Below are 51,206 nucleotides of genomic sequence, written 5' to 3'. Positions count from 1 at the left end.
GCCCCTCTCTTTCTCCCTCTCTCCCTCTCTCCCTCTCTGTCTCTCTCTGCCTTTCCCTTTCACTCTGTCCCTCCCCCTTGTGTGTGTCTCTCTCTGTCCCTGCCCCCGTTCTCTCTCTCCCTCTCTCTGTCTCTCTCCCCCGTGTCTCTGTCTCTCTCCCTGTCCCTCTCTCTGTCCCTTCCTGTTTCACTCTCTCTGTCCTCTCTGTGTGTCTTTCTCTCTCTCCCTCTCTGTCCCTCTCTACCTCGTCCCTCTCTCTGTCCCTCCCTGTCCCTCTCCTCTCTGTCTCCCTCTGTCTCCCTCTGTCTCCCTCTCTCTGTCCCTCCCTGTCTCTTTCCCCTGGTCCTCTCCCTGTGTGTCTCTCTCTCCCTCTCTCTGTCCCTCTCTCCTGCTGTCCCTCTCTCTTTCCTCATTCCTCTCTCTCCCCCTATCTCTCTCTCTGTCCCTCCCTGTCTCTCTCCCTCCCTCTCTGTCCCTGTCACTTGGTCCCTCTCCCCCGATCCTTCTCCTTCCCTCTCTCCTGGCCTCCTGGCCTCTCCTCCTTTCCTCCTCTCTCTACCTCTCTTCACTGACACCGCCCCCCCCCCCCCCCCCCCCCCCGCCCAGTCTCCCTCTCCTCCCCCTCTGCGCCTGCGCCAGGCACTCTGGTGTTTCGCCCCCTTCTCCCATCTCTCCCGTCTCACCCTGACATCTCCTCCTCCTCCATCCCCTCCTCTCTGCGGCCCTTTCTGTCCCCCTGCCCCCTCCCTCCCTCGCTGCCTCCCTTCCTCCCCTCCTGTCTCTGGTCTCTGGTCTCGGGTCTCTGGTCTCTGTCCCCCAGCCGGCCTGGACGGAGGCCAGCCCCAGCCTCGCCACTGTTCTCCTCTGAATAAAGCTGTTCTGTCTCCACCTCTCTCCTCCTCTCGCCTCCTTCTTTCCTTCCTCACTCGCCCCTCTGCCTCCCAGCCCCGGCCCTGGGGGTGGGGGAGGCCCAGGGCTGAGGGTGGGGGGCCCCCTGGAAAAACAGCCAGAGACAAAGGCTCAGCGACAGAGGGAGACCCTGAGGCCTCAGAGAGAAGAAGAGGGGGGAGGGGGCCTGAGTTCTGGGGCCGAGGGGGGAGGGGGTCGAGGGGGCAGGGAGCGGAGGGGGGAGGGGGGAGAGAGACGGGGTCGCCCGGGGGGCAAGGCCGTGCCCCTCCCCTTAAGGCCCCCCCAGCCCCCACCCGGGCCTGCCAGGCCAGGGCAGGACAATGGGCCCTTGTCCAGGCTCCCAGTGTCGGGGCAGCTGGGGGGCAGCTGGGGGGCAGCTGGGGGCGGGGCCCTGGGGGAGGGGCGCCGCTCCGGGCCCGGCCCCGCCCCTCCCCGCCTGGTCTCAGCTCAGCCCTGCGAAGGGAAGAGCACTTACGGAGCCCCTGCTGAATGCACCTGAAATGCCGCCTCGCCTCTCCTCACAGCCTCCCCTTCTCCCTGCCCCTCCCTCCGTGTCCTCTGCTTGTTCCTCCTGTGCTTCTGGCTCCCTTGCTAGCCAGGGAATGGACAGTTATTAAGCACCTACTGTTTAATGGGGCAATTTCCTGCAGCACCCCCATGCCTTATACCCTCTTTGCGCCCCTGACCCTTCGACTCTGATTTCTTTTTTCCATTTTGCCTGGTCTCTCCTGGGAAGGAAATGGGCATTTACTGAGCACTTACTATGTGCCAGGGAATTTAACAACACTCATTTCAGTTTCCCCCCAATTCCTTTCTTTGCCCTCTATGGTTTTTCTTTCCTTGTCTGCTCTCTCCCAGGGGGAGGAACAAGCATATAATGAGCACCTACTGTGTACAAGGCACTTTTCAGAAACTCTCTCCTCTCCTCACCTTCTTTATCCCTTGTCCCCCTTTGTCCCCTCCTTGTCTTTCTGTACTCTCTTCCAAGGCATGGAACACTTATTGAGTACCTCTGGTATACCGAGCAATTCATGCATCTTCTCTACTCTCCTTCGTGAGTCCCCACTGACCCGTGGTCTCTGCTGGCCCCTGCTTCTTTCTGTTTTCTTCCAGGGAAGGAAATGGGCATTACTGGGCACCTACTGTATGCCACACAGTTTTCATACGTTCCCCCCTTCCCTCGTGCCTTTGCTTCTCCTTGCTTCTTCCTCCCTGGCTTCTCCTCCTTCTTTCTACTCCATCTGCCCTTTCTTGGGAGACAGAAAGAAGCAAATAAGCAAATATGGAGCACTTGCTGTATGCCGAGTGGTTAACAGTCCCTACCTCTTGCCTCTCTCCCTGCCTCTCTCTCAGCTAACTTCTCCCTCCCTCTGTCGTCAGGGCCCTCTTCTGGGGATGAGAACCAGCATGTACAGAGCACCTCCTGTGTGCCCCTGCTTCGCCCGCGCTGGCCCCCACCAGTGCGGCCTGCTGCGCCGCCTCCTCAGCCGGCGCCTGCTTTTCTGCTCAGCCCCGTCCCCGCCTGCTTTCCTTCTTTTCTTGAGTCTCAGCCAAGGAGGCCCGCGTGCACTGATGAGCGCCTCCTCTGCGCCCTGCCTCACCTGCGTGCTCTTCACCACTGCCTCTCTCCCTGGCTCCTTCGCTCCCCCACTTTCTCCTCTTCCTCTCTGCCCTGCCAGCTCCCTCCTGGGCATTTATTGAGTGCCTACTGTCTGCCAGATTCTGTAGCATCTTCACACTCCTCTTCACACCCTCGTCTCCCCTTCGCTTCCTCTCTGCCCCCCCTTTCCTTCTTGCTCTCCACCAGGAGAGGGGATGTGCATTTATTGAGCGCCTATCCTGTGCCAGGTAACTTCCGCACCTGACGCCTCCCCCTGTACCCTCTGTTACCCTCCTCTCCGCTGGCTCCTGTTTTCTTCCTTCTGAGCTGCCGAAGCTCCGGCTTTTCCAGAGTGAAGGGGCTTCACTGTCTCCCCGGCCCGCCGTCGCCGTGGAGGAGGGGTTCACGTTCACCCCAGCGCGCTGGGCAGGCGGCAGTGACCTCATTTATGAGGCCGTGACCCCGCGGGGCCGACAGACACGGGGTCCAGGGTGGTTTCTTCGTTTGGGGAAAAAGTGTGGGTACTGATGGCCGTGCCTTTTCTTTAGGATGAGGGTGGGGGTGCGGGACGCTGCCCCCGAGGGCTCGCCCTCCCGGTGCCCGCTGCGCCCTGCCCGGGTGCTCCTTCCTCACCGCTTCTCCCTTCCCTTCACCGGCCTCGGGCCACCCTCCCCCAGCCCCCCCCAATCCGATGCAAACCCAGCTCCCCCCTCTTTTCTTAAGCATCCTGCTCCCCCCTCCTCTTCTCGCCCCACTTCTCTCTGCATCTCTGCTTCCCTCTCCAGCCCTCTGTCCTGCCCCTCTCTCTCTTCCCCATCCGCGGGCTGCTGGCTCTGGTTCTCCTAAAGCCTAGTCCCCCCCCTCCCTGCCTGTCACTCTCCCTCTCTCTCCCCCCTGGTTTCACTCTGTCTATATCTCACTGTATCTCGCTCTTTCTCGCTCTCTGTTCTCTGTATCTGTCTCCACCTGTCTTTCTCTGTTTCTTGTTCTCTTCCTGACGCTTTCCCTCTCTCTGTCTCTCCCCATGTCTGTCTCTCATTCCCTTAGCCCCGCTCCTCCTTCCCGACCTTCTCTCCCTCCCTCCCCTCCCTGCTCCCCTCGGCCTCTCCAGCTCTCCCTGCCCCTGTCTCCGACTCTCTCCCCGCTCCCCCCTCCCTCTGTTAGACTTTTTCTCTGTCTCTCTCACACAGGTGCCTTCTGCCCCCAGCTTTCCTCTCCCTCTGCTCCCCATTCCTCTCTGTCCCTTTCCCTCCTGCCTTCTCCTAGCTTTCCCCCTCACCTTCTCTCCACCCCTCCATGGGCTCGCCTCACCCCACTCCCCGCTCTGCCCCCCCAGCCTTCCCACACTCTCTGCCCCCCCTTTCCAGCTCCAGGCAGGTGTGAGCTCTGCTCAGTTTCTCTTCCCTTTTCACCTTCTTCTTCGGTTTCTTTCTTGCCGACCCCCTGCTCTTGTTTCTCCCTTCCTTCTCCCCCTTCCCCCCCCCCCCCCCCCCCCGTCTTCTCTTTTACTCTGGCCCTCTCTCTCACGCTCGCTCTCTCACACACTCATCTCTCCAGCCTGCGCCCTCCCTGCCCCTCTGCCCTGTGGCTCAACCCCTTTCCCTCCCGCCCTCCCCAGGCCTCCTGCCCCCCCCCCCTCGGGCCTGATGCCCACCTGGTGCTCCGCCTGCCTGCCCACTCCTCTCCCTGCCAGGGTCTCGCCTCTTCCCTCCCACCCCAGCCCTCCTCTTGCCCCCTGGGGAGCACTTGCTTTCCTTCTCCACTTCACTTTCTCCCCATTTTTTCTCTTGGTCTCTCTGTGTCTCTCTGTCCCTGTCTGTCTGTCTCCCTCCCTCTCTGACCCTCTATCTCCCTCCCTGGTTCCCCCGCTCCTCACTCCCCCCCCCACCTCCCCGCCTCTGCCTCCCCCCCCACCTCTCCCAGGGCAGCTCTTCCTCTCTTATAAGGCTATAAAACCCCATTTCCCCTCACACCCCATCTCCGTCTTTTTCTTTCCTTGAACACTTCCCATTTCCTCCTCTTCCTCTCTCTCTCCCCCCACACTTTGCCTCTCCCCACCCCGCCCTGGTGGCTGGCCTCTGCTGCCACCGCCCTGCCCCCTTATCACCCCACACACACGCACAGGCCCTCTCCCCCCTCCGCACACTCCTATCTCCCCAGCCCCCTTCTCACCGACTCCCACAGCTGGGAAGGCCCCGCTGGCCAGAGGCCGGAAGGCTGCAGGCGCGCCTCACACCTCACTCCTCAGAGCAGCTGCTTTTGTCCCACCTCAGAACAGGTGGCCCAGGCTTGAGGCTTCACGGTTTCCGGAGCTCAGGTCCTGCCAGGTCCTGCAGCTGCACGCTGGCCCTCCCTGGGCACCGGGCCGTTAGGCCAGGGTTTGGGAGGACATCACGTCACCACGCGTGGCTCACAAGTGTGCAGCCAGATCCTCCTTCCTCTTGTGTCTTCCTCCTCCTTTAGTTTACCCTCGTGTCCTCCCTCTCTGTCCCTCCCTCCCTCCTCTTTCTCTCTCAGTAACTACCCTGTTCCTCACCGCCGTCCTGTCTGTGAGCTTGATGTTTTTATTTTGAAGGTGTTATTTTGAGCATAGGAAGCGTGGCTGCCGTATAGGCTCGGTCTGCTGACCAGCAGCTAAAGCCGCGCCAGTCGTTCTATTATTTCTGCTGGTTCTTGCTCATGGTGCCTTGTTTCCTTGTGGGCCTGTGCTGCTGGTCGGATTTGAAAGTTTACCTCTGGGGATAACGGTATACTCCTCTAGAGAAAATTCCCAATCCCTCTGCCACCGGCCTGGGGGCAAGGCTGGAGGGTGTGTGGAGGCGCAGTGGGGGGTACGCTTTGCCTGGGGCATGGCTCTTTGGGTTCCTCCTATCAGCCGAAGGTCTCCGGATTTCTGACGCCCTTGCCGTCCCAACGAGAGGCTCACTTTCCTCAGATCAGCAAAGCCCTCCGAGAAGAGGCAAAACTGCTCGTGACCTCACTGGGGTCCCATCTCCCCCGTGCTAACCCACGTCTCCCTGGCGTTCTTGTCAGCAGTCTGATGCGCAGCAGGATTCTTCCAAGTCTTTCAGGCAGGGGTGGGGCCGTTCTCAGCCATGGGGCGGGCAAGGCGGCCTGGCCCGTCGGCCCAGACGCGGGAGTTTGGCCGCTCCTGGCTCTGCCTGCCTTTCCCTGGCCTGTCACTGGCCCTGTTTCTCTCCTACATGAGATCTCTGTGTCTGTCTGGCTGTTCTTCAGTTTCCCTTCCCCAAAACCTTCCTGCCCAGCCTTTCTCCACTGCTTCTTCCCTCATCTGAGCTTTATTTTGCATTCGTTCACCACGTGGGCTCTCCACTTGCCCTCTCTGTCTTCCCCTGTCCCTCTCTCCCCTCCTGTTTGTCACACACACACACACCCCTGCCCTCCTTTCCCTTCTCTCCCTCCATCACAAAAATGGCCCATCCGTGCTGAAGCAGAAAGAGGTCCCTGCAAGGCCGGGGGACCCTGGCCTGCCCGTTCACAGGTGCCCCATGCCCCACAGCCGGGGCTCCTGTCTCCAGGGCAGGTGGGGGGGATGCCTCTCCCCGGCCCTCCCGCCCAGCACCGTCCCCCACCCCGGCTTCGCTTCCCACTTCCCGCCCATCCCACCATTCTTCCTTCTGGGGCTGCCCCCTGCAGCTTTTTGACCTCCTTCTCGTCTTCCCTCTCCCTCATCCCCTCCCAGCCTTCCCTGTGCTGGGCCTCCCCCGACGCCCACCTTGTCTCTGGTCCCGGGGGAGATGTGCACACATGTGTGCCCGCGTGCGTGTGCCCGTGTGTGAGCCTGTGCGGTGGGTGTGCGTGTGCCTCCCGCGCCTCCTGGAGCGGCCCCTTCCCACTGCTGCCCACTCCCTTCTCTCCTTTCCCCACTCCCTCTCTTCTCCCTCTCCACCTCTTCCCTTCTCTCTCCACATTCTTGCCCCACGCACTCTCTCACACTCTTCCTCTCCCTTCCCCTTTGTTCTCCTTCCTCCCTTGCCCACTCCTGCCTTCCCTCTGGTGGAGTGGCTCCCTCGCTCTCCCCTTCCCTGGCTCCTCCCCTGCTCGCTCCCTCCTGCTGCTCTTCCCTCCTCTCCCTCCCGCCTCCTGCCTCCTTCCTGGCCCCGCTCCAGCAGGCCCTCCTCTCTGCCCCTCTGGCTTCTTCCCTGTCGTCTGGGCTCTCCCTCCTCACGCTCCCTCCTGCCTCTTCTCTCCAGGTCTGTTTCTGTCCCCTCTCTCCCCCCTCTAGCTGTCTCCCTCTTCTTGTTTCACCTTCTATCACTCTCCCCTTTTCTTCCTCCGCTCTCTTTTCTGATCCCCCGTCCTTCCCCTCCCCTCCTCCCTCTCTCCCTCCGGCTCTCCCTTCTCCCTGTCCTCCTGCACCGGCTCCACTCTCCCTCTGGTCATCCTTCTTCCTTCTCCCCGCCCCATCCGTCTTGGTCTCACTGTCTCTTTCTCCTTGTTCTTTCCCCCTTCTCTCCTCTCTCCTGTTTCTCGTCTATTTTTTCGGGCCCCAGCGCCCCCCCCACCTCCCTCCATCTTCCCCAGCCAGGCAGCCCCTCCCCCACGGTCCTTCTGTCTGTCTCCTCACTGTCCCTTCCTTTTCTGTCCCCATTTGTCCTCTCTCGTCCTTGCTGCTGGACCGGACCTCTTGTCCCCTCCTCCTCCTTCCTCCCCTACCCTTTCCTCTCCGTCTTTCCCCTTTCCTTCCCACTCTCCCCTCCCCTTTCCCTTCCTTTCTCCCTCTAACTCCTGGCCCTTCTCCTATGTCCTACCTCTCCTTCCTCTTTCCCTCTCCTTCTTCTGTCCCCACCGTTCTCGCTGACTCTCCCTTCGGCCGCCTCTCTCTGCCTCAGCCTCCTTTCCCTCTCAGGGTCTCCCTCCGTCTTCCCCGCGCAGTGCTCCCTCCCTCCCTCCTGTTGCTCTCCTCTCTCCTCCTGGCTCCCCCCTTCTTGCCCTCTCCCTTCTCTCTCACTGGAGTTCTCTGGCGTTCTCACCCCCTCCTTTCTTCTCTGCCTTCTCACTTCCATCTTGTTTCTCTTCTCTCCCCTTTTTATTTTTTTTTTTAAGATTTATTTTTTTATTTCTCTCCCTCCCCCCCCCCCCCAAGTTGTCTGCTCTCTGTGTCCATTTGCTGTGTTTTCTTCTGTGACCGCTTCTGGCCTTATCAGCGGCACAGGAATCTGTGTTTCTTTCTGTTGCGTCATCTTGCTGTGTCAGCTCTCCGTGTGTGCGGCGCCATTCCTGGGCAGGCTGCGCTTTCTTTCGTGCTGGGCGGCTCGCCTTATGGGGCGCACTCCTTGCGCGTGGGGCTCCCCTATGCCGGGGACACCCCTGCGTGGCACAGCACTCCTTGCGCGCATCAGCACTGCGCATGGGCCAGCTCCACACGGGTCAAGGAGGCCTGGGGTTTGAACCGCAGATCTCCCATGTGGTAGACGGACGCCCTAACCACTGGGCCAAAGTCTGTTTCCCTCTCCCCCTTTTTTGCTCTCTCTTCTCTCCAAATCTATTTTCCTCATCTTTTTTCCACTCCCTCCTGTCTTCTTCCGTTCCTCTCTTCTGTTTCTCCTCTCCCCCTTTCCTTTCTCTCCCCTGCTCTCTTTCCTGCTGTCTCTGTCCTCCCCTCTCTGACCTCCTTCCCTCCATGACGGGGGAGGCCCTCACACCCCCAGCTCCCGAAGGTTCTGGGGAAGGTTCCGGGGACACCTGAGCTCAGCCCTTCACCTCCCCCTCCCTGCCGCCGCCTCAGGCAGAGCTTTCCGGATCCTGAGCTGGAGGCGGGAGCCCACCCAGGGCCCCACGGCTCCGCGGCGGGAGAAGGGGCAGCCTGGGGTGGCAGGGCCTTTGTGACCCCCATTCTCTCTCCCTTTTCTGTCTGGCCTGCACTCTGGGTACTGCACGGAGGACGCGGCCGCCCCGGGCTCTTGGAGGACAAGGAATGAGAGGCTCACTGCTGGTGAGGGGCAGGGCCGGGCTGGGTGGGCCTCCAAGGGCTGGCCCCTGGGTCCTGTCTGGGCTGGGTGGGAAGGGGGCTGTCTCCTTCCCACAGGACCCCCTCTTCTGTTGCCCTCCCCGGCCCTCCACCATCTTCTCTTGCTCAGGCAGCAGGGAGCACCTCAGCACTGGGAGGACCTTGCCTGACCCCCACTTCAGCAATGAGGAAATGGGCATCCAGTGTTCCTGAGGACCAGCATCCACTAGGAGAAGCTTCAGGGGAACCCCAGCTCTTTCCAAAGGACCACCAGTGCCCCCCCCACAGGGCCCTTCTCTCCATCAAGAGGGACCACTGGGTCTAATGAGGCCTGACCTCCCCCCTAGCTGTCCAAGAAATTCTCAGACTGGGTAAAGGCCTCTACTGCCACCTAGTGGTAAAGAATGGAACTGCAGCCCAGCTGTATTAGACACTGCAAAAGAACAGTGACTAGAAGGCTTGGAGAGGCTGTTGGGTGGGTGCAGGGAAGGGGGAGAATTTGTAAAATTCTGTAGAGATAAAAGTTTTATTTCTCATCAATATATAAACTTCACACCTACCAAGCTTCTTTGTATGCCAACTTATTCCTCTGACTTCACATTTGTGTTCAAGATTCTCTCCTGCTTTCCCAAATGTATTAATTTTCTATGGCTACCATAATAAATGAATACAGTCTTGGTGGCTTAAAACGAGATAAACTTATTTTTTCACGGTTCTAGAGGACAAAAGTCTGAAATCAAGGGGTCAGCAGGACCACATTCCTCTGAAGTCACTGGAGGAGAATCCTTCCTTGCCTCAACCTCCTCATGGCTTGAGAAGTTCTTTGGCTTGTGGCTGCAACCCTCCCATCTCCACCCCCAACTTCACGCAGCCTTTTCCTCTCCTGTGTCTGCTCTGCTGTCTCTTATAAGGACCCTTGCCGTTGGATTTAGGGCCCACCTGGGTAATCTAGAATAATCTCCTCTCTAGAGTCTTAATTATGTCTGCAGAGGCCCTTTCACCAAATAAAGTCACATCTCAGGAATTAGGTCATGGACATATCTTTTGGGGAGGTGGGCACCATGCAACACACTACACCGTGGAAGTACATTTGGAACTCTGCTGTGAGGGTTGGTTCACATAGACTTGTTGTTGCAAGACTGCTTTTCCAGGAGCAGGGCCAAGCTGATTTGATTTTCTTTGTAATGGCATTATTCCTTACCGAATGGAAGGTGGGTACAAGCAAAGGTGGGAGGACTGAAAGCTCAAGAGGCCCCAATAATTGCCCCCTGATCCTCATCATGGAGTCTCCCTAATGGTTAGGACCCTGTAGAATTGCCCAGAAGTCACCTGCTAAAATGAACAATTTGGGATTGGAAAAAATCTTACAATATACTAAAATTAAAGGATTGCTGGTCATAAAATTATGTGCTAGGAACATCTAAATGCCAATCTGAAACCCTGGCTTGGAGGAGGGGAGCATCCTCAATGCTAAGGAGCAGGTGACTTTCTATGGGGCAAAGAAGGGCATCCCAAACGGGAGGTAGGAAAAGGGGGGAGGGCAGCCCCTCACCTTGCCAGCGCACTCAGCTTAGATCAGAGGCCAGGAACCAGGGAGGAGGCCAGGGTGAGGTTCTAGGTGGGAGAGACGAGGCCTGAGCTGGGTGGCTGTGGGGATGGCGATGAAGAGATGAGGCTTGAGAGGCAGGGGCACTGGTACATGGGGAAGAGTTTGGGGCAGGGCAGTGCTCTGCTCAGCAAGGCTGGGAAGGCCGTGGCACCTCCCACTGGAGTAAGGAATCCTGGAAGGGGTGTGGGTGGGAAACACTGAATTCCTCAGGCTTCAGCGGGGCACAGGGGAAGGCTTCCGGAGGCAGCTGGGTCATGGGGCTGGAGATGGGGAGAAGGGTCTGGGCTGACAATGGTTTGAGAATCCTCGAAGAAGAAAAACCACGTGTGGCTGGTGGGAGCTGAGAGTGGGACCTGGAGCTGCAATGGGGCAGTGCCCATCACAACTGCCAGCACACCCAGCTCATCCCCCAGAATTCCCATCTGGCCCTGTGTCTGCAGACTCACTCGCATGTGTGTGAAATGATGCAGGTGCCCAGCTATTCCTGCAGCACCATTTGAAAGAACAAAAAGGCCATCAACAGAGACCAGTCAAATAAACTCTGGGCCACCCATACCATGGACTGAGGATGTGGCTTACAGTCATAGAAACCACTCGACCAGAGATCAAGTGGAGGAGAAGAAACAAGCAGGAGGAACCCACTTTGAAAAAATCATTTCCATACCCATTTGCCTGTTGGTGCACCTTGTCCAGAGTAACGCCGAGGAGACCTGGACACTCGCCGCCTCGGGAGAGGGCAACTGGGCGTTGGGGCCCAGAGGTGAGCCAAAGGCGCTCCGCTCTACGCCCTGCCCCGAACTTTCCAGCTTTGCGCTATGATCCCTGGACACCCTGGTCAATAAAGTGAAACGGTGAATGAGCTTTCCAGGGATGTGCAAGAGAAGTTTAAGGACAAAGCCCTGGGATCCTGACCTAGCTCTGACATTGACCAGAACACACAACAGAATAACCTGCCGCTGGGAAGCAAAAGGAAGAGTCTCACAGGAAAAGGACGTCCCTCAGATACATGACAATCCCAGATGTCAATCCATCTCTACAGATAACAAAACGGAGCAGTGAACGACTGGGGAGCACATAAGCACCTGCAGATTCAACGAAGGGCTAAAAGTTGTAAGGAGTTTCCACAGCCGCATCAGTAAATGTTGCAGGGATAATCACGGAAAAGATGAAGAATTCAGTCCACATGTAAGACAGGAAAACTTGGGATATGCTCCCTCTTGCTGGCAGAGGAGATGGTTTGAGTAACTCTGGGATGTATGTGTTAAAATCACAAAACCAGGTGAAACGATAACCCCCAATGCCGGCAGGTGTGAAAGGAACCGACATTGGTCAGCACTCCGAGGAAACGCACATCGGCCGGCCCCTTTGGGTGGCCAGGCCCTGGGGGTGGACGGGGAGGAGAGGGAAGGGCAGGGGCCAAGGGAAGGGCTTCCAAGAAGACGGAGTCCAAGACCCTCTGAAACCGGGACGGCGCATTTCCAGGCCTGGAAAACCTCCTCCCACGTGAAGCCCCAGATGAATCCCACAGAGATGGAGTCAACGTTCACGTGCCACCGAGAATGAGAATTCTTAGAGAAGTTAAATGGCTCCAATGTGCTCAGCCTCCCAAAGAGAAATGCAAGGCAGGGCTACAGCAGGTACCATTTTTAACCTATCAGGTTGGCCAGAACTGAAGCCTGGGAGAAGACGCTGCGGGGGAGGCTGCGGGGAGCTGTGGAGGGGGCGGCTGGAGCGGGCCTGCCGCCTGCCCCGGGACCTCCGACGAGCCCTCTGCTGCGGGCGAGGGGGGCAGCCTGGCTCCTACGGCACAGCAACTGGGCTGACCCCGGGATCCCCTGGAGAGAACAGCCCATAGCAGAGCAGGGTCCAGGCACACCCCTCCCCCTGCCCCTCAGCACAAGCACGCACTCCCTGCCCAAGGCCTGGTGGGTGCTCTCGTGGCACTCCACGCTCCCTGCAGGCCCGGTGGGTGCTCTCGTGGCACTCCACGCTCCCTGCAGGCCTGGTGGGTGCTCTCGTGGCACTCCGTGCTCCCTGCACAAGGCCTGGTGGGTGCTCTCGTGGCACTCTGCGCTCCCTGCACAAGGCCTGGTGGGTGCTCTCGTGGCACTCTGCGCTCCCTGCACAAGGCCTGGTGGGTGCTCTCGTGGCACTCTGCGCTCCCTGCACAAGGCCTGGTGGGTGCTCTCGTGGCACTCCACGCTCCCTGCAGGCCTGGTGGGTGCTCTCGTGGCACTCCGCGCTCCCTGCAGGCCCGGTGGGTGCTCTCGTGGCACTCCACGCTCCCTGCACAAGGCCCGGTGGGTGCTCTCGTGGCACTCCACGCTCCCTGCAGGCCTGGTGGGTGCTCTCGTGGCACTCCGTGCTCCCTGCACAAGGCCTGGTGGGTGCTCTCGTGGCACTCCGCGCTCCCTGCACAAGGCCTGGTGGGTGCTCTCGTGGCACTCTGCGCTCCCTGCACAAGGCCTGGTGGGTGCTCTCGTGGCACTCCACGCTCCCTGCAGGCCTGGTGGGTGCTCTCATGGCACTCCGCGCTCCCTGCAGGCCCGGTGGGTGCTCTCGTGGCACTCCGCGCTCCCTGCACAAGGCCCGGTGGGTGCTCTCGTGGCACTCCACGCTCCCTGCAGGCCTGGTGGGTGCTCTCGTGGCACTCCGTGCTCCCTGCACAAGGCCTGGTGGGTGCTCTCGTGGCACTCTGCGCTCCCTGCACAAGGCCTGGTGGGTGCTCTCGTGGCACTCTGCGCTCCCTGCACAAGGCCTGGTGGGTGCTCTCGTGGCACTCCACGCTCCCTGCAGGCCCGGTGGGTGCTCTCGTGGCACTCCGCGCTCCCTGCACAAGGCCCGGTGGGTGCTCTCGTGGCACTCCACGCTCCCTGCAGGCCTGGTGGGTGCTCTCGTGGCACTCCGTGCTCCCTGCACAAGGCCTGGTGGGTGCTCTCGTGGCACTCTGCGCTCCCTGCACAAGGCCTGGTGGGTGCTCTCGTGGCACTCTGCGCTCCCTGCACAAGGCCTGGTGGGTGCTCTCGTGGCACTCCGCGCTCCCTGCAGGCCCGGTGGGTGCTCTCGTGGCACTCCGCGCTCCCTGCACAAGGCCTGGTGGGTGCTCTCGTGGCACTCCGCGCTCCCTGCACAAGGCCTGGTGGGTGCTCTCGTGGCACCCTGCACTCCCTGCAGGCCTGGTGGGTGCTCTCGTGGCACCCCGTGCTCCCTGCAGGCCTGGTGGGTGCTCTCATGGCACTCCACTGTCTGCTCCCAGGGGGAAGAAGCAGGGTCTCGGCCTGTAGCTCAGGAGGGACACGGGTGGGCCGTAGAGACCCCCAGCCATGGGGGCCGACCCCCCTGAGGCTGACGCTGCCCAGCCTCTCCCCGGGTCCGTCCAGTGACCCCGACACCTGCACGGAGGTGGCTGGCACCTCTCGGCTGACCTGTGTGCTAGGCCTCCTCCCGGAGGTGGTGGCACAGCCCTCGTTGGTGGGAGCCTAGTGGCTCCCGCTCTGGTGGGAAACTGGCGATAGGAATCGCGGCTCCCCATGCCAGCACCCTTTGTCGCGGCCAGTCAGTTTCGGGAGATGATTTTAGTTATATCCGCATCCACGTGAACGCAAACGCCCGCCAGGGGAGGGCTGGCTGAGGAAACGCGGCACACCCTCCCCGTGGGGCGCTCCGTGCACTGCGGGGTGCCTGGAATATACCAGGAAAGAGGAAAAGCACACGCAGGGGGGAGTGTGGAGGACGCTGCTGGGGTAGAGAGGGAAAACCGGGCCCGCTCCCTCGTCTGTGCTGGCGGAGGTGCTCGGGGAGAAGCAGGAGCGCCTGGGGAACGACTTTCCACCGGCGTGGTTCCTCTCCATGTCGACCCGATGGCCCCGCGACCCGGTCCCACAAAGCCTTTCCACGGGCCGCCGTAATTCCACTTTGTCTCACGTCCCAGGGAAATAACTCAAACTCACACCAAAGAGAGGCTGCACAACAGCGTTCGCGGTGGTCTATTTATAAGCACGGAAACCAGCAAGCAGGCGCAGCGGGGACATCGGGGGACGGTCTCCTAAACGGCCACACGGCGCAGCAGCAGGGACAAAGGGCGAGCGGATTCATCCGGCCTCGCGGCCCGAAGAGAACGCAGGTGCAGCTGGCCGCGGGGCTTAACTTCCCACAGCGTTTGCACGTTCTAGTATATTATGAGTTTTAAACAGGAAAACAAAAGGGGGGTAGGTAGACAGCAGAGTGCCAGCAGCCGCCCGGAGGCCCCGGCAGGCCAGCGGTGGGACTCTGCCCGCCCCCAGCTCTCCAGGCCCCTAACTGGGGGTTGGCGTTCTAACTCCAAACGTAGCTTCTGCGGGCGCAGGGGCCGCCGAGCCCGCCCGCGTGCGCGCCTCGCAGGGTCCGGGCACCCACCGCGGCTGGGGGGGCAGGGCTGGGGGGAGCTGCGGCCCGGCCCATCCCGGGGGCCGGCACTGTCCTCGGGGGACAGAGCAGGAGTTGCGTCCCAATCCAGGGTCTGACGAGCGGGGACCGTCCATGGGGGCGGGTGAGGACCCCACAAGCAAAGGCACAGAGGCTGGAGAGAACTCGGCACGTTCCCAAGACCGCGGGGGCTGGGGCGGGGGCCGGGCGGGGCCGGGGTGGAGCCGGCCGGGGCCCCCGAACTTGGACTCTACCCTGTGGGCCCTGTGGGCAAGGGGGAGGCAGGGGAGGAGGCACAGCGGGACACACGCCGGCCACTGCGCCTGGGGACTTGCTGTGGGCTCCTGCGGCCGACAAGGGGGCTGGCGTTGGGACCCCCGAGGACACGGGGCTGTGGGCAAGGGGGAGGGGTGGGGGCCAACACGGGCCTCACCGGCCACTGCCCCCGCCGCCGCCCCCGCCGCCGCCCCCGCCCTGGCCGCCCGCGTCCGGCGCTCCTGACATCATGAGGAAGAGGACAACGGGAACGATGTACATCCACTGCGGACAGACACAGAGAGAAAGGAGGTGAGTCGCTGCACGCCCGGCCCCGGGTGCCACGGGGGAGGTGGGGGCCGGCAAGGGAGGCCGCGGGAGGGAAGGGGGCCCAGGTCCCCTAGTCACTACGGGTGGGGGTGGGGAGCAGCGCGCTCGGTCCTCACTCAGGCCTCCTGCGGCAGCGGCGCGGGCCCCGGGGCGGCGGGGCGCAGGGCTGTGAGCAGCACGGCCCCCCCCAGGATGAGGTGCCACTGAGGAGGGGGGGGAGCGCGGGTCAGGGCGGCGCGGGCCCCGGGGCGGCAGGGGAGCAGGCGGCCTCCGCCTGGGCCTCGGGGGTCCTCAGGCGCCACCGGCAAAGGCCGCGAGGCCCTGGCAGCCCCGGCTGCGCCCCGCGCCCTGCTCCCCGCCCTCCAGCCCAGCGCAGGGGCCAGGCCTCGCCGGCTCCCCCTGGCTCCCTCTGCGGCCCGGGGCGCCTCTCCTGGGTTGGAGCCCAGGTCTCGGGACCCCAGGGTGGCCCTGACCTCTCGCCGCGCCGCCCCTCCCAGCCCCTCCGGGCAGCCAAGGCCCCTACCCGGCCCAGGCTCTCCTCCCCCACCCCCCGTGTCCCCCCTCTGTCCCCCAGCTGACTCCAGCCCTCCAGGTCACACTTCCTCTTGAAGAGCCCGGGGCCCTGCGGTGGCCGCGCCGGGCACCCTGCCCCCACCCCGCCCTGGGAGCCCCAGGCCTGCCTCCTCCCTGTCCCTGCTCAGACCCGACACCCCGGAACCGCTATGGCGGGGGCACAGGCCCTGGCCGGCTCCGCCCGGGCCAGCGCGGGGGCCAGTGCGACAGGCGGGGCCACAGGAGGCGGCGGGACCGCGGGGCAGCCCCTGGACGGAGAGCTGGGGCAGGGGCCGCGGGCCGCTCACGTATTTGGCGAAGAAGGACTTCTGCTCCTGCGGGTTCTTGGCCTTCTGGGCCTGCTCCAGCTCCAGGCGCTCGATGAAGGCGGCGGTCTCGGGGCTGCGGGCGGGACGCAGGGGCGGTGAGACCCCGAGGCCGCCGGGTGGCCCCCAGGACCCAGTGCCTCGCGCGGCCTCACCCCGCGGCCGCGGCCGGCGGCTGCAGCTGCACCGTCGTGTTGAAGAGCTCCAGGTCTGCGTCGTCCACCTCGCGGCCGCGGCAGCCCCCGGGCTGCGTCACCACCGACACGCCCACCACGTTGCCAGCCGCGTCCACGTGCAGCGCCAACTGGTCCGAGAGGTGGGACTCCACCAGGGAGCACTGCGGGGCGGCGCCGGGGTCAGGAGGCCCGTGCCCCCACGGGACCCCCACACCCCCAAGCCCCCGGCAGCCCGGGCCGGCAGCCTCACAGCACCCACCCCGGGCGCCCTGCGCCGCCTCCACTGGGCGCCCACCCTGGCCGGGAGAGCGAGGGCAGGCCAGGTGGGAACAGATTCGAGGGGCTCGTGAAGGAGGGAAGAGGCCAGGTGGGTGGGAGCAAGGGTGGGGGCGGGTCCCGTCGCCGACTCACTGCGGGGACGAAGGAGGAGACGTGGCCGCCAGCTTCCGGGCCATCGGGGGCTCCAGGCCGCCGGGGGACCCGGACACGGTACAAGCCATTTTGGGCTGCCACATCCTGCGGGCCGGGCAGTGGGGGACAGTGAGAGGGACAGGCACGGGGTTCCACCAAGCCTCGACCCCGCCGACCCTCACGGGAGGCCCTGCCCAGTCTTGCCCACCCAGCACCCCATTCTCCGGCAGGCCCAGGGCTCTTCCCATGGGGGCGAAGCCACGGAGAGCAGAGCCCAGCACAGCGATGGAGTGAGGCAGGAGTCCTGGGGACACCTTTCATGGGCTGGATCCAGCTGTTCCTGATGCCAAACCTGTGCCTGGACAGGTGCATGAGCCAATAAATTCTCCTTGGGGCCTAAGCCGGTTTGGAGGTGGCTTCTGTCCTGACACAAAGAGCAGGGCTCAGGGCACCAGGCCACCCTGCACAGTGTCCTCGCACCCTCCTCTGGGCTCCCACAGCCCCTGCCCCTCCCTACAGGATCAGTCACGACTGCCCCGCCAGGCCGGCCCGGGGCTCTCACGAACACCGTCCTCAGGCTGGGTCAGGCCTCCTCCAGGCTGCCTGGTGGCCTGGGCTGCTTCCATTAAAGCACAGCCCTGCAGCAGCACGTCTGGGAGCTCCCGGGTGCTGGCCCAATCCGCCCCACCCCCGGGACCCAGCCCAGTGCCAGGTCCTGCAGGGGACCTCCCATTGGCTGAAGTGGCGCTCAGCACCAGCACGGGCCTGAGAGAGGACACAGCTCACAGACCGGGGGCCAGAGGCAAGGAACAGGAGATGGCCATGGGGGGAGCCAGGGAGGGAGAACCTCTGGGTGCTGCGTGGGACAGCTGGCCGGCTGGGCCTCTCGGAGGCAGTTCTGTGTCCCACTTGTCTTCCCCCAACATCTTCCGCAGGGGCACCCCTGCAGCCGTGGCCTCCCAGAGCCCAGCCCACGGCACCCAGCCCCCTTGCAGCTGCACCTGGTCACCAGGGTGGAAGTGGCTTTGGCGAGCTGTCCCTGAAACATGGCTGCCCCTGGCCGGCCGGCCCCCCTCCTGTACCCTGGCAGCCTCCTCGCACTGCCCACCCCAGGAGGACGAGCCAGGCCTTCAAGGAGGCCGGGCCACTGGGGAGGCCGAGAAGCAGGACCACAGGAGAGAGGCAGAACCTTCTCTCTTTTAAGCCCAGCTGCTCTGAGGACCTCTTTCTCCTCACAAGCAAAGCTCATCCTAACTAAGCGGCTGTGAAGCATCTTGGTGGAACCCAGAAAGGTAAGAACGAGTCACGTGAAAACTACCGGGCGCTCCAGCAGGGAGCAAGGCTGGGCGGGACCACAGGGGACAGCGTGAGGCTGCAGGAGGAGCTGGGGTCCCGTTGGGACCTGGTAAACCTCTCTCTTCCCTGGGAGGCATGACACGGAGAGAGTGGGGTGCAGGGAGAAATCGCTGGATGCCCCCCACAGCTGAGCCCCGGAGTCCCCAACTCACCCGGAGTCGGCCCCGCTCCTCCTCGCTGAGCTGCCGCTGCGACAGGGACAGGGTGCCATCCTGCTGGTTCCACAGCAGCGAACCCCGCTTCCGGAAGTACGCGCTGTCATCTGTGGGGAGGGTGGGTTCAGCAGCTGCCCTCGCACCGCGCCCCTCACCCGAGGACCTGCATTTGAACAGTGACCTCGCAGCCACCCACAAGTCACCAGTCACTTCCCCAACCTGAGTCCTGTTTTCCCATCTGCAAATCAGGGAGCCCCCTACCAGGGCCTGTCCCCGCCCCCCACCTCACAGTCTACAGCAGACACTCAACCCCAACCTGAGTCCTCCCTCTGCCTTGCCAGGTGACCTGGTAAGGTCATGTAACCCGAGCCTCAGTATCTCCAGGTAGAGCAGAGCTCAGAAGTTCCCAGCTGCAGGGCCGGGTCAGCACCGGAGCTGCTCTGAGGGGATTCCAGGCTGCCTCCACAGGTCTGGCTTTCTTGATGTAACAAGCCTGAGTTCTGACCTCAGACTTCATCATCAACCTCGCACCCCAGGTGCGAAGACCCCAGGTGGCAGCTTACACTGGGCAGCGGGGCTGGGTGCAGCTCTGCCATCACTAGGAAGGGCCCTTGCGTGCCCCGCGGCTTCCCCGCACCCCTATGCCACTCAGTTTCCTCTTCGGGAAAACTAACTTTGACCTTATATTTTGACCTCAGAGAAGGCTGTTGGCAAATGGCTGGACGGAGTCTGGACTTCGAAGGGACCCGAGTTAGGGTCCCGCGGGGACGCTGCTGCACTCACCCATCTCAAACGAGTGTTCCAGCAGCAGCACCACCGTGCCGCAGCCCTCGCCCTCGCGGCCGTCTGCCGCAGCCTGCAGGAGAAACCGGCCCCAGGTGAGAACGACGGGGCCCCAGGTGAGAACCACCACAGTCCTGAGACAAGCGGACCACTGAGGGAAGGGCCGGATTTTCGTGTAACCTCCAATGCTCCCAGGAGCCGCCCATCAACGATTATTCAGGATCTAAATGCCTTCCCCAGAAAACCCCAGCCTACCAACACACGGACCCTCGTTGCCAAGGCAACCGTGCCCAGCTCCTTCTCCCGGTGGGCATCATAAGCATTCCTGAGTCCCGGGACGCCCCCCCTCACCCAGGGCACCGCCTCCATGCTAACACCCAATGCCTAGCGGGCACCTGGACAGATCCAACAGCCACGAGGCCGCCCCAGCGCCACGCCAATCTTGCATATTCCCCTTCTCCAGCCTCCCAGCTCCGCAGCCTCTCGCTACCCAGGCCCGCGCCCCTGCGCGACCAAGGCCCCGCGGGCTCCCGCTCACGCACGAGCTGGCGCCCGATCGGGCCGGTCCGTCCCCTGCGGCCCTGCGGGCCGTGGCCTCGGCCCCCACCTCCTCGCCTCTCGCCGCTCGGCCCCGCGCGGCCTCAAGGCCACCCTGCCCTACCCAAGGGCCCGAGGCCGCGACCGCCGCCGCCCCCGCCCCTGCGCACAGCCGAGGCGCTCTCACCCCCCGCGCCGCGGTCCCAGCCCGACAGCCGCTGCCCCGGGCCCGGCTCGGCGCCGCCGCCGCCACCAGCAGCAGCAGGAGCAGCCGAGCGGCCCCCGTGCCGGCCGCCGCCATCGCGGCGCGCTCCCGCCAGCCCCCGCGGCCTGACGTCACAGGGCGGCCGCCCCGCCTTCCCGGCCCCCGGGCCCCGCCCCCTCCGGAGCCGAGGCCAGCCCGGAGGGGGCGGGGCCCTCTCTGTGACGTCACACGGGCCCGCCCACCGCCTTGCCGCCACAGAGCCCCGCGGCCCCGCCCACCTTTTCCGCCCGGGCCTCGTCCCTCCGCCGCCCCCCGGGGGCAGGGGCGTTGCGATGAAGCGGGGGCGGGAGCAAAAGCCGGCCCTCGGTGGAGCAGGTGAGGCGGGAGCAGGTGGGATGACAGGTGAGAGGCGGAGCGGGGGCGGCGGCCAGGTGAGGGAACCAGGCGAGGGAACCAGGCGAGGGAACCAGGTGAGGGAACCAGGCGAGGGAACCAGGTGGGAACCAGGTGAGGGAACCAGGAGAGAACCAGGTGAGGGAACCAGGCGAGGGAACCAGGTGAGAACCAGGTGAGGGAACCAGGTGAGGGAAGCAGGTGAGGGAACCAGGTGAGGGAACCAGGAGAGAACCAGGTGAGGGAACCAGGCGAGGGAACCAGGTGGGAACCAGGTGAGAACCAGGTGAGGGAACCAGGTGAGGGAACCAGGTGAGAACCAGGTGAGGGAACCAGGTGAGGGAACCAGGTGAGAACCAGGTGAGGGAACCAGGTGAGGGAACCAGGTGGGAACCAGGTGGGAACCAGGTGAGGGAACCAGGTGGGAACCAGGTGGGAACCAGGTGAGGGAACCAGGTGGGAACCAGGTGAGAACCAGGTGGGAACCAGGTGAGAACCAGGTGAGAACCAGGTGAGGAATGGACTGGATTATGCCCCTCAGCACGGGGCTACCCCGGGTCCTACCCGCTGCCGGGCCCCTGGCGCAGCCTCCTGAGATAAGCCCCGAATTTTCCCCTCTAGGAAGCCCCCTGGTTCCAGCCCGTCCCGCGCGCCGGCCCGGACGGCTCCAGCGCTGCCTCCTGAGCGGCGAGTTCGACCAGCTGCGCGACCTGCCCATGTTTGAGAGCAACTTCGTGCAGGTGTGGCCCCCGGGGCCCTCAGCCCTAGCCTTGGCCTGACCCCGACCTCCCGACTTGGGGGTCCCCCTGCTCTCCCTCCTACTGCCCGTATCCCCCGAATCTCCATCTCGCTGATTCCTGACCTCCAGTCTTCATAATATGTGACCTCAGGCCCCCTCATGCTTTGGCTGCCCTGTGAACCCTGACCTCTGACCCCCTGGCTCAGTTTCCCTGACTCTACACCCACATATTTCTTGGCCTTTGGATAGCGGACTCTCAGCCTGATCCTTATCTTACCTGGTTCATGATCTTTAACCCCGCCAAGTTACCGACCCCTCTCCCTTCCCCATCCCACCCCCCACCTATGCCACCACTAATCTGTCCCTAATGCCAGGTGACCAGGTTTGGGGAAGTCGCCAACAAGGTCACGATGGGGGTGGCAGCCTCCAGTCCAGCCCTGGAACTGCCCGACCTGTTGCTGCTGGCAGGCCCCGCCAAGGAGAACGGACACCTGCAGCTCTTCGGGTGACTGCCCCCCCCATGTCCTCCTTTCTCTGCGCCGGGTGTCCCAGCCTGCAGCGCCGCCTCTCATCCAGACAGCCGCCGGGGCCAGGAGCCGGGGGCGGGGGGCAGCTGCCACCCACTCAGGACAGAACAGCCCGCAGGGAGAGATGGCCATTTATGCGGCCCCTCACCAGACCTGGTGGCTCCAGTCTGTGCACATGACTCATCTCTGACCTTGCAGGGTGGGGGCCTCAGCCCCAGCCCCAAAGACATAAGCTCAGGCGCAGGGAGGGGAGCCTTTGGCCAGGGATCACGGCGGCCCTGGGACCCGGCCTCAGGCCCCTGAGCTGCTGCGCTCCACTGCACAACCGCCCCTTCAGACGAGTCAAATTGAAAAAGCCAGGGAAGCGCAAAACACAGTAGCACAAAAGACGCCTTCCCCCGCCCGCCCTCCCCGCGCCCCAGCCCACTCTAGCTGCAAATACCGAAACACTGACATGTGTATTTTTACAGAAACATTCTGCCAGCGGCTTTCACTTTTTTGACCACATCTCATGGTTACAAATAAAGAAAGAGACAGGGAGGGAGAGGGAGGAGAAGGAAGGAGAAGAAAGACAGGGCAGGAAAAGGGGGAAGGGCAAAGGGAAAAAAGGAAACGACACTTCCATTAGGACATTTACACACATGGCCACAATCCTTTGTCCAATTCTGAAATCCAAGAAAAAATTTTCTTGAAACTCGGTTAGTGGCACGATCTGCTTCTGACCTGAACTCGAGACTTTTCAGCTCCCGTGTTTGTACTGAGTCTCACCCAACGTGCTCTGACAAGGCACGGCGCACCCTGACATTTTCTGTGCTATAATATCCCTTTTCTTTTCCATGCGAGGTGTGTCCCCCCAGTTGATTTCCCACTCCCCCAGGAGTCATGACCTGCATTTGGAAAAATACTATCAGTGGTGCTGAGGGGTGGCTCTGACCATAAACAAGCCATCGAAATAAACACGTTGAGCTTGCTCTGCAAACACAGTCTCTCAGGACACCCCCTAGCCCCACTTCTAACCAGGATACACCCCTGATTTTAAAAAGAGCAGTAGGCACATGCTGTGTGTCACTTCGGCCACTGCCTTCTTCATCAGACGAATTTAGCACTCACTGCAGCCACAAAACACCCCTCAAACACCACTGTTTAATGAGTCCCGCCCTGAGCTTGTGTGGCAATGTGGCAGGGAACCTTCTAGAACAAATGTCTGCTTTCAGACTGCCTGGGGTAATATCCTGCTTCACCTCTTCTCCATTCACTCTGGCCAGGTTCCCTACCTGCCTGTGCCTCAGTTTCCTCGCCTGGAAAGGGGGTTTAGAGGAGAGCCCACCTCCCAGGGCTTTTGGGAGGCAGACCTGAATTAATACTTGTAAAGCACGGGGTAAGCGCCCCATAAACGTCAGTCGTTGTTCTTCCTTTGGGGGACGTGATTGACGGAATCGCCCACTTGTACCTGGTGTCTTGGGGACAGCCCCGTGCACACGTCTGCTTGGGCATGGAGGTGCACGTGAGGGCAGCTCCTACAGGAGGGATTGCTTGGCCCAAGCGTGTGGCTGCCCAGCGGTGGGGTTAAGGACATGGGTTCAAATCCCAACTGTGTGGCCTGCGGCTAGTTACCCGCCCTCTCTTTGCCTCAGTTTCCTCCTCTTCCTTGTTGGGCCTTGAACCACCTTCAGTGCCACACCAGGGGCCTGGGCAATTCACTTATTCAAATGCTCAACAAGCTTCTAGAGCTCCTAGTGTCTGTCAGCTCTGGTTATGGAGCCAAGGGCAGGGAACAAACTGGGGTCAAACTCAAGGAGCTCCCGCCGCCCCCGAGGGGGGGCAGACGAACCACCACGTGTCAGGTGGGGTGAGGTCCAGAGATCTCAAGGAGGAGGAAGGGCATGGGGACTTCTGGAAGGGCCGACACGGTGCTCCAAGGAGGACCCGAGGGAGATGACAGGGCAAGCCTGGGACATGACTGCAGGAAGCAGGAGCAGCCTGTGCAAAGGCCCTGAGGCAGAAGCCAGCCTGACAGGTCACAGGACAGCAAGGAGGCAGGTGTGCTGGGAGGTGAGTGAGAGAGGAGGCGGCAGAGCAGGGCCGGGGCAGATCCCACCCAGCCTGGGGACCCACGGGAGGACCTGGACTTCTATTCTGAGCAAGCCACGGGGGGGGGTGGGGGGGGGGGGGGGGGCGCTGCTTTGAGCAGAGGAAGAGCTGACTTAGGGGCTCACAGGCGCCCCCTGGTGGCCAGGTGGGGGCAGACCGCAGGGTGGGGGGCCCGAGGGGGCGGCCGCCAGGGGTCTGGGCGGTAGCGGCCGGAGGACTTGGACGTGGTGGGACTGCGGCTGCATTTGGAAGGTGGAGCCCTGGGGATGTGCCGACAGGCGTGGATGAGGATGTGGGGAAGAGTCAAGGGCGACTCCGAGATTTTGTGACCCTGAGGGGGAAGACAGAGAGGGGCAGGTTGGGGGTAGGGGGCAGGAATTTGGGTTTCAGACATGTTCTGTGTGAGGTGGATCCAACATCCAAATGGGAATTTCAGCTTCCGAGGCTGGAGTGGGGGAGGACCACCTGAGGAGGCCAGCGGTGACGGTCCCCAAAGGGTGGATTTAATTCCAGAGGGTTCCTGCCGCGCGGAGGGGCGACACCCGCTGGGGGGGCGGTGCAGGGAGGCCGGGAGCTGAGGGCCCCGTCCCGCAGGCTGTTCCCGCTGCAGTTCGTCCAGCTCTTCGTGCACGACGAGGGCCGCTGCAGCTCAAGGTCAAGCTCCGCACCGGCCGCGCCTTCTACCTGCAGCTGCGGGCCCCGCCCGAGACCGGCGACCGCGAGTTCGGCCAGTGGGTGCGGCTGCTCTACCGCCTGCGCTTCCCCTCGCCCCGGGAGCCGTGCGCGCCACGCGGGAGGACGGCGAGGAGGAGGAGGAGACCCGGGGGCGGCGAGGAAGGTGCCGAGGCGGGGTGGGCGGAGCCGCGGCGCGGGGGCGTGGCCGAGGAAGGGGCGTGGGCCTGGGGCTGGACTCCCGATCTGACGGAGGAGGGCTGGGAGCTGAACTCCAGGGTCTGAGAAAGGAGGGGCTGGGGGCTGGACGCCCGATCTGAGGGAGGAGGGCCTGAGGGGCTGGACTCCCGATCTGACGGAGGAGGGGGTGGTGTGGGGCTGGACGCCCGGTCTGAGGGAGGGAGGGGCTGGTGGGCTGGACGCCCGGTCTGAGGGAGGAGGGGCTGGGGGCTGGACTCCCGATCTGACGGAGGAGGGGGTGGTGGGCTGGACGCCCGGTCTGAGGGAGGAGGGGGTGGTGGGCTGGACGCCCGGGTCTGAGGGAGGAAGGGCTGGTGGGCTGGATGCCCGGGTCTGACGGAGGAGGGGGTGGTGGGCTGGACGCCCGGGTCTGAGGGAGGAAGGGCTGGTGGGCTGGATGCCCGGGTCTGACGGAGGAGGGGCTGGTGGGCTGGACGCCCGGGTCTGACGGAGGAGGGGCCAGGGGCTGGATGCCCAGTCTGAGGGAGGAGGGGCCAGGGGCTGGACGCCGGGGCCTGAGGGAGGAGGGGCTGGGGGCTGGACGCCGGGGTCTGAGGGAGGAGGGGCTGGTGGGCTGGACACCTGGTCTGAGGGAGGAGGGGCTGGGGCTGAACTCCCTGGTCTGAGGGAGGAGTGGCTGGGGGCCGGGCTTGCGGGCCTTGCGGTGCGAGCTGCCCTAGGAGGCCGCGTGTTCTGAGCAGGGGCAGGCTGCAGCCTCCGTGCTCCCAGCTGCGCGGCTGTTTTCCTGACCAGGAACCCCTGGCAGCCCCTCTGCCCTTGACCTCCGCCCTGGGGCCTGGGGTGCGGCTGTCTGGGCCTGAGGGGGCAGGGCCGCAGGGCCAGCTGCCCAGTGCCTGAGGGAGGGGACAGGCACCAGTCCCGCTGGTGGACCCGCAGGGGCCCCTCCCCCGCCGCAGCTCCCCCGCAGGTCAAGCCGGTGAGACCCGCTCTCTCTCGTGCCCAGCCTCAAGCCGTGGAAGCCAGACTTGACCCGCAGCTCTCAGAACTCTGGGGTCTTTGACTCTCCCAACATCCTCCCAGGTCACCGAAGGACCAAAGATGAAGATGGCTGCCTCGGGGCAGCCCAGGTGAGTTATTAGAGTTACTAGAGCTTGGCCAAGGACGAGACCCCGGCAGCGCCGCGTCACCACCGCAAGATGCCCACCCCCGCCGTGGCGGCCTTTCCAGCGTGGGCTCCGCCGCGGCCGACCTCCTCGGGGCCACCGGCGCCACCCTTCCGAGGTGGCGTCCACCAAGAGCTGCCCCCGTCTGGACCACCCCGCAGCCCCGCCGGCCTGGATCCCTGGGGCTCCCCACGCTGCCCTCCTTCCCGCCGGCCTGGGGGCCGCCCGCGCCTCCCCTCACAGCCTCATGGCCTCACTAAAGTCGCTGTTCCCAGACAGCTGCCCCCGCCTGGTCTGTTCCTTCTAGTCCCCACTGCAATGGCGCCCCCATTCCCAGCCCCGCCCCGGCTCCCCGTTACACGCTCAAGGAGGACAGACACGAGAGCCCAAGACAAGACTTCGCTGTTCTCAGTGATGAAACGACAGCAGCCGGGGGCGCAGCTCAGCGGCGGTCGGGGCGACACGCGGACGGCTTTCAGTGCGGCACTGGGGGCAGAGGGGTGCTCCTAAATCCCGTGTCCTCGCCACGCTCCTCGGGCCCCATCCCCGGCCTCCACGGGGCCACCACCCCCACTTCAGGGGACCTGAGATGACTGGGATTTTGAACCCCCGATCCCAGCAGGGAGTTCTGAGCAGCTGCTGGCCACAAGCTGGCCCTGGGCCCCTGAAGTCTGAATATTCCCAGCCCGACTGGACCGGGGATCCGGGGACAGCGGGTGTTAGAGCAGGGCGTGGGGAGAGCAGGGGTCTGGAGTGGCAGGCGCTGAGGCCTGGAGAGTGGTCTCCTCTGTCCCGTGGGCCCCCAGGGGGGGCCGGGGCGGGCTCGGTGGGGCAGGGGCTCCAGAAGCTCGCCTCACGTCAGCTTCCCTGGAGGGCTTTGCTTAGCGGCCTCCTCGACGGGCTGGCGTCCATCTGGACTGGCACCGAGGCGGGCGAGGGGAGGGCTCCAGGGAGAAGGAGCAGCAGGTGCCAGGTGCCCGGGACCAGAGACAGCCTGGCAAGTCTGTCCAGCGGGGCCGTTCAGGCCAGGGGCCGGCGCACGGGCGCCAGGCCGAGGGGCCCTGCCGTGTGTCCAGGGCGCTCGTGGGAGCCCCAGCAGGGCTGGGAGCCGCAGAGGGGGCGGGGTGTACAAAGAAAGAGGGGCTGGGCTGGGGGCCAGGGCAGAGGAGGGGACGGGGCAGGAACATGGAGCTTGGGGACCGCGGGCCCACAGAGCCGCACAGGCAGGAGGCCTTGGCGAACGTCTGTCCCGTTCGCCCCTCTGGCTGTCCACAGGCTCCTTTGGGAAACTTCTGCCTTCTCCTGCCCTCGCCCCAAGCCCCCCGGTGCCCTGCGCCCCCTCCTTCAAGCTGCCACCCTGCGTCGGGGCGTCTGCCTGCACCTGCTGTCCCCGTCACCTGTCAGCACTGGGCCCCCGCTCAGCTGGGCAAAGGGCACGAGCACGGGCGAGCAGAGCGTGCGGGTGCCCTGGGCACCTCACCTCGGACCTCCAGCTGGCACTCGGCCAGCGCCTCCCCCAGCTCGTTGACGGCCCGGCACGTGTAGGTCCCGGCGTCGAAGGGCGAGGGGCGGCGGATGTTCAGCGTCAGGACGCCCTGGTGGTTGGTCATCAGGAACTTGGGGTCTTCGCGGATCTCCATCTGGTTCTTCATCCAGACCACCTTCGGCTGTCGAGGGGAAGAGGCAGGGAGGCCCCGTTAGAGATGGCAAAATGGGGCACTGGGGGTAGGTTTGGATTATACTCTTGGCCGTGCCTTCCCTCCTTGCTCAATGACTTCTCTCTGACCCTCAGTCTTCTCTTCTGAAGAACTGGTTGCTAATCCCTAGTTCACTGGGGAGTGGGGGAGGGCTCGCACGGCTCTCTGCTCCAACTCTGCTGGCCTCCTTGCTGTCCCACAGGCAGCCCAGACAGGCTCCTGCCTCAGACCTTTGCACTGGCTATTCCTTCTACCGCTGCACTTCCCTCCTTTTCCCCAGCTGGTGCCTGCCTCTCCCTCAGGTCACAGCTCACACGTCACTCCTTGGCCCCTAGACGGGGACAGGTTGCACCAGTTTGCCTCATCACGCTGCCTGCTTACTCTCACCACCGTTTTAAGTCTGGTATCTGGGTGGCTTTGGGTGTCATTCCTCCCACACACAGGGACGTCTTGTCCATCACCTAGCACACGGAAAGCCTCTGAAATGTGCAAAGAGTAAGTGGTGTGGATGAAAGAATAAGGTAAATAAGTAAATGGAGTGAATGAATGAACTGAAAATGAAGGGCTTGGCAGGTGAAGAAATGAGTGGGCAGAATGAATGAGTGAAGTCAGCAAATAAGGTGAGGAGAGGGAGGTGGAGCGGAGGAGACGACGAGTCCTCGATGTGCCTCCGGGGGGTGAAGCGCAAAGCCCCACAGGCTGGTTTCTGCAGAGGGCCCACGGCAAGGATTTGGAATTTGCGGGCCATCTGATGTCGGTCAGGACTCCTTGGCTCTGCCGTCGCCCTGCAGCGCAACCGCGGCCCTCCACACGCAGTGGGACGTCGAGGAGACGGGTGGCGGGTGGGGTTTGGGCCACGGGCCAGCCTTTGCCCACCCTGGTGTCTACACGGGAGCTCCAGGGAGCAAAACGTCCACACCCCCAAATGCCAGTGGGAAAGAGGAGCGCTCTGGGGGAGCTCGGAGGGGTCACCCCTCTCGGGGTGAGGGAGTGGCTTTGTCCTCGGATAGGATGAGAGACTCAACAGTCTCAGGCTGGAAAGTCCTTCATTCACTCCATTTATTTACTTCATTCATTCCTCCAGCCACTCAATTATTCTGTCCACAAACATTTTCAGAGCTGATACCCCGCAATCAGGGCAGGACGCCGGAGAGTCTTTATCTGAGACCTGGGCCCTGGCCAGACAAGGAGAGAACAGGAAAGTGGAAAGACAGGTGCCAGGGAGAGAGAGAGCGCCGTCGGCTTTTCAGGAGACGGAAGTGGGTGGAAAGTGAGGACGCTGAGAAAGGGGGAGCCGGGGAGGAGGGGCTGGCGTGGTGGGGAACGCCTTTAGCTTGTTGAGGATCCCCCATTACACACACACACGGACCTCAGCCCCCACCCCTGCCCCAGCACCTTGGGTGGCCTCTGACGGCGCAGTTGAGGGCGGCAGAGTATCCGGCCACGACCACCCGGTCAATGAGGGGCGTCAGGAACTTGGGGGGCATTCGGAAGTCATGCTCCTTGTATTCGGGCAGCTTGAAGGTGAGTCCTGGGCGAGAGGAGACACAGCTGGAAGGCGTCACCCCGCCGGGCCCGCGGCCAGGTGGGCCCCGCAGCCAGGTGGGCCCCGCCGTGCGGGCAGGGCGGCCTGTAGAGCTCGGGCCCCGCCTCACCTGTCTTGAGGATCTGGGCTGTGTTCTTGGAGACACCCGGCGACTCACTGAGCCCGCAGAAGTTCTCGCTGAAGACGCGGAAGTAGTACTCATTGCCCATGATGAGCTCGGAGACGGTGCAGTGCGTGTGGCGGTTGTGTTCGAAGACGTTGAACCACTCCTGGGGGAACGAGACACCAGAGAGGCCGGAGGTGAAAGGAACGGCTGCACTCGGCAGCGGTGTCCCCGGAACCAGGGTGGCCAGCCAAGAGCCCATCGTGTGACGGATGGACGGCACCGCGTGGAGTTGAGCCTCTACACAGCCGTGAAGAGGGCGGGTGCATGGCCACATGTGCCACGCGAGGGAGAGAAGCCAGGCCTGAAGGACTGAACGGCGGACAGAGCCACTTAGAGTGGGGTCCAGAGCAGGCGAGGCACAGGACGGAAAGCAGAAGCGGGGCGCGGCGGGGGCGGGGAGGGGAGGGCTGCAGCCGGGCCAGGGCTCCCTTCCGGGGTGAGGAAAAGGTTTTGAAATTAGAGGTTGGAAAGTGGACTTGGCCCAGTGGTTAGGGCGTCCGTCTACCACTTGGGAGGTCCACGGTTCAAACCCCGGGCCTCCTTGACCCGTGTGGAGCTGGCCCATGCACAGTACTGATGCGCGCAAGGAGTGCCGTGCCACGCAGGGGTGTCCCCCGCGTAGGGGAGCCCCACACGCAAGCAGTGCGCCCCGTAAGGAGCAGCAGCACCCGCCCCGCCCTCCCCGTCGCGCCCGCTCTCACCATGGTTTTCTTGTCAGCTTTCTGGACCAAGTACCCCGTGACCTCGCTGTTCCCGTCATCCCGGGGGGGCTGCCACTCCACCAGCGCGTTGCTGCCCCACACCTCCTTCACCAGCACGTTCTCCGGGGGCCCCGCCTTTTCTGGGGAGGGGGGCACAAGCCAGCACGAGGGGGGGGGGCCCTCACTGTCCCGCTTCTCACCCCTCAGCCCCTCCCCCCCACCCCACCCCACCTCCTCTCTCCCCCTCTTCCACCCTCTCCCCTCCCCCTCCCCCACCACTCACCTCCACTCCCCACCCCACCTCCTCCCCCACCTCCACCCTCTCCCCTCCCCCCTCCCCCAGCTCCCCCTCCCCCGCACGCACCCACGACCTGGATGCGGATGGTGGCCGTGTCCTTCATGTTCTCGATCTGCACGCTCAGCTCGTACTCGCCCGAGTCGCTGCGCGCCGCCTTGCGCACGAACAGCACCGTGTCGAAGTCGCTGGTGCGCACGTGCACGTGGGCCGTGTCCAGCGGGGCCCCGCCCTTGGTCCACACCACCTGCGGCCGCGGCTTCCCCTGCGGGCGCCGGGTCGTCAGCCCTCGCCGCCCTCGCCCGGGCCCGCCCCCTCGCCCCGCCCCTCGCCCCGCCCCCGCCCCCGGTCCCGGTCCCGCCCCCGGCCCCGGCCCCGCCCCCTCGCACCGGGCCGCCCCCTCGCACCGGCCCCGCCCCCGCCCGGCCCCGCCCCCTCGCACCGGGCCGCCCCCTCGCACCGGCCCCGCCCCTCGCCCCGCCCCCGCCCCCTCGCACCGGGCCCGCCCCACGGCCCCGCCCCGCCCCCACGGCCCCGCCCCGCCCCCTCGCACCGGGCCCGCCCCCTCGCGCCGGTCCCGCCCCGCCCGGCCCCGGCCCCGCCCCCCTCGCACCGGGCCCGGCCCCGCCCCCTCGCGCCGGGCCCGCCCCACGGCCCCGCCCCGCCCCCTCGCACCGGCCCCCGCCCGGCACCGGCCCCGCCCCCTCGCACCGGCCCCGCCCCCCCGCCCCGCCCTCGCACCGGCCCCGCCCCCTCGCACCGGGCCCCGCCCCCACGGCCCCGCCCTCGCACCGGCCCCGCCCCCCTCGCACCGGCCCCCGCCCCCGGCCCGCCCTCGCACCGGCCCCGCCCCGCCCCCTCGCACCGGCCCCGCCCCTCGCCCCGCCCTCGCACCGGCCCCGCCCCCTGGCCCCGCCCGGCCCGTACCTGGAAGGGGATGACCAGGTTGAGCTGCTCGCCCACCCTGCGCACGTAGGTCTGGCGGAGGTGGCGGGGGAGGCGGATCTTGGGTTGCTCTGGGGCCGGGGCGTGGGGGGGCGGAGAGAGCAGCCCGGTGAGGGCGGCGCAGGGCGGCCGCGAGCCCCCGCGCGGCGGAGGACGGGCCGGGGGCCACTCACCCACGATCTCCCGGATGGTGACCGGCTGCGCCAGGGTGGCTGGCGCGCTGCGCCCCGCGATGTTGACCGCCACCACCCGGAAGAGGATCCTGGCTCCCGTCGGGAGGTCCTTGACGGTGAGGCCGCATCGCTCCACGGGCTCGGTGTTGGCGGGGATCCACTCCTCCGCTGCGGGGAGAGGAGCGTGGCCGCGGCGCCCGGCCTCCTCCGCGCCCACCGCGCGCCGCAGCTCGCCGGCCGGCGCCTTGGGCCTCAGTTCACCAAGCACGACCGCGACCGGGTGTGAGGGCCCCCACCCGGATTAGCGCCTCCCGAGCCACCCCCCCAGGTTATCCCCATTTCGAGGCCCAGAGGTCAGCGTGCCAAGGCGCAGGGCGAGGAGGCAGGGAACCCGGCCCGGCGCCGCCTGTCCTCCTGCTAAGGCTGGGACAGGGTGGCGGGGAAGGGGCACTGCTGGGGGGGGCACAGGAGGAGCTGGCGTCCAGGTGAGCCTGGGGGGCGGCTAGAGACAGCTCGTCCGACTGCCTGCGTGCCCCATGGCTTTGCGCCCTGGCTGTATCGCCACGGGCTGGCGAGCAGTCAGCAGCGAACAACGACAATCAGGAGCGAGGGAAAGAGCACTGGGAAGAGGAGGGAGAGCTGCGGGGGGTTCCACCACCCCCTCGTCCGCACGCATCACCCACTCGGTCGCTGTACCCTGCCAAGACGGGAAACGTCTTCGTCATTTTTAGATGGAGAACCTGAGGCTCGAAGACTTGGCCAAGGTCACACAGTTGGGAAGTGTTGGGGCGGAATTGGAACCCCCCTCTGCCTGGGGTACGGTGTGGAGGTGGTCTGGGCGGGGTCTGTCTTCCTAGTGAGAAGACGCTGGACGGTTCTCTAGGCTTGGTTTGGCATGTTCAGTAAACGCGCAGGGAAGATGGAGAGGTGGATGGAAGACGCAGGGGAAGATGGAGAGGTGGATGGAAGGGCAGATGGAAGGGCTGATGGAAGGGTGGATGGAAGGGCTGATGGAAGGGTGGATGGAAGGGTGGATGACAGATGGCTAGATGGCTGGATGGTCATATAGGTGGATAGATGGAAGGATGGACGGACAGATGGGTGGATGACAGAGACTGCTACATTGTTGGGAGGTCACGTGGGTGGATGGATGGATGGGAAAAAAAACTGGAAGGAAGAAAGAACGATGGAAAGGAGGGAGGGAGGGAGGAACGATAGCGGTGAAAAGATACATGGATGAAAAAATATTACTTGAGGTATGATCCAAAAGATTTTGAGATGATGGGGGGGATGACTGGATGGATGGATGGATGACTGGGAAGGCAAGTGGAAGGAAGACAAAGGAAAGAAAAGAAGAGGAAGAGATAAAAAAAGGAAGGAAAGATGGATGGATGAACAGATGGAGGGAAGGACGGTGGATAGATAAATAGATAAATAAAAAGGCATTGCTGGATGGAGGAAGGGTGCGGGGAAGGAAGAAGGGAGAGAGGGCGTGGGGCGGCAGACAAGCTGGTCCCTGGGGGCTGGCCGCACCCATCCCACCCTGGGATCCCGCCAGACCGAGGGCAGCTGCTGCGGCGGTCTCCCCGCGGGCCCGCGCCCGCCCCCTGGAGCTGACGCGGGGCAAGGGGCACTCACAGCCCTCCAGGCAGTACTCCACCAGGTACCCGTCGATGCCGCCTGCCCCCGTCCTGTCCGGAGGCCTCCACTTGAGGGTGGTGGTGGTGTCCGTCACGTCCTCCACGGTCAGGTGCTGCGGTTCACTCGTGGGTGCTGTGGGACGCGTGGGGGGTAGATGGTCAGCGGTCAGCAGCGTGGGGCAGGGTCCGAGCTGGAGTCACTGGGGGGGAAAGGGGACGACACGGGGGGCCAGGGGCCAGGAAGGGTCACGGGAACAACGAGCTCTCGGGACGGGGAGGTCTCCCGAGTCGGGAGGTGTCTGTCTGGTCAAGGTCGGTGAGAGAGGGGCTCAGGTGCACTGAGCCTGGGCCAGGAAGAGATCAAGGCGATGGGTGGGCTTGGGCACGGGTAAGGTTTGGGGATGAGAAGGAAAGGAGGTCAGCGGTCTTTGGGGTGAAAAGTCATAGTGCAGGGTCAGAGGTCAGTGACGGGGCAGGGAGTGAGCCGGGGGGGGGCCGGGAGGGCGTCACCGATCGGCATGAAGGGCTTGGTGTTGAGGCTGGGCTGGGACACGCCGATGGCGTTGACGGCAAAGACCCGCATCTCGTAGAGGACGCCCTCGATCATCTTGGTGGACTCGTAGGTGGTCTCGGTGAAGACCTCGAAGTTGAGCTTCATCCAGCGCTGGGAGCCCTTCTTCTTCCGCTCCATCAGGTACCCTGGGGGCCCCCGAGCAGAGGGGAGCAGGTGGTCGAGGCAGTCGTGGGATTACAAGCTCGCCGGGGTGAGGGGCACCCCGAAAGGACCCCAAGACCCAGAGAGGCCCGAGGCCATGACCCTTAGGCTAGTCTCAGAGGTCAAGAACAGCCAGAGGCCACCACTCTTGGGGGCGGGAATCAAGAGAGACCACGGCTCCTGAAGCAGGGAGTCAGGGCTCCCCAAATGCCAGCCACTGGCCAAAGTGAGAAGTCCCAGGTCATCGGGGAGTAAAGAAAGATGGGGGAGACCAAAGGGATGTGAGGGGTCCCATATGCAACACGAGCACCCAAAGGAAGGTCACTGGGGAGTCTAAGGACCCTAGGAGGTCAAGTCAGGGGCTAGGGGAGGTCAGAGGTCATGGGGACGCTGGCTCATAGCACTCACCCGTGACCGGCTGACCCCCGTCGTACTTGGGTGGCTCCCAGACAAGGATAGCCCAATCCTCTCCAACCGAGGTGACCCGCACAGCCTCTGGGGGGTCTGGGACATCTGGGGGCGGGGCAGGGGAGTTAGGGGGCCCCCACAGCCTCAGGAAACCACCCCCCGATCAGCCCCCCACCCCCGACCCCCCCCCACTCACCCACAACCCGCAGGAAGATGGTGGCCACGTCCTCGCCCACGGGGTTGGTGACCTTGATGGTGTAGTGGCCTTCGTCCGCTCGCTCGGCGCTCTCGATGACAAAGCTGCTGTTGTCCGGCCGCTGCTCGACGCGGGTCCTGCCCTCCGTGGCCGTGAACACCTGCGCCCACAAGCGACGGCCTCACTCCGCATCATCTCCCCAGACCTCTCCCGCTCAAAGTCCTGCAACGGCTCCCCTTCGCCTCTCGGTGCCGGGACGCGGTCTCAAGGTGCTCTGGGTCTGAGCCAGCCTTGCCGTTGCCCCCCATGGCCCTCCTCTCCCTCCAACACCATGCCTAATTACAAGCCCCGGGCCGCCTGGCCCCCAAGCCTTCGCAAGGCTGTACCCCGCCACCAGCTCCTGCCCCACCTCTCTTGCTATAGTCTTAGTCGCCTTTTGGGACCCACCCAGAAACCATCTCTTCCAGGAAGCATTCTCGGATGTTCCCAGGGGAAAGGGATGGCTCCAGATTCTCATGGCTCCTGGTCCCTCCCCTTATCTCAGCCCTGATCCTCCTGGACTGTGACTGTTTGGCAACTTGTCTGTCTGTCTCCAAGTTGAAGACTCCTGAAGGGCAGGGCTGGGGCTGACTCATGGCTGTACCCTCAAAGCTCAGCACAGAGCCTGACATCGAGGAGCCTTAAGGGCTGTTTGCTGAGTGAATGAAGGAATGGTGACTGAGTCAAGTCTATCCATTTTGTAGAAGAAACTGAAGCCAGAGAAGAGAATAAAAATTGAACTGTCCCAGGGTCTGGAACATAAAAAAACAAAACAAAATATTTGCTGGGTGGATGGGTGGATGGGTGGATGGGTAGATGGGTGGATGGGTGGATGGGTGGGTGGATGGGTGGATGGATGGGTGGGTGGATGGGTGGATGGATGGATGGATGGGTGGATGGGTGGATGGATGGGTAGATGGGTGGATGGGTGGATGGGTGGGTGGATGGATGGGTGGATGGGTGGATGGGTGGGTGGATGGGTGGATGGATGGGTGGGTGGATGGGTGGGTGGATGGGTGGATGGGTGGATGGATGGATGGATGGGTAGATGGGTGGATGGGTGGATGGATGGGTGGATGGACGGACAGATGGATGAACTACTGGATGGGAAGATGGCTGGATTGATTATTCACTGAGTGGAGGAGAACCCACCATGTGCTAGGCCCTGTACTAGATGTTGGATAAATACAATCTCTAATTTTCAAAATAACACTCTTAAGAAAGAATCAACCTTATTTCACAGAGGATAAAGCTGAAGCTCAGAGAGGGAAAGCAATTTGCCTAAAGCACCCAGCAGAGCTGGGAAGGAGAAGAACTCAGGACCCAGGGGCAACGCTCCATACCTGGTCTCCCTTCAGCCAGGTGGCAGTGGGAGGGGGCTCCCCTGTGATTGCCACGTCCATTCTCAGCTTGTTTCCAGCCACAACCACAATCGAATTTTCTGAGGTCTTCCCTGAGCAGTCCAGGTGGATCTTTGGCGGCTCTGGTGGCAGAGGGACATTGGGGGGGTTTGAGGGTGGGCAGCTGAGCCTTCCCACCCTCCACCAGAGGATCCCCCCAGAAGCTGGTTTCCAACAGCCACAGGGACCCAGGAGTCCCGGCCACTGCTTACCAGGGCCGCCCTTGGTCCTTACCTTGCTTGGGTACGTACTCCACCTTGATTTCTGGAGGACAGAGAACAGTGTGTGGTTAGACCCACATCCAGGAGCCCCCTCTTCCCGCCCCCACAGCCCAGAGGCAGAGCGGTGGCCGGGCAGCCACCCCCAGGGCACTGGGGTCCCGGGGCGGGGCGGGGCCCTGGACCGGCCCTGAGCCCACTTCCCACGTGGACGCCCTTCAGCAGACGGGACGCGCTCTCCCAGCTTCTCGTCTGACTCCTTCCCCTCCGAACAGGTGGAGGAACTGAATCTTAAAGGGAGCACCCAGGGGCCCCGGGGTCTAGGTAGGGGGCTCTGAAGCCTCCCAGGGGAAGAGCCGGGGCATCTTCACCCAGGAAGTTGAGCTTGGCTGAGAGAGACAGGGCGTAGCCATCGGGCACGAACGTGTAGTCGCCCTCATCCTCGGGGCGGACGTCATCGATCACCAGCTTGTGGAACCTAAAGGGTCAGGGGGCACCTAGGGGTCAGCACAAGCTGGGCTGCCCTCTCTCCTGCCCTCCGTGCGCCCTGAAACCCTCTCCTCAAGCCCGTCTACATTCCCAGCATTTCCACTTCTGGGCTGGAGCAGTTTGATATGGTTATGAGTCCCAAAAATAGATACTGGATTATGTTTGTCATCTGGGCTGTACCTGGGTGTGATTGAGTTACGATTCGGGCTTTGATTGGGCCACATGGTGACACACACTGGAGTCACGGTGACCTTCTGGGCGTTCTGCAGACAACCAGGTGTTCGACTCAGGTGCCCGCTGGCTCCCTGTTGAGCCTGGCCTCTTGCATCCCATGCTGGATTCCCCATAGTAGACTGCAAGCATGGCCACAGGTTTCCCCCTCTGTAGCCGTGCCCCTTGCTATGAGACCTTGCAGCCGGGCTGGCTTCATGTCTGGCCTTGCCCCGTAGAATGTGGAGAAGGTGACATTGGGACAGCTCCCAGCCTAAGCCTCCGGAGGCCTTGTGCACTTCCCCTCACTCCTGAGGTCCCTGCTTCTGCCACATGAACACACCAAGGCTAGCTCGCTGGAAGGGTGAGAAGTCCCATGGACCCGAGAAGAGGCAGCCCAGCTGTCCACGCCAAGGTCCCAAGAGAGCCCAGGCAGGAGCAGCAAAGCCACCATCTAGCTGTCCATCGAGCCTCGAGCAGGGCCATCCTGGATCAGCCAGTCCCCCCCACCCCCAGACTCATGACTAAACACAGTCTTGTTCTTCTAAACCACTAAGTTTGGGGTTGTTTTGTTATGCAGCTATAGCTAGCTGATACACATGCCCTGCCTCACCTCCCCACGTGGGAGATGGTGATCCTCTTGCTTGGCCGCACCTCAACCCCATTCTTGTACCACTTGCCCGTAACCTTCGGGTCAGACACCTCACACTTGAACATGGCCTGTTCCGTGGCCTTCACCGTCAGATCTGCAATGCCTTGCAGGACCTCCAGTGGCTTCTCTGGAAAGGGAGAAGAGGGGGCCGTCACAATTCCAGGTGGTCAGCAAGTATTTGGGAGCACCTGCTCTGTGAGAAGGGAGCACACTGCCCTGGCCACTTCACTGATACCTCTTCATCCCTCAAACCTTGGCTCAACTGCCGCCTCCTCCAGGAAGTCTCCCCTGATCTTCTGAGTCCATTCCCACTATTTAAAAGCACCATCCCAGCACTGGAGACCCTGCCGTCAACAAAACTGAAAGACAGTCCCTTGCCTCCTATGCTGGTGGGGAAACAGTCCATAAACAGGTAAACACAAACACACAACAAGAGGGAGCAATAAGCCTGAATGAAAGCGGAGAAAGACCCGTGAGAAGAGGCGCACGAGTCTCCTGGGAAGAACCAGCGGCCAAGGCAATGACCCCGAGGAGCAAAGCAGACACGCTGGTTTCAGAAGCAGCAAAGAGGTCAGGGGAGAGGGAGGGAGGCAGACGCGGGAGGAGACGACATGCACGGGGCAGACAGGAGCCGGAGCAGGGGCTTCGGGGGTCTTTGCTGGGGCTTTGTTTTGAGGTAGGAGCCAGGGAGGGGCTTGAGCAAGGCGATGGGGTCTGGTTTCCATGTCTAAAATTTTTATTTACTTTGAAACAAAACAATGCATCTCTGTGGTTTAAAAACAAAATGCCAAAAGGATTTCGATGTGGGGGGGAGTCTCCCACCCATCCAGCTCCAGTCATCTAGAACCCCTCCCCCAAGGCAAAACCTACCCTGGCTGTGGCTAATAAAAGCAAGCGTGTGTGTGTTGCTTTCCTCTCTTCCTTCTTCTCTTTGTCTCCTAGACCAATAGGGGCATATCTGCTTTTTCACCTAACAATAAATCTTGGAACTCCTTCCATAGCAGTAAATAAAAAACACTTCCCTTTCTTTATGGCTGCCTGTGGATAGTCCATAATTTATTTGGACTTGTTTTTTTTTTTTTAAGTTTCATTCGAAAATAAAGATAGACTTACAAGACTTTGCAAAAATAGTGCCCAGAGTCCCGGTACCCTTCACCCAGCTTCCCCCAATGTTGTCTTCCTATAAGAGTCCAATAAGTGGACCAGGAAACTGACACGGGATAATCCTGTTAACAAGAACTTCTTCAACTTCACCACCTGACTTACATCTTACAAGGACCCGTCTGGCTGGTATGGTGGGCGGGGGACGGGTGTGGAAACAGAGCAACCAGCGAGAAGACTACTGCAATGGTCCAGGCAGGGGTGGGGGCAGGGGGAAGGGGGCCAGGTGCAGGACAGACGTTGCAGGCAGAGCCAGTGGGAGGTGCTGGGTTGGATGGCAGGTGTGAGGGCAAGAGGGGAGGTGGACAGCTCCAAGACCGCAAGGAGAAGCAGACGCAGCCTGCCCGGACGCCCCTCACCTTCCACGATGAGCTCAGCCTCGCACTGGCCGCCGTTGGTGATGACCTTGTAGCGGCCCATGTCCTCCTGCGTCACTTCCGGGTAGATGAGAACGTGGCGCTTCCCGTCCCTCTTGAAGTTGTAGCGTGCCTTGTAGGACTTCTCCCGGGTCAGCTCCTCGCCGTCCTTCATCCTGGGTGGAGGGGACGTGAAGGGCGGGAGTGAGGGGCCAGCACCGCCCTGGGTTGGGGTATCACAGGGGTGTCAGGGGCCGGAAAGAGAAAGTCCCGACACGGGCTCAGGATTCAGAAGGGAGGTCATGGGTGGGAGGGGAGGTAAAGGGTCACAGAGGCATTTGGAGTGGTAGGTGGGTCCTGGGGGGTGGGGAGGGCGGGCGGGGACAGAAAGAGGAGGAGGAGGGCTAACAGCAGGGGTCATGAGGTTGGAGGTCATGGGTCTCCCATAGTCAGGGCGCTGAGGGAACCCTAGGGTCTCCGAGAGATGTCCTTTGTCAGTGTTGCTTGCCCTGCCTGGAACACCTTCCCTTTCAGTTCACGTATACCTCCTCATCATTCAAACCTCAGCTCAACTGTCACCTCCTCCAGGAAGTCTCTTCGACCTCCTGAGTCCATTCCCCCATCCAAAGCTGTTGCAGCAGCAGTTGCTGCCCCTTTGAAACACGTGTCAAAATGAATCTTCAGGGAAACGGACTTTGGCCCAGTGGTTAGGGCGTCCGTCTACCATATGGGAGGTCCACGGTTCAAACCCGGGTCCTCCTTGACCCGTGTGGAGCTGGCCGTGCGCAGTGCTGATGCGCGCAAGGAGTGCCATGCCAGGCAAGGGTGTCCCCCGCGTGGGGGAGCCCCACGCACAAGGAGTGCGCCCGTGAGGAAAGCCGCCCAGCGTGAAAAGAAAGAGCAGCCTGCCCAGGAATGGCGCCGCCCACACTTCCCGTGCCGCTGACGACAACAGAAGCGACAAAGAAACAAGACGCAGCAAATAGACACCAAGAACAGACAACCAGGGGAGGGGGGGAATTTAAATAAATAAATAAATCTTTAAAAAAAAAAAAAATGAATCTTCATATTTATTTATGTGATTCCTTGACTAAGGCCTGTCTCCATCTCCAACATACCCCCACCCCAACCAATTTATCAGATTAATTGCTCCATGAGGGCAAGTAACAAGTTGCTATTTTCTCTTCCTATTATACTTCCAATAAATAAGAGAGTAGTGCCACAAAACAGATGCTCAAGAAATATTTGTTGGATAGGTGAATAGTTGTATTAGTGGATGCATGGATGAGTGGGTGATTGGCGGACAGATGGATGATTGGGTAGATGAGTGGATGGATGGATGGGTAGATAGATGAGTGGATGAGTGGGTGGACAAATGGGTGGATGGATAGGTAGGAAGAAGAGTGGATGGGTGGATGAGTGGATGATTGGGTAGGTGAGTGGATGGATGGGTGGATAGATGGGTGCATAAGTGGGCAGATGGGTGGATGGATGTGTGGATGGATGGATAGATGGATGAGTGAATGGATGGAATGAAGACATTAGTCAATACATAGGGTTTTACATGAGGAGATGGGTCAAAGGACAGATTGGTTGGCTGGAGGGATAAACAGGTGAAAGGATGGATGAATAAATGATTTACTGAATTGGTAAAACTTCAGGGATCAGGCAAAGGACCTTAAAGAGGCTTCAGAGCTCAGAGGAATGAGTAGAGATCAGACATCCTAGAAAGAGGTCACGGGTGAAGGTCAGGATTTATAGAGAAAGACTGAGGCATCCGGGGCACTACTGCTTGAAGGTCAGAAATCTCCAACAGAAGGCAGCGGACTTGGCCCAGTGGTTAGGGTGTCCGTCTACCACATGGGAGGTCCGCGGTTCAAACCCCGGGCCTCCTTGACCCATGTGCAGCTGGCCCATGCGTGGCGCTGATGCGCGCAAGGAGTGCCGTGCTACACAAGGGTGTCCCCGCGTAGGGGAGCCCCACGCGCAAGGAGTGCGCCCCGTAAGGAGAGCCACCCAGCACTAAAGAAAGTGCAGCCTGCCCAGGAATGACACCATACACACGGAGAGCTGACACAACAAGATGATGCAACAAAAAGAAACACAGAGTCCCGTGCCGCTGACAACAACAGAAGTGGACAAAGAAGACGCAGCAAATGGACACAGAGAACAGACAACCAGAGTGGGGGGGAGAGAAATAAATAAATAAATAAATCTTTAAAGAAAAAAAAAAAGAAATCTCCCACAGAGATCCCAGAGTGTCCTGGAAAGATGAGGGCAGAGCCATGTGGAGATCAGATATCAAGAGTCACTTACCACATGACCTGGGCGCCCTCTTCCGACACCTCCACTACCATCTCCACCCGGTCATCCACGTACACCTGCTGGTCCTCGAGTGGTTTGATGATCAGGATTGGAGGTTCTGTGAGGTCCGGGAGCAAGAGGTCAGTGGTTTCAGGAACGCCCCCCACCCCCAGAGACCTGCTCCCCGCCCCAGCTCGGGCCCCAATCCTGGCCTCACCTTTGACAAAGACCTCAGTGAAACACTTCTCATCTTTAACGGCTACCTCATAAGCAGCATCATCTGCCAACGTGCACTTGTTGATGGTGAGAATTCGCTTCTTACCAACATTCTCAAACACATACCTGTGCAAAAGTCTCACCTCAGCCCAGGGCATGCAGCATCAGCCTTGCTCTAGGGTAGACCCACCCACCAGTTCTCAGGGCAAGTCATTCCCTCCCGGAGCCAAATTATGCGGGAGTAGTCAGATGGTCCAACCAGAGCAGAAAGGCTAACTCCAGCTGTCCACCGGTATCTGTTCCTGCCTTCTTTTTAGCAATGGCATGTAGACACTCAGATAACTGCATTTCCCAGCAGCCCTTGCAGCTGGCATGACCACGGAACTAAGTTTGGGCCAGTGGAAAGTGAGTGGAAGTGATGGGCATGACTTTTAGACCATCTGCAACTTTGAGACAAGTCACTTGCTGCGGACTTCTCCACCAATGTGCCCATGTCCCAGCTTCAATCATGCAGTCGTGGAGAACGCCACAGAAGATGATGTAGCATCAATATGGCAAGACCTGGATCCCCGAACTGTTTTCTAGAAGAGAGCTGGCCCACCAGCCTGGTTCAGCTGGAAATACACTTCTCTCAAACTTAAAGTAATATATTTCAGGACTCTTTGTTATAGCCATTTAACCTATGCTTTACCTAACCTAACATTTTAATTTTATCAAAACATGCTCATAATGGAAAATTTAGAAAACACAGGCGAGGGAAAAAATAAAAACAAAATCCATCCATAACCTTCCTGCAAACATTTTGGGCTTTGATTTTCAAATCTTTTCTATATTAAAATTTTTAAATACATATACAAATGATGATTATTTTTCTTTAGGAACCGGGGGCTGGGGATTGAACCCAGGACCTCATATGTGGGAAGCTGGTGCTCAACAGATTGGCTTCCTGAGTGGGTTTTATCATTTGTTTTGCTTGCTTGTTTTTTCAGGAGGCACCAGAACTGAGCCAGGGACCTCCCATGTGGTAGGCGGACACTTAACTGCTCGAGCCACATCTGCTCCCAAATCAACATTTTTGAGACCAAAATGGGAAATACGCTTCTGTCACATAATCTTGAACAGCTTCTCAGGTTAGTATAGATTTTAGACTATCTCTATTATCATTATTTTATTATTATTATTAAAAGTAATTTTATTTGACTGCACAGTACCTGCACATGGAATTGTACCTTTTTGGTTCTTTTCCATTTTTTTTTTGCTATGATAGCAAAAGCTTCAAGGAACATCTCTGCAGCTGAATATGTCCATCCAGGTAAATCCCCTAATGACAAATACCTAGAACTACACAAATCTAAAAGCCCTTTAGAGATTTTCCGATCTACATTCCCACCAGCATCTGTGTACCCATATCCCTTGTCTTCTCCGTGCCTGGGTTTGATCATTTCGTTAATTCTTTGTCCATTTAGAAGGCAGAGAAGCCGTGGTTTTGCTGCTTCAATGGGCTCATTTCTGCTTTAGTGTTTGAAAGGCTGCGTGTGTACTCGGCAGCTTCTCAGCTGAACTTTCTCCATCACCTTTGCCCGGCAAGCTTTTGTGCTTTTTGTAAAGGTGTGGGGGTGCCTTTTCTGGGGTGACAGTGGCCTTCTTTCTGGGCTCCCTCCGGGACCCAGCTTCCCCCCGCCCAGGGGCCACCCCACACCTACTTGCTGCTCGGTTTGATCTCCTGGCCGTTCTTGAACCACTTGAGCGGCAGGTCCGGGTCGCTGATCTCCACCACCAGCTTGATCTTGTTGCCCTTGTCCACCTGGTAGGCCGGGTCCAGCTTCTTCGTGAAGGCTGGAGGTCGGCGGCCGCGGAGGGGACGAAGGGGGACAGCGTCTCACCGTCCCGGTCATCCCCAGAGGAGCCGCGCCTCCTCCCCAGACCACAGGCTCCCCAAGGTCAAGTCCCTAAAGGAAGGGCTCCCACCCCTCAGACCAGGGTCCCCCAAAGACGGGTGCAGGGTCCAAGCGCCAGGTCCCCCAGTGCCGGGGGTCTGGAAGGCAGCCCCCAGCCCGGGGCTGACCTGCGCTCTTCTTCACTTCCACCTTGGCCTTTTTGAGGCGCTTGAGCATGCCGCGCAGGTCGGTGATGCCGTACTGGAAGGCGATCTTCTCGTACTCGCTCTTCTTCGCCCCCTTCAGGAGCTCCCAGATCTCCGGGGGGATGCCCAAGTCGTCCTCGTCTTTCTTCTTCTTCTTCTCCTCCTCAACCACCTCCCTGGTGGGGGGGACGGGCGCGGGCCGGGGCCGCCAATAGGGAAGGAGGCCCGGGGTCTGCCCTGCCCCCTTCACGCGCTCGCTGCCTGGCTGGGTCCCTTCCTCTGGGCCTGTGTGCTATCCCTCGTTCTCTCCTCACTGGACCTCCACCCCAGCCTCTGTCTTGGCCCTGGGCTCCAGTCCCTTCCCCTCCAGCCCCCCACCCCCGGCTCCTCGGGGGTATTTGCGACGCCCACATCAGATGCCGTCCCTTCCCTGGTCAAAACTCTCCCGTGGCCTCCTACTGCCCTCAGGAGGCGATCACAGCCCCGTCCACCTTCCCATCACCCTCCCACAACCATCCACACTCAGCTGCTTTCCTTTTCCTGCCCCCAAGCGTTTACACTAAAAGTTGTCCTGCTTGCATGACCCCTTCCCACCTTCTCTTCCTGACGAGCTTCTCTTCATCCTGCAGGACCTAGGGCCAAAGTTCCCTTTCCCGGGAGGCATGCCCTGCCCTCCCAGGCTGTGCCTGGCCCTTCTCTGGGCTTTCACAGGCCCCCGTGGGCCCCACTCTCCTGACCACTGGGGATGGTCTCTGGTTCTGTCTGCTGGACCAGACCATCGACCCAAAGCATGACTCAACATCAGCGGCCTAAACTTCTCTCTCTGCCCCCTAATTTCAGGCCAAAGCCTAGCAGACAGGAGGCCTCAGCAGATGTCTGAGCAAGGAAGGAATGAATACATGGATGGATGGATCTTTAGAAAGGAGAAAGAAGGGAAGGGAGCAATGGCAGTATGGAAGAATGGGTAAATTTGGGGACATACAAATATTTGGACTGATGTATAGAGCAGTGAGTAGGTGGACTAATAGACAGATGGGTGGAGGGAGGTGGAAGGAGGGGTCGGTGGGTGGGTCAAAAGCTGGGTGGGTAGCTAGGGGGATGGGTTGGTGGGGGATGGGGGTGGGTCTGTGAGAAGTGACTGGGGGGGTAATTGGGTTGATAGGTTAGTGGGGGGTGGTTGGGTAGATGACTGGCTGGGAGGAGACACAGAGATGAGTCTATTGGTGAATGGGTGGTCAGAGATTTGGTTGTGGGGATAGATGTAAGGGTAAATGGATGGAAAGCTGGAACAGCTGACAATGAATACATGAATGAGTGGACACACACTATGTTGAATCATACTACACTGTCTACATTCAACCATTCTGAGCTACAGAACAGTTATCTCCTCTAGCTCAGTCTACCTGAGCTCTCTGGGTGGATGGGTGTGTCAGTGGAGAAGTGGAGTTGATAGAGGCATGCAGGGCTATGTGGTGTTAGATGAGCAGACGGGTGAGTGGGACGTTGGGCTCAGGTGGGAGAGCAGAATGCAGATGAATTCTCAGGTGAGAGAGTGGGTGCATGGTAGACAGTCGGATGGGGTGGGGAGGCGGGTGGATGGTCGCCTAGATAACTGGGGTGGTGAATGGGCAAATGAATGGACAGCACAGGTGGACCAAGGGTGAATGCATGAGTTAACAAATGGGTGACCGGATGTAAGGGCAGATGGGAAGAAGGTGGGTAGGTGAATGGAGATGTGGGTAGATGGCTAAACAAATGGGCAACTAGGTGGATGACAACGGATGGATGGATGGATGGATGGATGGATGGATGGATGGATAAGTAGATGGTTGGATGGCTGAGTGGGCAGATTAGTGGGTAGGTACATGGACAAGTGGATGGGTGGGTGGGGGAGCAGGTGAAGTAAGTCTGAGTGGACAGGAGAGTGGATGTGAGAAGGATGGGTTGAAGTTGTGGGTGGTAAGGAAATTGGGGGCAGATGGTTGAGTGGATGTGGGGGGAGGGGGCGGGTGGAAGAATGGGTGGTTGAGTGTGGTGGTGGGTTGACTACTGGGTGGACCAGGGGTGCACGGATGGAGAAGGGAGTCCAGGGGTGGCAGTGGGGAAGCAGGCAGGGTAGCTCACCTCTTCTTCAACAAGCCGCTGAAATCCAGCTCCCCCGCGTTGTCTGACTTCCCTTCATTTCTGTAGCCAGTGAGAGGGGTGGGGACCTCACCGAGGTGCTGCCCCCAGTCATCCCAGGTCCCCACTCTTGGCCTTCCCCAACATCTCCCCCTCGTGGGACTGATATCAGGAGCACCCCCTCTCCCCAGGGTCCAGGGTCACGTACACACGCTTGAAGCTTTCCATACTCTGCCCGGAGGTATCCTGCCGAGGTGCTGGGAGAGAAGATGGGGAGAGGGTGTGAGCTGGAGCCAAGGGTTGCCCTCAGGCCTGCACAACCGCCCCAGGCGCCCCCGCCTCCCTCAACCTGGACACCCCACTTCCCAAGCCTTGACTGCTACTTTCTCAGGCCTGTCTGGCATGGCCCTAGAATCTAAATAACTTGCCTTCTCAGCCTCCACATGTGCACCCCCAAATCCTGAACACTGTCACCCCCCCACACTCATCCCTTGTACATCCACACTCTCAGCCTGGACGCTGTCTCCCCCAGATTTGAGTACCTCGACCCCTCCTCCATTGCCCTGTACCCCCTCCGCCCACCTGGCTGGTGCATTCATCCCTCTCCCCCAGACCCAAATCCTTCTCCCACCCCCGCCCGCGCACCCTCCACGTCGATGTTGAAGCCGCAGCTGTCGCAGACGTCTTTGGCCTTGACCTCGAGGCGGTAATCCCCGCGGTCGCCCAGGACCACCTTGCCGATGTGCAGCTCCACGGTGCACACCTGGGGCCAGGGCCAGGGGTGTGGGCGCAGGTGGACAGCCCCCAGCGTCACCCCCACTCCCCGGCGCCCACCCCGCGGCCTCTCCCTGCGTCTTCACGCCCCCTGCCCACAGGGGTGAAGGGAGAGTGGGGCGACCTCGGCCTGGCCCAGGCAGCCCTGAACCCATCCTCAGCCCGAACCTTTCCCAGAATGCACTGGCCACCCCTGCACGCTCCCCGCTTCCCCCTACATTCTCCCCCGCTGCCCAGCACAACCTCGAATCTGTCCACGGGGCTCAGGCCACAGGCCTGCTGACCAGGGTGCCTGTGCGCCCCAGCCCCGCGCCCCAGCCCCGCGCCCCAGCCCCGCGCCCCAGCCCCGCGCCCGCCCACCCCATGCCCCAGCCCCGCGCCTGCCCCGCGCCCGCCAGCCCCGCGCCTGCCCCGCGCCCCAGCCCCACCCGCCAGCCCCATGCCCCAGCCCCGCGCCCGCCAGCCCCGCGCCCCAGCCCCGCGCCCCAGCCCCGCGCCCCAGCCCCACCCGCCAGCCCCGCGCCCCAGCCCCGCGCCCCAGCCCCGCGCCCCAGCCCCGCGCCCCAGCCCCGCGCCCGCCCACCCCATGCCCCAGCCCCGCGCCCGCCAGCCCCGCGCCTGCCCCGCGCCCCAGCCTGCCCCCAGCCTGCGCCCGCAGGGCCTCACGTTGCTGGCGGAGTCGTGGGTCTCCTTGAGGGAGAAGCGGGCCCCGCTCTTGCTGTCCAGCTCCTGCCACTTGCCCTTGAACCACTTGATGGTTGGCTTGCCGGGGAGCTCCTTCCCGTTCACCTTGGCCACGATCACCACGTCCTTCCCTGGGGGTGGGGGTGGGGGCTCAGGGACCACAGACTTTCCAGAGGAGGACTGAGGAGTCCTGGACCAGCCCTCCTCCCCTGACCCGGGGGTTGGAACTCCACCTGCACCTCCTCCCTCAGCCCCAAGGTTCCAGGCCCAGCCCTCCTCCCTCAGACCAGGGGTCCAGGCCCAGCCCCTCCTCCCTCAGACCAGGGGTCCAGGCCCAGCCCCTCCTCCCTCAGACCAGGGTTCCAGGCCCAGCCCTCCTCCCTCAGACCCAGGGGTCCAGCCCCCAGCCCCTCCTCCCTCAGACCAGGGTCCAGGCCCAGCCCTCCTCCCTCAGACCCAGGGGTCCAGCCCCCAGCCCCTCCTCCCTCAGACCCAGGGGTCCAGCCCCCAGCCCCTCCTCCCTCAGCCCCAGGGGTTCAGTCCCCAGCCCTCCTCCCTCAGACCCAGGGTCCAGCCCGCAGCCCCTCCTCTCTCAGACCAGGGGTCCAGGCCCAGCCCTCCTCCCTCAGACCAGGGTTCCAGGTCCAGCCCCTCCCTCAGACCAGGGGTCCAGGCCCAGCCCCTCGTCCCTCAGACCAGGGGTCCAGGCCCCAGCCCTCCTCCCTCAGACTCCTCTCACCAGTCTCCACTGAGACAGAGTCCGGCTTCTGCAGGAAAATACCAGTGGGCTCCTCAACAGGGGGCGACTGGCCCTCAGGTGTGTCTTCTGCTCAGAGACAAGATTGAGGGGACTGAGAGGTGCGGGGGTGGGCATCGGGCCAGCGAGGGACCCTCTGCTCAGAAGCCAGGGTGGGGGGAGAAGTGGCTTCTCCCGACCTGGGAAACATCAGGCGTCGGCCAGGTGCCCTGTGGCCCCAGCAGGCTCCGGCCGGCGGCCCTGGCTGGGAACAGGAGGGGGTGGGCGGCAGGGCAGCGAATGGGCCCCTGGGGCAGACGAGGGGTGACGGTGGAGCCGGGGTGGAGCGGGGCGTCCCGCGCTGGGCCTCGCTAGGCGGGGCCGCAGGGCAGGAGTCACTGGGAGCCGGGCAGGGGCAGGCCCCCTGGGGGCCTGGTGGGGGGCAGACGGGAGGGGACCAGGAGGACGTGGTGGCAGGTTCTGCTGAGTCTCACCTTTGGGAGGCTCTGCAGGGGCCTCTTTAGGGGGAGCCTCCTTAGGGGGGGCCCCCTTGGGAGCTTCTTTGGGGGCATCTTTGCCTTTGGGGGCCTTTTTGGCCGCTGTGAGGTAGGAGAACAAGGATTCGCAGTTAGGCATGTCCTAGGGGCCTTCCTTTTCCAGGACCGTGGAGACGCGGACCCCAGCCCTCCAGGCCCAGCCCTCCTCCCTCAGACCAGGGGTCCAGGCCCAGCCCTCCTCCCTCAGACCAGGGGTCCAGGCCCAGCCCTCCTCCCTCAGACCAGGGGTCCAGGCCCAGCCCTCCTCCCTCAGACCAGGGGTCCAGGCCCAGCCCTCCTCCCTCAGACCAGGGGTCCAGGCCCAGCCCTCCTCCCTTAGACCAGGGGTCCAGGCCCAGCCCCTCCTCCAGGCCCCCTGCCCTCCTCCCTTAGACCAGGAATCCAGGTCCAGCCCCTCCTCCCTCAGACCAGGAGTCCAGGTCCCCAGCCTTCCTCCTTCAGACCAGGAGCCCCGGCCCCCAGCCCAGGTGTAATTTCATCCGGGAGCTGAGAGGAGGGATCAGGTTCCCCCATCCCCCGCAGGCCAAGCCCCGCATGCCCAGGCCACCAGGCCTGACCTTTTGGGGCCTGGGGGTAAAATTAGCTCTTTCCTGGGGTTGGAAACTAGACACCCCATGCTGACCACAGCACCCTCGACCCGCCTCGCCTGCCACAAGGGCTGGACACCCAAGAGCTGGGGCACCTGTGTTCACCCCTACAGAGAAAGACCCCAGACCCTGCAAAAGAACGGCCCCCAAGTCCCACAGTCCACCTAAAGGACGGACCCCGGCCCCCCTAATTCTGCCAGGGGAAGCCACCCGCGCCCACAGACAGGAGGGCCCCATCCTTATGAGAGCGCTCCTCACCAGGCAGACGGGGTCCCACTCCACACACACGGGAACCCCAGGTGCGCCCCAACTGCACACAGGCAGTGGCCGGGGCCTCCCTGAGGACCCCTCCCAGGCGCCACCAAGACTCCCCTGTCTGTACACACAGCCCCATCCCCACTGAGAAAGGCACCCCTGCCCGGCCCAGGAAAGGGGCCCTGCAGCCACCTGCTTTAGCCTCGGGCATGTCGGCGGAACGGCTCTGTCCTCCACCGCTGGGTCCCGCTGGGCCCTAGGGACGGGCTGGTCCCGGCCGGGCCCTTTAAGGAGCACAGAGGCTCCCAGGAGGCCCCGGGACGCAGCGCCCTGCCCTCTGCCCCCCACATTCCACCTGCATGTTCTAAAGGGCGAGAAATAACAGCTGGACAGGGACACAGCTGAGCGCCGGGCCCCCAGCACGAAGGAGGGGGGCTGGGGGGAGGGGCCGGGGCCCCAAATTCTTGGGCCTGGTGAGAAGGAGCAGGCCGAGGATCCGGCTGAATCAGGGGCTGGGGGTGCCCCCGTGGGGAGGGGCTGGGAGCCAGCACCCTACTCTGGGCTGGGGCAGCAGGTTCTAGAAAGCCATTCTTAGCATCTGCAAGTCAGGAGATTTCGGGGAACCAGAGCCAGGCGGGGGGTCCGGTTTCCAGCGTGGGCAGGATGGGACGCTACGGGGCCGCTGCACAGGGAGGGTCCTGGGCTCTGGGGCTCTGGGGCCCTGCAGCCCGCCCCGGCCTGGCCGCCGCCCCCCGGGACCTCGCCCGGCGCCCTCCCCGGGCCTTTTCCCGGAGCGGGTGCGGCGGGCACCGGACGCGGGGGCCGGAGAGGGTGGCCCCGCGGGGGCGGGGGCGGAGGCCGGGAAGGCCCTGGAGGGCTGCCCGGACGTTGGCGCCCTTCCCGGCAGGGGTCCCGTGGCTGAGTGGGGAGGGGGTGGCTGGACGCCGGTGGGGGGGGGGCGGGGTGTTGAAGGAGATAAGAGGGAGGGGATTGGGTGGGGGCGGGGCTCGCGGAGTCCAGGTGCAGTGCGGAGGAGGGCGAGGTGGGTGTGAGAGGGAGGGGAAGGGGGGTGGGCCGGACCCAGGGGGAGGGAAGGCAAGCCCCTCCTCTTTTTCTTCCTGCCCATTCCCCCCTCCCACTCCCACCTCCCTTTTGCCAAAACCCCCTACGAGCCGGAAAGCTCCCCGCCTCCTGGGCGCGCCCAGCCAACCCGGCCGCGGCAGCCTCATGACGTCACGAGTTGCCAGGCAGACTGCCCCGCTGCTCCCGCGAAGTCGAGAGGTCTAGCCAGGAGTGGCCGCGCTGTCACCGCGAGCCCCGTGCCGCGCCCACCAGCCGAGGGCTCAGCCCCCCCCCCGAGAAGAGAGGATAGAGAGCCAGAGAAAGGGGCCAGAGACCTGGAGGGGGCCGGAGACCCCGAGGGAGGGGGCCGGAGACCCCGAGGGAGGGGCAGGGAGACCCAGAGGGAGGGCTGGAGACCCAGGAGGGGGAGAGGCTAGGGAATAGCTCCACTTGGCCGGAAAAGAAAACCGCACCCAGTGTCACCGCAGGCCCCTCCTCACTGCTTCCCAGGCAGCCCGGCCCGGCCCTGCCACCTCCTTGCCCCTCTCCCTGCTCTCCCCCCTCTCCGCGGCCTTCGCAGGGGCTCCAAGGGCCAGCCAGCCCCGGGTGAGGGGCAGGAGGCAGTTCCTGCCAAGGGTCCCAGGAGACCTGTCTACCTTGGCTTGATGCGCTTTATTTTATTTCACATTTTGGCTGCTGGGTGATATTTTTTGCAGAGTGTACATCGTTGGCAGGCCGAGGCCCCCGGGGGGGGGGGGGGACGTTTTGTCCCCGGCACACCTCTCCCACCTGCTCCACCACCAGCTGCTGTGTGCCCCCGAGTCCCAGTGGGCGTCTCTGGGTCCTCGAGGTCCCCTCCCCGTCTGTCCTCGTGGCCGTGGGGGGCGGGGCGGAGCTGGATTCCAGGAGCCACCGGCTGCCTTGAGGACTCTGGCCAGCTTCTCCTCCTCACCCCCTTTCACAGAAGGGACGAACCGAGACGTGGAGGCAGCCTGTCATTCTACCTAGATCACGGGCCCCCAGGGCTCAGACACCTGGGCCTCCTGGCGGCCAGCCTCTGCCTCCCACGTGGTCCCCTGTGGACCTGCTGTCATTTCGTCCTGGCTGCAGCGCCAGCGGCATTTCTGCGAGGAGGAGCAGTGCACGGGGCCTGGGGCCACGCAGGCCTGGGCATAAGCAGCTGGGGTGCCCGGGCCTGGGCAGGCGGAGGAGCAGATGCCCCCGCGGGAGGGGCAGTGCCCGGCCCCGCCTTTCCTCCCCGCTGCGCCGTCCAAGGTCACGAGGGAGACCAGAAACCTGGATTATGTCAAACTTTCTCTGCTTTGAAACATCAGGCAATTTGGATTTTCTCCCCCTAAAACAACGCCGCAGAGAACCGAAGTAAACACCAGGGACCTGGTTTGTCCCGGGATCTTCAGTGTGGCTCGTAGGGAGGGCACCCCAGGAAGAATGGGG

At 62.5% G+C, this 51,206-nt stretch overlaps 4 protein-coding genes across 5 annotated transcripts; 2 read left to right on the top strand and 2 right to left on the bottom strand.

The window, feature by feature from the left end:
- The first annotated feature begins 1,136 nt into the window (after positions 1-1,136).
- LOC111763300 (WAS/WASL-interacting protein family member 1-like) lies at positions 1,137-9,169 on the top strand. Its single transcript, XM_058280687.1, has 2 exons — positions 1,137-8,465; positions 8,611-9,169. The coding sequence occupies exon 1, from the start codon at positions 6,278-6,280 to the stop codon at positions 7,253-7,255; it is 978 nt and encodes a 325-aa protein (XP_058136670.1). The 5' UTR covers positions 1,137-6,277; the 3' UTR covers positions 7,256-8,465; positions 8,611-9,169.
- A 4,876-nt stretch (positions 9,170-14,045) lies between these two features.
- On the bottom strand, positions 14,046-19,686 carry EMC10 (ER membrane protein complex subunit 10). 2 transcript variants are annotated; one of them, XM_058280685.2, is made up of 8 exons: positions 19,562-19,686; positions 18,838-18,910; positions 18,052-18,161; positions 16,544-16,648; positions 16,112-16,293; positions 15,939-16,032; positions 15,195-15,281; positions 14,953-15,033 (listed from the first exon to the last, which is right to left on the bottom strand). In XM_058280685.2, the coding sequence occupies exons 1-7, from the start codon at positions 19,673-19,675 to the stop codon at positions 15,195-15,197; spliced, it is 765 nt and encodes a 254-aa protein (XP_058136668.1). In that variant the 5' UTR covers positions 19,676-19,686; the 3' UTR covers positions 14,953-15,033. The 2 variants fall into 2 exon arrangements, with proteins under 2 accessions (XP_058136667.1, XP_058136668.1); XM_058280684.2 differs by lacking the exon at positions 15,195-15,281 and having other exon boundaries at positions 14,046-15,033.
- Positions 19,687-19,847: 161 nt separating this feature from the next.
- GARIN5A (golgi associated RAB2 interactor 5A) lies at positions 19,848-25,958 on the top strand. Its single transcript, XM_058279145.1, is given in 7 exon segments — positions 19,848-19,954; positions 20,594-20,712; positions 21,086-21,216; positions 23,924-23,970; positions 23,973-24,180; positions 25,206-25,329; positions 25,641-25,958. Coding segments are annotated over 7 exon segments (990 nt in total). The 5' UTR covers positions 19,848-19,911.
- Positions 25,959-28,417: 2,459 nt separating this feature from the next.
- On the bottom strand, positions 28,418-49,333 carry MYBPC2 (myosin binding protein C2). The gene is made up of 26 exons (XM_058280683.2): positions 48,882-49,333; positions 47,785-47,889; positions 47,294-47,380; positions 46,537-46,685; positions 45,742-45,859; positions 45,305-45,353; positions 45,100-45,159; positions 42,958-43,151; positions 42,596-42,728; positions 40,894-41,018; positions 40,689-40,794; positions 38,376-38,548; positions 36,817-36,982; positions 35,876-35,982; positions 35,521-35,550; positions 35,230-35,369; positions 33,848-34,007; positions 33,652-33,756; positions 33,039-33,227; positions 32,527-32,661; positions 30,889-31,056; positions 30,698-30,786; positions 29,840-30,035; positions 29,476-29,615; positions 28,718-28,877; positions 28,418-28,593 (listed from the first exon to the last, which is right to left on the bottom strand). Exons 1-26 carry the CDS (start codon positions 48,898-48,900, stop codon positions 28,433-28,435), a joined length of 3,264 nt encoding a protein of 1,087 aa, XP_058136666.1. The 5' UTR covers positions 48,901-49,333; the 3' UTR covers positions 28,418-28,432.
- Positions 49,334-51,206: the final 1,873 nt, after the last annotated feature.

This window comes from Dasypus novemcinctus, chromosome 18, assembly GCF_030445035.2.
Source record: "Dasypus novemcinctus isolate mDasNov1 chromosome 18, mDasNov1.1.hap2, whole genome shotgun sequence".
Lineage (NCBI taxonomy): Eukaryota > Metazoa > Chordata > Mammalia > Cingulata > Dasypodidae > Dasypus > Dasypus novemcinctus.
Note: the sequence above shows the minus strand (reverse complement) of the source record. Positions and strands in the feature narration are given on the sequence as shown.

What these genes read in the sequence shown, in the direction of transcription:
- LOC111763300 (XM_058280687.1), top strand. Translation starts at nt 6,278, where the DNA reads ATGTGTGCCCGCGTGCGTGTGCCCGTGTGTGAGCCTGTGCGGTGGGTG.
- EMC10 (XM_058280684.2), bottom strand. Translation starts at nt 19,675, where the DNA reads ATGGCGGCGGCCGGCACGGGGGCCGCTCGGCTGCTCCTGCTGCTGCTG. An exon ending in AGGAGCGGGGCCGACTCCGG is followed by an intron (nt 16,649 to 18,051) that starts GTGAGTTGGGGA and finishes CCCGGCCCGCAG; the next exon opens with GATGTGGCAGCCCAAAATGG. An exon ending in TCTCCTCCTTCGTCCCCGCA is followed by an intron (nt 16,294 to 16,543) that starts GTGAGTCGGCGA and finishes GCCGCCCCGCAG; the next exon opens with TGCTCCCTGGTGGAGTCCCA.
- MYBPC2 (XM_058280683.2), bottom strand. An exon ending in CCCACGACTCCGCCAGCAAC is followed by an intron (nt 45,860 to 46,536) that starts GTGAGGCCCTGC and finishes CCCTGGCCCCAG; the next exon opens with GTGTGCACCGTGGAGCTGCA. An exon ending in ATGGAAAGCTTCAAGCGTGT is followed by an intron (nt 45,160 to 45,304) that starts GTACGTGACCCT and finishes CACTGGCTACAG; the next exon opens with AAATGAAGGGAAGTCAGACA.